A 65,899-nucleotide genomic window follows, 5' to 3' on the forward strand; every position below is an offset into this window, starting at 1 on the left:
ATAAGTACTTAATTCAATAATGTGAAAATCATAATTTTTGAACGCTGTTTATTATAATAGTCATGAAATTAACAGGTAAATTATTAAAAAAAATCTTCGCCTGAAAGAGTTTTGATTTACTTTACGTCAAAAAATCAATAGTTTTCCAAGACGCATTGCACAATATCAGAAAAATATCAGTTTCTAAAATTATGAAGATTTGAAGAAATAAAATATTTTTGAAAGATTATTTACTAGATAATTTGATAAATAATTAAGTAATTCATAAATAATTAAACAAAATTAACCCTTTTTTCTGGCCATAGTGAAAAGCTTTTTTCAAATCAGATATGAAAATTAGCCAAGCTACATTATCACTTAATAAACTAAAAAAAAAATATATTCTTAAAAATTAAAAAAAAAATTTTTTTTCTTCATTTATATCGAAAAATAACTTGACGGTATTGGCATAATAAAATTGGTATGTTACCACCATTGGTATGATAAAATTAGGTTAAGAGTAAAGGGAGATTAAATGTACCCATAGTAAACCATGAAATTTCAAATGCTGAAAAATATCTTTTCAAAATATCAAAATGCAAACGAATTATTTCAGGATTACTTCCCTACTGTCTAATTCTGAGTAATGCTCCCATAATATGTTACCATTTTGATAGTTTAAAAAGAATTTCAGCCTTTGAAACTACGTAGTTTACTTTTAGTTTAACAGAATTCACTTTTTTAATCTCTAAATTTCGAATTAAATATATTGTTGAGAGAGAATTAGTCATGAATAGTTTTTCCCTCAGTATTATGTCCACTTTTGAGCGAATGATAGATGAACAGTCTCTAAAATGGGTGCTAGAATATTCATAGACAAAAAAATCTTTACCGTATTCTCAAAACATTAAGTGTTTTTCCAAGTTTCAAGAGTCCCGCATTGGACTGATCGAAAGATCGCCGGTTCCCAGTAGAATACCTAAGTCAACCATCACTGGCTGCGGTCAGTAAGCAAGTGGGTAACTACGTTGCTAAGTTTGTGTAAGAGCCAAGGGTGCGCGGCTTCGGTCCTCGTTGAACTGTTCTACTGTTGAGTGATGGATTTCATGAGCAGGTCACCGGGCTACCAAAACAGGGGAGCTATCCCCTCTGCAAAGGATCAACATTGTGATGGCATGTCTTCGGATCATCCTCAGGGATGTCCAGTGTACAATAGCCAGTGTGCAGCTCTAGTGCGATGTAAAAAAAGTATTTACCTACCTATCAAGTTTCAAGGCGATAAAATACAATACTGAAAATAATATAATATAGTACTATCATGTCAGAAATATAATATACTACCATATCACAAAATTATTTAAAAAAAAAGAATGAAATAAAATAAAATAAATAAAAATATGGTACTTACTGTCTTTCTTTATATAAAAATGACTTCCAAGAAATTACTATACTTTGAATGAAATGGCAGAAACAGTGACAATATTCTTACCATTTTCTAATTTGATCGTCATCCATGCTATATGCTATACTTTATGCAATACATATACATATATGCTATACATTATTATTATTAATTGAAAGAAATCATGAATGCTTTTTGATGAAATAATTCACACACAGACTAGTTTTCAACATAATTATCAGAGTTACACATTACATGGTACGAGTGCAAACTGTTAGGTTCTTGGCTTTCACGCATTTGCTGTCTGCTGCCAAAAGAGAGACGTTCTAAGATTGTCGACTACAGTTTTTTGAAAAATATATTTGAAACTTTCTTCGAATCAGAAAAAAATTACACGTGTTCCATTTAACAAACTTTCTTTCCTTCTTTATTTAAAAACAGTTTTACTCAAACTACTAAAATAACTGTACATATATTTAGTTAGGCAATAGAAAAACAGGGAGAAACTAATAACTAATTATGTAAATTAAGATTAAATATTGTTGTTACAGACTTAACACAACTGGCCACTGCTTAAAATAGAATATTAAAAACATTTTGATTTAAAATCGGCCATTATTTTTTTCACCTAACTTAATATATATCCTAATCATACTTTCAAACTTTATTTTATGTCCCTCTACTTTATTTTTAAGCTTTCATTTTATATTTTATAACCGACTTGAACAGCCGACGCAATTCCTTGTTTACGACCATCAGTGTTCCACTACGTAGCCTTGTTATTTTGAGCCCAACTCAGAAGATAAGGAATTCCTGGATCAAAGCATTGGGACAAACTAGCCTTCACAGAGGACTTTTTGATGGAACTAACTCTCATTTGCCTTACATGGAGAGTAAAATCACGAAAACATCCCATGGTTAACTCGACGGCAAGTAGATTCAGCTCATGATCCATTTACCACTGAGAATATTTTATGTCAGCACTGGGGTCGGGGCGAGCCCGGAACAGAATTCGTATCAACCAGCCACTGCTGGGATTCGAACCTGGTTCATAGACTGCGCATATTTGCCATTGATAGAATTTTGCCTCTGCTTTATTTCAAAAAAGTTAGCGATTGATATGTTTCATTGCAGCCCATTAAAATGATATTGAGCCAACTAGCCAAATCGATTCTGAAATAAAATGCAATACTTCAGCTGATTACTTGAAAAAACTGCTATTGAATCACGATTGACTTTCGTTATCATTTTCAGCGATTTTTTAAAAAACCTGTTTATGAAAATGAGTTCCTTTTTTTGCCATTTTTATTCATCAATTATAATTTTAGCCACTCCATCAAGTATGAAGTACCCTAACGAAAACTTTCAATAGTTTTCAGCGCTTTGTTGTTCTCCCCAACAAAAAAATTCTTTAATAACCCAATTTTTATATCATTAAGCCATTCTAAGTGACAAAACAATAATTGAAAATGCTCTAAATTTAACGGAGCCTGTTATTAAGGAATAGAAAAGCATAAAAAATAGTAGTTGTTTCAGGGGATTGTGATACTTTTAATGATTAGAAGAGTAAATTAATTGTAAAAGCCCTTAATTGAAGTTAATTATATTTTGTTTTGAAAGGTGTCTCTCGATTAGAGTCATTTACTTAATGACGTCAATGACGGAGAGGAGGAGAATATGAATAGTGACTGCTTCGACATTTTATGACTTTCGGGAAACACGTTTATTTATGAAGCAATATTAGTAAAACTGTATTAAAGGGATGAAAAAGTTTGACACTAAAAACTAAACCCTGACTGAAAAATTTATTGAATAATTTTCGTTGAGGTACACCTACTTGTATTTTTTAATTAATATAAATATATTGATGGATTGGATTGATTAAATGCAAATATGGATTTTTATTAATAAATATTTAATTATATATTTCTCAGCTTCAATTTTTTTTTTGTATTACTTGTAGAAAATATCCACCTGAATATAATATCAGACAGAATACAATGATGATATAAGAATAGAATTAAAAAAAAATATTAAAAATATGATAAATTTTGAATGCATGAAAGTTATGAACAGTGTAACAAGATTAATGTTAAGACTGATGTTAATGTTAAGAAATATTTAAGTTCTGAATAAATTAGGAGTGACAAACTCTCAAGAACAAGACTATAATATCAAGCTACTTACATGTAATAATGATACAATGATAATAGCTTAAGGTGGTTTTCGGGTCTAGAGGTTCGATTTAAGCTTCTTTTTTAAATTTTCTTCCAAGCGCAATGAAAGGAGGAGTTATATAATGATTTCATGGCATTATTTCGACATTTTAAAATTACTACTTGCTACTACATTTTAAAAATCTTTAGCCCGAAATAATGTAAAAATGATGGCGAAGATAGCAGTGCACTGATGGACTGGCGTAACTCGATTTCTCTGCTGTAAAGTCTGAAATAGACGAGACAAAAAATTAAGATAATAAAAGAGTGTAGCTATGCTTAGAATTTAAAAAAAAAAAAAAAAAAACTGAAAAAAATCTAATTTCTTTTCACAAAATAGCGGCCATTTGAAAAACAGCCGGTTCATTGATCGCGTTAGTCTACTTTATGAAATAGTTTCCGGGCAAAACGGTTTCACCCACATATACTCCATTGTATAAAGTATTCAAATATACTATAAAAAAATTGTAGATTTTTTGAAATTTCTTGACCGAAGAATCCTCTTATTATAAACATGGAGGATAAAAGAAAACAGATATTTTGGGCAGTAAATAACACATTTTAAAAATTAGTTCCAAGCAGTTGCAGCAAGGAATCCATATACTTAGGACATACATATTTTTCTTCAGATTCACACTTTGAAATGGTTGCTCTATACTTTGCACTGTATAGGTAACTTTTTCTACAGAAAGAAGTAAAATGTTATTTTTATAGAAATAAACATGACTAAATTTTAAAAGTTACAAGGAAGAATTTAAAAAATAATTTGCACTGTAAAATTTTAATATTTTTAGGACATAAGTATTTTTAAAAAAAAAAATAATTATAAATCAGTTTTTAAAATGGTGCTATACACGTTACTTTTGAGCTGTAATCTTTTCTTGCAAGAATTGTTAAATGTTGAGTTTTATAGAGAAATTTTAAACGTTACAAGAGATATTTTAAAAGTCAATTCCACATAGTTGCATCACAAATATTGTTTTTTTAGGTTATAAATATTTTTCACAAGTGTCAATCTTTTAAATGACACCAGGCACTCTTAATTTCAAGGGACAGTCTTTCTTTTCTCTTAAAATAATAATTTTGTGGAACATTTGAAGCAAACTTCTAAAATTTCAAGAGCACAAAATCATTTAAAAATATTAGTGTGCTTATTTTGCTTAAACCTGATAAGTGTTTCATATTAGCCTTATTCATTGACGATTAATATGACGGTTTTACGTTTTGTTTTTAGGGCATTCTACTTTTTTCTATCCATAAATAGGTAAAGACAACATACTTATTTTTTTCTCAGATTCCACAGGTTAAAAGCAACAGGAAAAGCTTAGACTTTAGAGAGAGAATTCTGGTGAAATTATCGTACTGTTCGGCAATGACATTTCTAATAAAAATAAAAAAGAAGCAAACATAAATCTGGTTGATAAAACCAAAATATACGGTATTTAAACCATTCATTTGGTAATTACTCCGTTCATATGGTAGCGATTTACTGGAAATTCTGGTTTTCAAAATTATAGTTTTATTGTTCTTATTACCACGCAGCAAAAAATACAAAATTAAAAAGTAAATGTAACCGGATAAATTGCTTTTATACTAGGCTTTAAGGTATGATAAAATTACAAAATTTCCCCACATTTACCTAATTTTATCACACAATATAAAACCATATTTCGTCAAAAATCATAACCAAAGTGCTTCGGTGAAAATTATCTAGCTTTTTGGTGTTCCCACAGAGCAGAAGCACAGAAAATTTTACCTTATTCCGGTAGTTTTGACCACTCTTTTTTCTCTGTGTAAAATCTTTAGGAAAGCTTTATAATTCAAATGCAAAATAAATTCAGCTACTGAAATTGCTAAAATTGTCCATTTTATAAACTAGAAGCTAATTGTTTTTGCTAACACAATATATGGATTTTGCAAAAACAGGAAACTAAAATTATTTATATTTGAAATAGCATTGGCAAAAATTGTTGATTATTGGCTACTTTAATTTCTAGAAACTTTTAATAAGATCTATTTCAAATTTCTCATTTCAAAATCTTTGAAAAATTTCAAAATGACACAAAATTTGAACTTTGTTTTCACTTGTTTTTTTATTTTATTATTTATTTATTTATTTTTTACATTTCATTAGTTCTATTTTCTGACAATTTCATTCTTTGTTTATAATAAAACTATTCTTAAATAGTTATATTCCAATAATCTCCATAAAAAATAAACTCTGCAAAATTTTAAAAAAAACAATCATTAAAAAAAAAAAGATGGATATGGAGATTATTTGAATATAACTTCTAAGAAAATTAAAATTATTTATTAAGTTATATACAAATAATCTCCATAACGAATATGTTATACAAGCTTAAACAAATTAATAAAAAAAAAAAATTCTACCCACAGTTTGGAATTGAATTATTATCTAATTAACATAATTTCAAAACAATTGCTTTGATAAGAATCCTATAATGTAAAACGAATCGTAATTTCAACTTAAAACAATTTAAATATAGATCAAATTATGTTTTTGAGCAGGCTTTTAAAATAGTTTTCACTTATCACACTACTTTATTCATTTCATTGTTGACAACCATTAATTTAATTTAGATAAGGATTATTCAATTCATTTTATTTTGATTGAAGATTTTTTTTCATTTCATTAGGCAGACAGAAACTTTCTCAAGTGATAGGCGATTTTTAAAATAGCTGTTGAATTAAAAGGTCTTTTTTTTTATTTTGCTAGAAAATCCTATTGTCATAATTTTTTTTTTGTTAGTGAAAAATATTTTTTTTTTCAATTTTTCCAAGAAATAAAAAAAATAAATTGAATGCCATTAGAGTATTTTTTAGATGGAAGTGCACTAATCACGTTAATTTCGCTTTATAAATTTGAATGAAATTTAATTAAACAACAAGAAATTCATAAATTATCTGCCCTATTCTTGAAGCTTGTGTCATCGATCAATCAAGAGAGCATCGCGTGTCAAAACTACGAAACAAGTTTAGAAAAATTTTCTATTATATCTTGAAACTGTCGAGATGCGATTATAGTAGTAGAAATACCAGAATAATTTTTTAATAATTCTAAATCTTAATGCGTAAAAATAGGGATTTATTTCTTTGTTATTTAATAGCTAATGTCAAACTTCAAAATTAAACTTATATCTGTCTAGTTTTATTAGAGAATGTAATCTCTTAAAGAATATGATTTAATTCTTCTGTATTTGAAGCTCTTTTAATAGTTAAACAAATTTGAATTTGAATATATTAAATTGTTTTGAAATTACTGTTTAAAATGACTATGTCTCTTTTAGTTTAGTGAAGAATAATTAATGGAAAATTTCACTACAAAAAAAAGATTAATTGATATTTTGATTTTGTTTAAATATTAAATTAATTAACGCTTTAATCATATATTTGTTAAACTAAGAAAAATCTTCCATTATAATGTGATTCAAATTAAATATTATTTGGACAAACTAAACGAACTCATGCTAGAACTAAGAGAAGAACATTATTTCAAAGTTTTTGTTTTATCAATTAGAGCTTTTATAGAAGTATTTTTGGAAGTTTCTTTTTATATATTTTCCCGAAGTTTATTTTTATATATTACTATAAAAAGGGAAAAAATATTGTTTTTACAAAATTACGATACACAGCAAATAAAATTGGCTTCTAGCATGTTCTGAAATTGATATTAAAAATTTTATCTAATTTATTTTTTTTAACCCTTGGTGGGTAATAATGTGAAAAAAAAAAGTGAAATTTCGGTTTAAATTCATTGATTTCCGGTTTAAAATCAATACCCTTATTTTTAAAAGTAGCAACTACATAAATAAATCAAATACGATTAAGTATATGACTTTTTTTTTTATATCAGATTGAGAAGATCCTCACATCCTCAATTTTTGCAGTTCATGTTATTTACAAACATTTAGAGTTTTTAGTGTTTTAGATCTTTAGAGTTTTAAACTTTTAGGTTTGCGAAGAAGTAGGAAGAATATTCTAAGCGAAGGAATTAAATTTAGAAATTTACTACAATTTTAATCAATTGAGTGAAACACAATGAAAATGAATGTAAGGAAACGCAAAATTACGAAATATTTACGAATTTCTTAACAAATTGCAAAAAGTTTAGCTAGATGAAAATGAATTGAAATGCAATAATTTCTGATGCCCCCGATCACAGTTAATGTTGATTTTAATAGTAAGTTATCAGGAAAGGAAGTAAGGGAGCATGATAGACATGTGGTCCAAAGAAGGCGCATTCTTTTGAAGAGCGTGCAAGATTTCTTAAAATAACACAAGATCTTTTCAGGTTTAGAAAGAAAAAGAAGTAACCGGTGGTTACCTACACATTGCTTAATAGAAGTAAGATGTTGAAATTATAGCACTGAAATGATGTTTGTTTTTCGTTTTTCTGTATTGAATACCGATTGAAATCTGATTGATACATTTACGTATAATATTGCTCAGTTAAAAAGCAGAAAAATATATAACAATAAATAAAGTGTTTGTCGTATCATTGAGAGGTTAGCAATTTTTAACTTATTAAAAACATACAACTTTTGTATCCTTAATATTAACTATTTGACGGTGACGTGGAAACTTGCCATAATAACGAAAATAGTGTAATGTCGTAATATGATGTACTCGAGCTTTTACTGTATTTTATTTAAAATTATTTATTTAGCTAAGTTGTGTTGTATTCATTTTAAAATAATATCCTCCTGATAAATTTCATAGAAACACTACATTCTTAGAAAGCATTGGACCATAATATGTATGCTTTGAATCATAATACGGTTCAAATTTGCTGCATACTTAATAAGGTGATAAATTACACCACTTTTCTGTTCAAGTTTAGTCATAGTATATAGTGAATGTTCGGGAAGTATGATTTATATGGTTCTACTTATTATGGTTAAAGCAAATTTGACATTTATTAGGGTTAAATTCGCTCCAAAATTTCTAACAGTGCACCAAAGAACACAAATGACTCAAATAAGCTACACATTTTTGTACAAATAAACATTTATTGTCTACCAACATTTTTCAATCGTAGATAATGTAGTGACTACATTTAAAATTATATTAGCACCATGTGCCACTAATTATTTTGCAACAATTTTATTGTTTTTCAACCGGAATGAAAAATGAAAAATCACAATTGACAATTTTCATAAAGAACATAATTTTTTTTTTCAAAAAGAACGAACAAATATGATTTTATGAAATAATTCATCAAAGAATTAAGCTAAAAACTATCTAAATGAAATACAAAAACACAAAATATCTAAAATATATAAAAACTACAAAAGAAAAAAGAAAAAAATAAGTAAATATAAAAGGACTCCACTAATGTCTTAGTTGAGTACGCCTTAAGACTAGAATGATGCAAATTTCATTAGAGGCCTTGCTTCATTTTTCTAACCTCACCTCATGAACTAAGTTCTAAAAAATCGAACAAAAAATAAAATAAAAACTTAAAACTTCCCTTCTGAAAAATAAACAATATAGTTTTGTTTTGATAGAATAATTCTTTGTCTAAGTCTTTCTGAAGTCATTATCAGGTTATAAAATAATCTGTATATAAGATACCTATTTGTGTAGGAAATCTATTAATTGGTACTCTGTCCTCTAGCCTGTGTTTCAATTAATTTATTTAAAAACAAGATGTAAATAAACATGAGTTGTTAATGTACAGTAAATTTATCTGATATGTTTCATTTTGAACAGTTATTTCGAATCAGTGAATCAATAACTATGTTAATGTTATAAAATAGCATTTATTTTAGTTGCAGTTTTCTTGACCAGCTGACCAAATGAAATAAAATGTTGGAAATATTACGGAGAAAAAATAGACTTTTTTTTTATTAGTATGCTACATTTTTTATTATTTCTGTTTAATATTTATTAAAAAGATTTCTTAAAGTTAAATTTATCATGTCTAGGAAAAAATAGGCTGAAATTTTTTTCCCGGTTTAATCAGATTTCATAAGAATGAAACAAGTTTCCATCTAAAATATTGATTTAAAATCGATACTTAATTAAATTAGTTTCATAGTTTTTTTTCAAACTGAAAATTAATTTGTTCGAATTTAATTAAGTAGAAGCCATGTTTTAGTAATCAACTCTTTAGCTATCATGCCTGGGGAAAAACGTGTTAAAAGTTTCTCCAGTTTTATTAGATTTATATATAAAATAAGCTTCCATCGAAAATATTAGTTTAAAACCAATACTAACTAAAACTATGTTAATGATTTTTTTCAAACTCAAAATCAATTTGTTTGAATTTAATTAAGTAGACGCAACGTTTTGGTAATTAAAAAATATGAATGCTCAATACATGTTTGCATTAAATCAAAATATTTCAATTAACTATTTTCAATATATCTGATCTAATTTGATCAATGCTTTTAATGATAACATAAAAATTATTATCATTTAAAAGAATAACTAAAGAAAAGATAAGGAATCATTTGTACAATAGCTGCAAATATTTTATCCTAGGTTGTTTACATTTGAATTTGATTGCGCTCTTATTTCTTTGCTTAATATCATCGTTATTTTTGTTGAATTTTCGGTTTAATATTTTTGTTAATTTGTTACGTTTACTGTTTGTGTTGCCAGTTTTAAAGCAATTGAACGTGGAACCCGGGTATTATACCCGAAAGGATTACGAAATTTTGGACATATCCCGAGTAAAAGATGCTTCAAGAAAATCCAGTAACTTCGCTAAAAAACAGCGAAGAATTCTTAATTGTTGTAAGGCAGTGTACATATAAATACTTTAACCTTTAAGAAAAAAAATTTGAAAGCATTAAAATATTTTAAATGGGATTAAAAAATGCTATAATATTTTTTTTAAAACATTTTTTGGTCTGAAATAACTATTTATTTTCAATTTCTCAATACTATGTTCAAAGAAGCTTCAATGATACATAACTGTCAAAATAATGCAGTATGACTCCAAGCATATTTTAAGTGAATAAATCAGAGATATTTGAACTTGGATTATTTGCTTGATTTAAAAATTGAAATAGTATGATAGAAAAAAGAAGCCTATCTTTGAAATGTGAATAAATAAAAACTCAGTGATTTTTAAATGATTTTTCTAATTGCTTATAATTTGTCATGGTTAACTACATAATTTCAAGGAATACCTAAAAAAATATTTTGTACATGATAATATGACATCATGCTTTTTAATATTTATGTAATTTAATCAGTTTCTCTTAATTACTTACATAGTTGTAAGTTACGCAATCGTAAATAATTCTAAGTATTTTAACTCAAAAAATGCTTAATTTAATAATTGCTTCCAAATTAAATAATGCAATTCCTATGTTTGTCATATAACCTACAAAGTTTCTCATAATAAAGTTTTTGAAAATGCCTTTTTATTTTAGATAATGAATTTTGTAAAATTGTTTTGCAAGTATTAAAACTTAGTGTTAACTTAGTGTAAAAAATTGTATTATTCATATAACTGAATACTTATAAAAAATTAAATTCCTTAACTTAAAGAGAACGAATTTTGACCATGGTCAAACTAATTAGCATAATGAATGCAGTCCTTGCAATTGTTAAAAAACTCAAACAAAATGTAGCCTACCCAAAACAACAAAAAGTTTAATCTAAAACTTAGAAGCAACTATTTATGCATGAAAATATTATTAGCATAAAGAAATTAAAAACAACTGTTAAAACTTATTTTCAGGAATATTTGTTATACTTTTCTTAAAAAAATTCGTCGAGTGGATTTTATATTTTGATTTTTTTTTCTCCACTATAATGTTTAGTTTTTCAACTCTTTCTCTCTCCTTTCAAAATACATTTTTTACAGGGACTTATGTGGTATCATTGTTCTACCACCAACGCTGCTGATGAAATAAATGCGGATTATAACTTGGCATCATATTATTCATGTTATAGGAACTAATATATGAGTTCGTGACACAGTTATTGGTGGCAGCTGTTAATGAAGTTATGGAAGGCAAATCATTACGAGGTAATCCAATGGACTGTGCTTCTTGTGGCATTGATGGTTGACAAGGTTTGCCATCTCGTACTAATACAGGCACAGCAACTCTTCTTGGCGATTGGAAGTTTATATCCACCCTATCTGCTCTCGCTCTCTTATGCTTATAGCGATGGTTTTGAAACCAAATCTTTACTTGAGTTGGTGTCAATCTTATAATGCTGGCCAGATGTTCTCTTTCTGGTGCTGACAGATACCGCTGTTGTCGGAATCGTCGTTCCAGTTCAAAAGTTTGACTTTTTGAAAACAATACTCGTCGTTTTCGTTTTTTCTGCGCGCTATCGGAATCACTTCCAGAAACATTTTGCATAGGCGCTGGTTCATCTCCTTTTTCAACAATGCTTTCTTCTGATGATGAAGAATATTCTTGATTCAAAGTAGTGTTAATGGATATAGATGGAGATGAAAAATTTTCTGGTACCTCTCCTCCAGAACTCACGTCAATTGGAAGATTGAAATCTAAAAGTAAAAAAAGAATGAAATTAGTAGTTGGGTAAATTATAATTTCGAAACAATGCTTAATTATTACACGATAATAATTGCAAGTTACAACTATTAAGAAGCCAAACCATCCTTTCTTGTCCAAACGTCTCAGCAATATGAAGATTAAATTTTTCAAGACGCTATATATAACGGAAGCATGCTAACAATAAGTATTGTTGTTAACTTGCAATTAACTTGTGCAATTAATACAGTTAACTTGTTGTTATCATGCTTAAGCATGCTAATAACCGGTCTTGTTTGATAGTTGCTTTCGATTATGCACTGTCTTAGTTTATGTTAATTTTCATTTTTTATTTTTTTCCTCATATTTACTACAATAATGCGTTTTCTAACATTCAATTTCTGAAATGTTATTAATTAACGTAATAAATTATAAAGTTTTCTGAATTTAATTGTTGCATTAATTGATGAAAAATATAATTTTAAAATATGTTCGAGATCTACAACATCTTGAAGGAAATAAGAAAATTAAAAAAAAGAAGAAGAAATCATCCTATTTTAGCAAAGTATACACGGATATGATAGATAAAAATCAAATATCCTAAGTTTTTATTTAAAAGAAGAAAAACGATCTGTTTTCAACCCCAAAAAGTGACAAGAACAAAGTATTCTAAGACAATATAAACTTTTCACAATATTCTTTTAAATTGTGAGTCATATGGAGCACATTTAAAAACGTTAAAAATTGCATTTTGAAATAAAAGAGTACTCTTAATTTAGAAAAGATGATACTAGGAGCAAAATAATTATGTCATATGATGAAAATAAACTGTTGATACGAAATTTCAGTGGATAAAATTACAAAAACTTAAATAACATTGATAATAATTCAGTTATTGGAAGCTATTTGTCGCAATTAAGTTTTTAATGGAAATATATATAAAAAGAATTTTAAAAAAATGTAAGGTAAAAAAAAACAACACATAAATATATTTCATAAAAAATAATTTTATGTAACAATGTATACTAAGAACAAATAATTAAAATTGATTTATTCAAATATTTATTTTTAGAATAATGCTGCATAAAAAATTGAATTTTTTTTAAAATTGCCAAACATTGGAGTTAAATATTCTAAATGTAATACAATTTTTGTACCGATAAAAATCAAATATGCAATAAATATTAAGAAAATGCTAATTAATGGAATAAAAATCAATTATTATAATTGATTTTTAGAATAACAAACTATATAGATCAATGGTTGGTGATTTATCAAAAAATAACATAGCCAAAAATAAAGCCAACCCCCCATAATCAATATTAAGTTTGAAAATACTTGGGCCATCGCGAATCGCCAACAAGACTGTGATAATTATTATAACCATGTAACTGAAACATATTTGTGGTAAGAAATTTAAGAATAAAGAGTTATAAATAGATTTTTGTTTTCGATTATGCGCGCCAGTGAATTAATGAATCTACATTAGCATTGAAATAAAAAGTTAGCAGATCGATAAGAAAAGAATAAAATATATTATGTTCGCTTTTAATAAAAATTAGCTAATAGATTTAATTTAAATATAATTCGATTAAGAATTATTAAAAAGAATAAGTTTAAGTAATCAAGAAATTTTAAAAGCTAGAATATATATGTAATGCCCAATTTGGCATCATAATGACTCCAACCAGCTCTTACATAATATTTTAGTAATTTGATAATAAAGTAATTTGATCTGTATGAAACTAAAATATGTAATATCAAAATAGTTTCTTTTTATAGAAAAAAATTATAAACTTTTACATTTGCTATATTTGCTATATTAAAATAAATTTAAATCAATTCTTATAAGATAAAGCTAGGAGAGATTCTTCAGTTGGAGAGATAAAAAAACAAATTGGAGGGGGGAAAGTACAGCATGTTGGCTTCTATTCAAAGTATTAGTACAACAGCAGTATTTCAGTGTGTACTTGATTGTCAAAAATAAAAAACAACTAGTTTGTTTTGTTTTTCCAAAACAAGTGCCTACATTTTCATTGCTCTTCCTCTTAATTTTTTACTGAATAAGAAATTAAAATTAACTGATTTCTCACGGGCTACGGATCTTGGCTAATGGTGTATACACCAATGGTTCTTTCTTAAAATCGTCATGTCTAAGTAAGGATAAAAACTTTTTTTTTTTTTACTAAAATGGGAGAGATTGAAATTCAAGAAAAATCAAACTTTGGTCCTATGCTGGGAGATATTAGGCATTGTTCCTATGTTTTTTAGACAAAAATCTCAAAATTAATATTGTTTACCATTTAATTGTAATTATTATTAATAACAATCTAATTCCGTAAGGACTGATTAAACAAAAGAGATTTCATGGTTTCAATTCAACTATTTTTCAAAATTAAAGCATAAAAGCAAAATAATAATTAAAATACATAAAAAAAAAACAAATGTAGTCAACATCTTTAATGATTCTTTTAGCGAAAAATTAATATTTACAATTTCTTGAATTGTTTTGTTGAAATGTGTGGAAACTCACCTAGCTTCGCCAAAATTTTTATTGCTAAGCAATTGTATTGATAATTTTTAATTTCCTTCATTTAGTCCAGCTTTTCCCCCCATTTTTTCTGTTTTTCTCACGTTTCTTTTAGTGAACTGGAGGAAACAGTTTTTGCGGGAAGAAATCTCCAAACTGGTCATAATATAAATAAAAGTAAGCGTTAGCTACATATATTGACTAAATCAGTAGTTTCGGGAATAAAAATTAAATACATAACAAAAAAATTACTTGAACTAATTAAAGTTAGTCAATAAGTTGCATTTTTGATCACAAAATGCATTCCAGAGCGTCACTAATTATCCATCAATAAAACTGTAGAGTGCCGTTAATAATCAAATCAGTTCAAATTATATTATTATTATTAGTTTACTACTTTTATAATGAAGAAATTTTCTTAAAACACCATTTGTGAAATATTATTTGGTTTCAATATGTTTTTATTTTTGATTCAAACTGCGAAAATCTTTAAATTTTTTATTAATTATATTCATTATAATTTCTTAAACAATTGCAGCATAATAAAATTGCTTTAAAACGAAAAAGTTGCCATAATTTTGTTGCGCGCACTATTACATGCCAGTTTTTAGTTTTGAAAGCGAAAAATCTCAAATTAAAGTAACGGGGCTACGCCTGAAAACGGCAAGACCAATTGCAAGATTAAATGGAAGGTCTTGAAATTTCATTAAAATGTTTTAAGAAATACAGAAAACTGTGGGACGACCTAGATATTCCAGGATGACCACTATCTCTTACTTAAGGAGACATGCTACTTAATATCAAAACAACAATACAGTTTCAATCAGCTTATGAAGTTAAGAGGGAACTAAATATAAATGCTTCTTCGTAACTATCCCATATTGTTAAGAGCATGGTGCAGATACTTAAAGGAAATGTCCTAGTAGAAATTAACTTGCGAATGTCAAGGATCGGAGTTCTCTGGAATACAGTCAAAGATTCAAGCTAAATAGGCTTTTTTTCCCTTCTAGTTCAAGAGTTGTTCTCTAATTATTGTTTTTTTCATATGCTTATCAATTTACTGTTTTTCTTAAACAGCTGCTGTTTATCATTAATAAGACCAACTTCCTTGTTCTGATGGCTACAGTTTTTATTGACATAATTTGAAAAAGAAAGAAACCCGCTGAGTACTTCTCAAACTGATAGTTTAGTGGAGGCAGTTTCCTAGTATGGGAACTTCCAGTGTTCAACGAATTTGCTCTCAATAAATAGTGACATATAGAATTTTAGTCTTACTTGTCCAATAATTTGTGGACAAAATAACCCATTAGTCTATTCACCTAACTCATTAAAACCACATTAATCTTCAGTCAAGAGGAGTGAGGTCATCAATCAATGTATTCAATAATAGGCCATATCTATAGGATTATGCTGCTGCTGCTTTCGGGTGTTTTGCCTTATTTGCAAAGATTTCGAAGCAATCACTGAGTTTTTATTAACTTTTTTGAAATTTTATTTTGATGGTGACGCATTTGGTCATGCAAGCTAAATTAAAAAACTATGGTAGAAAGTTGAATTGCCTTTATAGTCGGTTTTTATTATAAAGATGTTAAAAAAAATAGTACGAATTACAATTCTATTACTGTAGTTTGGAAAATATTTAACGGAATTAGTGGTACTCAGTGCAAATTAAATTTAATGACTAATTTGTTTTAAAAACAATAATTATAACGTTTATGATATTTTTTTTATTTATTATTTCATGCTTATGTTCAAAAGTTCTTTACCATCGAAGCCCATGAGATCAAAAAAATTTTCGACTAAGATTATGAAGTGTTCACATAACAGTGTTTGATACAATTTTGGAATACAGATATTTAAAAATTTAGTAAATACATTTTTATTTCAATAACTGATAACTACTTCAAAAAACTATCAAAATTCAAAAAAAAATTTACATAACTCTCTTTTTTCCAATAAAATAAACAGACATTAATACATACAATAGGTTTGCTACCAAATTATTCAACAGTATTTCACAAATAAAGAAAGGATTTTTTTAATAAAAAAATTTATTCTAGAAATCATTTGAAAAATTCATTTATTTTTCGCTATCATTTACTAAAAGTAATTTTTTACAGTAAATACTTCATAACGCCAAATTAATTCAATGCTAAAAAAATATGCTAAAATGTAAGTAGGTCAGAAATGCATAAAGATTATAGATTAAAACGAATTACTCCAATGTTTAAAATACTTTCATTTTCTTGCAGACAAGTTTAACGAACAAAGTTAAGTATACGAGGTTTTTTAATCAGGCCAACATTGTTATGTATCGTAAATAATAAAAGTTTCGAACCTAGTAACCTCTATTTGACATTGATGAAGTTTTAGAATTTGAAATGAAATTACTCTATAAAATTGACCATATTTTTATTTAATTAAATTTGTATGAAATGCAATAAACAGCAAAATATACAAAGAGTACATAGAAAAATTAAACACAGTAAATATAAAACTGTACAAAAATAAATAGTAGAGAAATTGTAGATAAAATGAGAGGGCAATTTTTGGGATGAGAGTGAAAATGCTCCATTCTTCTTACTCAATTCTTCTCATGATTCCTTTCTCTCAAATAAGTTGTTCACGCTTTTTCTTTCAAAAACATAAACTGTAAAAGAAAGTAAAAGTTAGTTTTTGTTGAATAAATCTAAAGTATAATTATATGTTTACTTTTTACATTTAAAAGGTATTGTTCTAATAAAACAACAAAATTTTGGTAAAAAATGCACATTGAAATTTTAAACAGCGATCATTTATCGAAGCATTCAGACAGGTTGCAGTATTTGCGTATGTTGGCGGGGTATTGATCTTGAATTATAAAAAAATTTTCCGGATAATTAATAAAGCAAAATCTCTATATAATATGAAAACCTACCAGGTCATATTTAGAACACTTCTCAACGCCTCTTTTAACATTAAAGTTGTCTGCTATAATGATAAATTTTATTTAGAATTATGTGTGCAATATATGATAAATATTTGTTAAAATTTGAGTTCGTACTCTACATTTTATTTTACGGACTGTGCCTCGATGCAATGTCCAATCGAGTTGTAATATTTTTGGAAATAAATGTTAACAATTGTATATAGATAAAAAAAATTGCATTTTAAGCCATTACTCACCTTTATACTCTTACAAATACCTCAGTTTAGTATTGATATGCATAAATACCTGTATTTCCCCTTATCCAGAGCAAAGGGTTTCTGTGTAATTTAAAATATAGTGCCCGCCGCTTAGTGCGATAGCATCGGCACTCTATGGTTTTGATTCCACTAACCAAATATTCATTTAGCATTAGAGGGATAGTATTTTCTCAATTTCTAATAGCATTGAGAGTATGAATACACAAGTTAAGTTTGCGTAAATTAATAATATTTGACTCTGTTGAAAATATTACTTAAAGTTAGAGCAACTATTTTTATTTGAAATAAATTATTTACATCAAAAATGTAACCGCATGATTAAGGCCATAAGTGCACAAATTAAAGTTGATTCATTTCATTGATTCCTTAATTCTACCAAACGTAAAAGAAAACCTATGCTTTTTGCAGAGAACTAAACAAATAAGGCATTTGCTATTTTCACCGTAAGAAATTTTTTTTCATCTAATCCTTTCACATTCTAACAAATTATAAACTCCCTCTTACAACAAGAGTGATGAAAAATAATCAGTTAATAAAGTGAGTGGAACAAAAAACATGTTATTTAGTACCTGCGAACGAACTATTTCTCAGAAAATAGATATAAAACATTATCCTCCAATTCAAACGCTGTATCTCACTTTAATAAATTTCGATGAATAATCAAGTAGTTTTGATTCCGATATCCGGCGTCGTGAGACTGATAACCGAAGAATTTTAATGTTATTACATTTGAATGATTCTGTTCTTGTAAATTTGATCACAATAAGTGATTGAATCCTCAAACTAGATATAATACAAACCGGCGGGCACTATATACATTTATTTTACTTTAGACTTAGAGTTTGTTAGTTAAAATGTTTAAGAATAACCATTGTAACTAATTACTATTAGTATAATTGGTAGAATTTCACGCTTTTCAGTTTTAATAAATACGGCTTTGTAAGAGAATAGCTTGTTTATTTTGATAAAGGTAATGATAAGCATGATTGAGCCTTGCAGATAATTGTGTGATCATATTTACAACAAATTTAACGCCCAATGTGATTACATCTGTTCACACAATTAGAAAAATACACTTTCTAATAAATGATTTTCCAAACAGATTTGCTTCCTTTTTACCTTACCATATATAGATGATTATCTTACATGAGAAAGCAGAAAGTCACCTTGTTCACATGAATGAAGCATAAAACAATTAATTATACTTTTAGAAAATCTTTCAAAACTGTGACGTCACCAAACGTGAGAAAAATTATCATATTGCGGAAAATAGATTACATTATCCCGTAAATCTCAATTATTATTTCGATTCTAACTTAAATATCAAATATTTTAATATTCAAAAATATTTTTTGTTACGCAGTCCTCAATATACAAAATACAAAAACCACAATACAAAAGTATTAATAATACATACCTTTAAACGCCGCAGTATTAACTTTTTCAGACCTGTATATACACTCTTAAGTTTTATATAAATGTTTTTCTTTTCTCTCCTTGAAAAAAATTTTTTTAATGCTTTTAAGCGTTTAAGAGTATAATTATTAAATGTGTGAATATGTATTATTATATTCCTCCCGTTCTATGCGAATTGAGTTTCTTTAAAGCAGAAACAAATCGCATAAAATAAGAAAAGAGATTAAAGAATTGTATAATACTGAGTTGAATAATGTATTTAATAATTTTGTTGGTTTTAGTTGAATTTAAAAAAAATCAAATGTCAATAACATCGACACATTAATTTTTATCAATTAATAAAAATTAAAAAGCTATTTACTTAAATATTTTTTTTTCATATCTTATCTGCATTAAAAAAAAATAAAAATAACTTAATATATAAGTTAATAGTATATGAAAACAAGTATTAAATTTCAGGTCTGAAGAAGTTGTTAAAATATAAAGAAAATTATAAAAGGAAAATAATAATAGATAACAAAGGGTACTTACCAAGATTTTTTCCTTCTTTTTCTATTAGAATACTTGAGAGCTTGAGTTTGTAGAGCAGGTTAATTTCATGTAATATCATTAATTCAAATAGCGTAAAGTTTTTTGAAAGTGCTCCTTACTCATTGATTAGCTTTATTGTAATAATAATAATATGAAAAAAAATTCATTAAAAAAATGGAAATATTTTAGTACAGTATTTCTGGTTTTCAGATAGTTATATATTTTCAAATATTTGCATACAAATGATATAGCATATAAATAGCATCTAATAACTGACATTTAATAACTGAGAAAAAAAGTATGGTCAAAACTAATAGAATATGGTAAAATTTACTATGTTTCTGGCTCTATGAAAAAAACAAAATGCTCGGTAATTTTTACCGAAACACTTTGATCATGATTTTGGTAAAATTAACTATAAAATATTTTTCTTTAATATGTGATTAAATTTGCTAAATGTGGTAAAGTTTGGTAGTTTGATCATTATACCTTAGAGCATGGCATAAAACCCTTTGATTCGGTTACATTTACTTTCCTGTTTTGTATTTTTTGTCAAATGTGAGGTAATAAGAACTATAATATTAAAAACCAGAATTTATGGTGAACTGTTATCATGTGAACGGAAAATTTACCAATTGAATGGTTTAAATACAGTATGTTTTGGATTTATTACCCAGATTCTTTTTTAACCAGAAATGAAAGTATTATACAGTACAGTAATTTTACAAGAATTATTTTTCTCCGTTCCTAGATTTTTTTTAAAAAAAATATTTGTTTAAGTTCATTTTTAAAAATTTTTTTTTTTCAGTTCATTTAAAAAAAAAATAGACATGAGATTTTTTTAAATTTCCAGTACAATATTAAACTTTTCTATATTCAATTTAAAATATTCTTATATCATAATACACTAAACTAATATTTTCGTGATTTTTAGTTTCATCTCGTTTCTTCTTACTTTTTTTTAATTTTTTTTTCATTTTCCAGGAAGAAATATGTATATTCTGGAAGAAATTCCAACCCTAATTGTATTGTAAATGATTCAAATTATCTCTAAAATTAGTGCTACAGGAAAAGAAAATGAATTAATTTTTAAAAAAAATTACGTAGACTAATTATTGTAAGCCATTAGGATGAAATTTTATCAATGGAAAATTACGACATTTGTTTAATTTAGAAGCCTTACATTGGTAATGAATACATTGCTAAAATACAATGGATTGGTAATGAATATATTGCTAAAAGGCAATTGTTAAAATATTACTGAACCACATATAAATCGTTAAATAAGCGAAAATCACCTAAATATAATCAAGATTGGAATATTTAAAGTACTCGTCGAACTTTTATGTCTAATAAATTTATTCACATTTTTATCACAAGTATTTATCTCATATATCTTCCATAATCTGGAAAGTAAAAATAATTTTCGCTGGTAATTATAATTAAAGATTACGCTGGTAAGAAAAATTGCAAAATTTATTTAGTGAATCAATATTTGAATAGAGTAGCACTCTCCACAAAATGTGAATCGTGTGAACGATCCCAAAAGAACGTCGTTGTAGCTTTCAAAGATTTGGAAGAGACGTCAATAATGTGTACTTTGAAGGGACGTCATGTCTTAATAGAATAGCTTAATGTATGCAGTCATCAATCTGCCTAAGGGTGTAATAGAAAGAGGGAGATAACGTCAAAGTGAAAAATCTTCTGGTACAGACTATCTGCCACAGGCGACTTTCCTTTACCCATTCACTACAAGAGCTTGTTGCACTCCTTTCTACTGGCTAAAGTGCTTTTTAAGCAGACATCAAGAGACATCTAAAATGTCCTATCCACATAGTATGGCTATATATACGTTTAGATAGAGTTGAAAATTCAGCTGTTAAAACAAACGTACATTTTCCAATTTTTCTGTAGCAGTTTTTTACGTGTTATCAAAATGTTGATTGCATAAGTTTCTGTCCGTTTTAAAACGTAATGAAATACAACACGTTTTCACGAGACTAGTAATTTGTAGTATTATTTGTGGCTGAATAAATGCTTTGGTCACGGGGTAAAAAAATAGTCAAGAGTTTGTTAACGGATTTTAATGAAAACTGATCACACATAACTGAAAATTATATAACGTTACAATTAAATCAGTTGAAATAATTACTATATCATTTTATTATTACTTGTAGCTTTTTCCAGTGACCTGACGTTATTAGATTAGACAAAAGACGTTTTAAAAAAGTTTCATTCGCCAAAATAAAGTTTAACTGCATTCAGCACCGAAAATGATGCTATTGATTGAAATATATTGAATGATTGATTGGTATTTATTGAGAGAGGCCAACGCGTAATAGTTAATATTTACAACAATCGAACTATTTTCCTGATAAATTTACAGTTTAGTAAATAAAGTAATCGTTTTTATTTTAGTGTTATTTAAATCTTTAATTGTTTAGTTTTATGGAAACACATTTTTAAAGCGTAACTATAAAAATATAATAATCACGTGATTTCAGCTAGTTTGCAAACAATTAATTCAGTGACCTCATCCCACCTCCATTTTGCTTGAGCTTACCTGATGTAACAAATAAGTAAATAATTATCGAAGAACGTGCACTAAACTCTGTTTTTGATTAAACGGAGCTGTAAGCTAGCAAACAATTCCAATATTATTTTTTTGAAAATTTAAATTAGAAACATCAACAGTTTAATTTCTAACAACATGTAATGTTAACCTATGCGAAAATTTCTAGAACGTCTTTTAAGATTAGGGGTTAAAATTGCCTCTTGCTTCCCATGTAAAAATTTCAGGACCCTAACGCAGTTTTGGAGACGGATACACAGACAAACACTTCCTTTCATATATATATATATATATATATATATATATATATATATATATATATATATATATATATATATATATATATATATATATATATATATATATATATATATATATATATATATATATATATATGTATATATATATATATAGCGTTAGGTATTAACATAAATTATATCAAAAGTTTTCCATAATACATGAAGAAATTAGAACCTATATGTTATAGCAGCCTAAAATTTCAATCAGATGATACATTGAACATCGCTCAATCCAGATACAAACGATACGTTATTGATTTTCGTATCACTTCTTAGATCAAGTAATCGCTCTTAGACTATTCAAAGGCACACCCTTTCATCTAATCTATGAATATCGGAAGAAAAAAAAAATTTTTTTTTCGAACTTCAAAATTTTGAGACAGTAAAAAGTTTTCATAGTGATCACGTATTCACAGAAAGTTTTTTTCTTTTTAGTTTGAATATGGTAAACAAATATTTAGGTCTTCCGGAAGGAGCATAAAGTTTTTTTTTGTGCGAAAAGTGTAAATTTCAACATTCTCAACATGTAGCAAAAGTTAGCATTAAAAAGTCTAAACTTTCATCCGTTTTCCTGACTAAACTATTGGGATCATATACCAATACAGCATACTTTAGGTTAGGGCCTCAAACCATTGAGATTGATCCCTGACTCTGAAAAATTCGGCCATTAGATCAAAAATAATTCTGGTTGTTCCGTTTTTTATTTGGCGCACTGTACGTTCAATTTTATTTTATAAAAAAAGTTATCTAAGTTATTTATAAATATACTCTCTTTTACAATGAACAGAAATATTAATAATGTATTTTGAGCCGTGGTAGCTCAGAGGATAGATCGTTCGCCTCCCAATGAGGGGGAACAGGGTTCGAATCCCAGCGATGGCTGGTCGATACGAATTCTGACCCACGATCGCCCCGAACACAGTGCTGACGTAAAATATCCTCACTTGTAGGCGAATGAGGGGTTAGAATCTCCTTGCCGTTAGGCTAACCCCGTGAGGTTTTCGCGGTTTTCCTCTCCATGTAACGCAAATGCTTCCATCAGAAGTTCCATCAAAAGAAGACAAAATTTCTCCCAATACTTGATCCAGGAGTTCCCTTGTTTTCTGGATTAGGTTCAAAATTCAAAGTTAAGGAGTTGAACATTGATATCCGTTAACTTAAATTTGAGTTTGCTGTTCAACGACTGTTATAAAATAAAATTTAAAAAAATAAAAAAAAGTATATTGAGCTATGTGAGAGAAAAACCATTAAGTAGTCAGTTTTCTTACCAGAGGTGAATATGCTTTGTCAATTTTAAATTTGCAATGTGAAACAAATTATATAAACTTTTATAACTAATTGTAAGTTTTATATGCGTGATATTGTGGTATTTATTTATTATTTTTCTTTAAAAAAATTTAATTCAACTGAAGTCTCAAAAAATTCTGAATTTAAAAATAAATCGGGTTTTGGATGATTGCTTGATACTGCTAATTTTAAAATGCAGTTACTGCAAAAACATAAAAAAAATTTAACTTTGGCAAAGCACATTAAAGTAATTGAAACTTAAAAGTTATTTTCAGAAATGATAAAAATTAAGCTTTAAATTTATATTTAAACATCACTATAAACATGCCCTAAAAAATTGGAATAGAAATTGTGTGACAGCCTACTGGCAAAAATTAAAAAACAGGCCATTTGGGAAATTTATAAACCTAATTTTTAGACCATATTAAAATTGCACAAATAAATAGACAAATCTGTGTTTGCAAGGTGAAATTTAAACGAGATTCGCAATTATACTACTGATTTCAGATAAAACTTCAATGTATACGGGAATATTAAATTTTGCACCAAATGTTGATATAACTTAAAATGAGTTAAATAGCATTCAAATAATTATTTCAATTACGATTATTTTAATTTTATTCGAAACAAGTATTAATTCGCAGCTAGTTATTTTTTTCTATAGTTAGGACTTTATTCATTGCTATATATTTATTTTTTTTTAAATATGGAAAGTCTTAAATTGAAACTTACAAGTTCTAAGTAATAAAAATAAATAAATAAAAAATTAAAGGAAAATTAAAAAAAAAAAAAAGAAGGTACTAGTACACGAAAGCCTTTCAAGCACTCTAAAATAAACTTAAAATAAACGTTTAAAATAAACTTTGGCATGCAAAGCCATTTTTAAAATGCCTTTATTGTTTCTTTAAAATATTATATGCTTTTTAAAAAAAAATTTTTTTTCGTTAAAAAGATTTTTAATTTCGTTTTATTTGTAAATCAAAAAAAATTCATGCACTCCGGAGAATAATGCTCCGATATAACTCAAGCATTTTTACTTCAAATCCAAAATTCCTTTTTTTTCCGCCATCCTAGTATTAAAAGTTCAAATAAGTTCTTTTATACTTCGGTAATTGATTAAATTCAGGGCTCTTAATGGAACATTTAACTCATTGTTCTCCGTAACCCTAACTGTATAAGTTTACGTTGATCCGCCTTGGGCAATATCCCGTAAAATCACGCCGGTAATTCTATGAGTAATCCCGGAACCGCCTATTGTATCTGATATGGCGTTCTCTCCTTTAATTGGCCCGTTGGAAGTACCCTTTGTTAAACGGTGCCTCCCGACTCTAGTGTACTCACAAGTTCGCTTGGATTGTCTACGGGGAGGACAAAATATGCACTCTTGTTGATGGATTATACAGGGTTAAAATGATGATTGAAGTTTTGTACCCTCAGAACACTAAAAAACATGCCAAATCCCCCTGACATTTACATAAATCTGAGCCTATACATTTATAATCCAGCCTAGTGGTTTATTTGTTATAAAAATTTATTCTTTCCTGACCTATTGGCAGAATCTATGTTAATATTTTTTTCCATTGTTTGGAACTCTTCCAAAATGCAACTATATAAGTAATTTTTCAAAAGAAATGAGGGACTGTTGATTTTGAAGGCTTGAGGCAATATAGTGATAAGCTATTCTATTTACGATGGTGACATTTTCACATAAAACTGTTCATTAGTATTATTTGCTCATAGGTATTTTATAAGTTTCCGGAATTCCTTCTAGATGAATGATTCCTAATTTTTTTTCTGTATGGGAACCATAAATGATCAACATTCTTTTAGTGGAACCGGCTAGCCTTTATTATTCCAAGGTACTAATTTTACAAGTTTCGGGAATTTCCCCTAGATCAGCTATTCCTATCTTTTTTTCAGACAGGGAACCCTAAATAATCAACATTTTCTTGGCGGTACCACTTAGATTTTATTATTTCCAGGTAGGTATTTTACTAGTATCTGAAATTCCCTCTAGAACAGCGTTTGCTTTTTTTTTCCAGCTAGGGCATCCTAATTAATCGACCTTCTTTTGACGGAACCCGCTAGACTTTATTATATCCAGGCTGGTATTTAGAATTCTGGAATTTCGGCAAGATCAGCGAATCCCAATTTTTTCCTGCTAGGAAACCTTATGATCGACTTTCTACACTTAATGATAAAAGTTCATTAGCAATTGCGAACATATTAAGCAACCCAACACCACTATTTATCTTAAAAATATTTAATATGAAAAATAAACTTTTTTATTTTATAAATACCAGTCTTAAAATTTATTTTTACGTCAGTAAATTTTAAAGCTTAGTTCTGGAATAGCATCTAATCTAGTTCTGAATTTAATTTCAGTGAGCGCTTAAGCCTTAAACCAAAAATGAATATGCTGAATTAGGGCTTTCGTTGATATGGTAATCAACCTTTATTTCCCCCCTTTTTTGTTTTTAAATGAAAACAAAAAAGGGCGGAAATAAAGGTTGATTATGGTTAGCAGAGAAACTACTTATTTACTGCTAAATTTGATTATTTTATTACATATTAAAAAGGATGATAAAAATTACAGATACAATTTATTGCTTTTTTTTTCTTAATTAGCATTTCACAAAAATAGCCGAAATATTTGATAAGTAAATTACTGATTACAGATTTCTAAATTATAGATTTCTAACAAAGTAACTGGATTTCTCTAAAAAAAGCCTTAACTTTTGGAACCCTTATAATCTTTCCACGAAACATTAGGGTTTCACGGAATATATTCTGAGGACATACAATGGAATTGTTCGTCATCATTTTTCGAAATTAAACAATATGGAACAAACGGTTTTAAAAAGTTGTTGCTTGTAAAAAAAGACTTAGCTAAAAACTATTCACTATTTTTAAATCTTTTGTATATAGAGCACCACTCTTCAAATTGTGAAGTGAATAATCTTCGACAGAGAACAAATATTCGAATCAGAAATAGCTCATAATGACTAGGCTGCTGTGGGCTACCAAAACTGTCATATGGTCCGTTGAGCCTATGGTTGTGCCTCTCTTTACCCTTCCCATCACCGTTGGGACACAGTGGGTGCGGTGTTAATCACATACAAAGCGATGAACCCCCATAACAAATCGGTGTTAAAAGTAGTGGTATATCTATTTGTTTGAATACAGTTCATCGATATGTAGAGTTAACTCATTGAATGCATGGTTAAATGGAATGCATGGTTCCTGAATTTATGGTTGAACCTAAGTGTGTTACTTGGAATATTATTTAAGACATATTGATTTAACTCATTGAAATGTCTATCAATGCCTGCTTAAATCAGTGTGTGCCTGGCGGATTATTTCTATATCATATCATAAACCATACTAAATAATATCATTGAAATGCCTGTCAGGCATGGTTAAATAGTCTGTGTTACTTGAAATATTATTTAAGATCAACTGAGTTAAGTCATTGAATTGCATGTCAATGCATGATTAAACCAGTAAATAGTGCAGATTTAAAGGAACTTAAGACTCTTCGGTAAGCACTCTTCATCCAGAGACAAAAATCAGTTTTAGCCCATCAACTTTTTTATTCCAAAAAATGCTAAAATTTAATTTATACCTGTATTAATCGTCAAAAGAATTTTTTCATTGATTCTATATGAGTTAAAATATGTTAAACTTCCCAAAAAGCCAAATATGTAATGCAATCGGTTTGTTTTATGGAAACTAAAGTTATTTTCAAGATGAAAACTACAGTAGTGTTCTTTTAGAATTGCCGTATTAAAACTTTTATTCAAAAGTATGTCTGGTGTGTTAAAGGTATGGTGAGAATTCTTATGATCGTTAAAAATTTAGAACTTCAAAGATACTGTAAAAATAAATGTATCAAAAACATAGAACATGCATTAAACTTGAAAAATAAACATGAATATGATGCTATATTTTCATACATGAATAGAATCACTAATATGTTATATACTTTTTTTCTTCTTTAAAAATTATGATATACGTTAAACTTCGATATCAGACGCATCACTTTTTTGGAAAAAAATCTGAATTCCCGACGCATTTGCTATTTTGATAACAGAACCTCTTTGGTCAAATGTATTTCTATGCCATCTCAATTTAACGAAATATTTTCAGACACAAAATATTTTTATCTCTCAGATTAAGATATTTTTTTAAACTCAATTTTGACTTTCTTGAAATTTAATTACGAAACATATTATCATGCTTTAAATGAAATTGTTGTTATCATCCATTCCTTAAGTAGTAGGCATGTAAGATATGTGTGCACAGATTATTTGATAAGATTAAAAACAAATATTATTTTAATGAATAAAACAAATAAATCCTTACAAGGAAGTTGTTACTGTGGATTTTAATGTTTCTGCGTGTAGCTTTTGGAAAGAATTGAAAATATTTAAAGATGATACAGCAAGGAGACATACATAAGAAGACGAAGATAATGGAATAGAAGAATTTCAGCAGACGAAGAAGCAATGATATTGATATTGTTTGATAATGACAATGATATTGATATTGTATCTAAATTGCTAAAAGTATTCAATTTTCGTTATCCCGAATTTTCGATGTGACAAAATGTTTAGTACATATCCATCATCGAGTTCGTAATATAGAGATTCCATTCAGTGACACTTCCTTAAGGTGTTTTGAGTTTATGTTTTTTTTCCTTCCTTTTTCTATTTCTTTTCTAAGGTTAAAATTTAATAACTTTGGAATATTTGGACTTAATAAAAATTTAAAAAATTTTCTGAATGATATAACATGACAGCTTGCCGTAAAAAAGGTGGTTTCTTATATATATATTTTTTTCTCTCTCTCTTGGAATAACAAGAAACTGTGACATATTCTTAACTTGAAACTTTTTTTTAAGCCATGACGTTTGTAATTAACTAAACATGTGTTTTTTTCTTGAGAACTAATGTTTTTAAATACTTTATAATTTCTACACAAAAGTTCGCTACCCTATAATAAAAGAAGATGCACTTTCAATGTTTAACCTTTTTCCATTTTCTCAAGAAATGGAAGGAAAATTATTCCTTAACTTTAGATGTTTAGGTCATGTGCTCATATTTACCACTAATGTTTAAAGATTTAAGAGGTTTGAGGGACTGGTAATAAATTACGTACGAAAAAGAATATTCTTGAACTTATGTTCGTAAGCAAAGCAATAAACTTTCAGCTTGTATCAATTACCTAGGTAATTATATGCAATAACTGCATAAAATTCCGCAAATCTAGCTTATATATTCATGGAGATATAGACATTTATATATAGAAAAAAAATTTTTTTTGCCTTCCGTTTTCCTACTTTAACTGTAAGAAATGTTCCATAAAATTAAATAAAATTTCCTGAGCAGTTTTTAAATAACAACAAATCCTTTTAAAATTTGAAAAAAAAAATTGTTAAGAATTGCTTTGCTCAAGCATTTAAAATAATCTTTATCTATCTATCTATATATATATATATATATACACACACATATATATATATATATATATATATATATATATATATATATATATATATATATATATATATATATATATATATATATATATATATATATATATATATATATATATATATATATATATATATACATAAAAACATATATTCAAAAACACTTTTTTTTCAAACACACATTTCAAACACACAATTAAAAACATTATACATATTCATACAAACATGCAAACATCATAAGTTTTATAAATGCAATCATTTTAAACTATTTATGGTAGAACAAAATTTATTTATTTCATTAGATATCATGAATTTTTTGAATATGATTTTACGTGTTTTGTGAAATAGGATTCAAGAAAATTCCAAGAAGTTTCAAACTCTTTAAGATGTTAAAACTCAAATTAAACCTTTGCTTGGATTAATTTTGAAGTTTATGAAGAATATTTGAAGAAATATTGATTTATAGGAATTTTGTTAAACCATGCAAATTTATGTGATTCGAGTTTTATATGAAAACATATAGTCATACAAATGTTTTTTAGTTTTGATTTATATAATTTAGAATATTTTTGTATAACAGTGAATTCAATAAAAGAGTTTTGAGCAGTGATTTTAAATTTTATTTTAGAATTATCGCAGCCAAAAATGCATTTTATTTGTACTTCCGAATAAAACTAAAAATTAATAGGAAAATAATTCGATTCACAACTTTTCATTCTTATCTTTTTCAGTTTTCTTGTGCTTATATGTTCTGTGATTATTCTCTTAAGCTACTCTGTTCAAATGTAAGCCCTTCTATGCTTTTTAAGACATTAAACTGTTTATTTATTTTTTAGGAATGAATTTATGTGTTTTTCAAACATACAATAAATATTTTTCCTTTTTTGTTCCCGAATAGATATAATTTTTTTTTCAGAAATCCATTGTGCTTTTTTAATAAATTATTAATGATATACGACAATGAATATAAATGAATTATTGCATTTAATATGCATATATATATATATATATATATATATTATATATATATATATATATATATATATATATATATATATATATATATATATATATATATATATATATATATATATATATATATATATATGTATGTATATGCATATATATATATATATATATATATATATATATATATATATATATATATATATATATATATATGCATATATATATATATATATATTAATATATATATATATATATTTATATATGCATATATATATATATTTATATATGCATATATATATATATATATATATATATATATATATATATATATATATATATATATATATATATATATATATATATATATATATATATATATATATATATATATATTATATATATATATATATATATATATATATATATATATATATATATATATATATATATATATATATATATATATATATATATATATATATATATATATATTAATATATATATATATATATATATATATATATATATATATATATATATATATATATATATATATATATATATATATATATATATATATATATATATATATTACAAGGAATGTCATTATCATCCTGTTCATTTTACCCCTATTTTTTTCTCTGCGCAGTAAATAACATTTCGGAATTATGAAATAAGTTCTTTTCCCGGAATACAATTCTTTCGTTTTTACCATCATATTTTCTTAATAATTGAGAAGACGTATAATGATTCGGTACAAAAATGTATTGCAAAGCACCTTGTTTGTGATTAAATTTTACTTTAAAATGTATTGAAGTTTGTAACTCCTTAAAAACAGTTCTTTTCTTATAAATCCATAAAACAAAACAAAAACAAATGGTAATTTGTTTTTTCTTCCCGAAAGAAAATCTTTTGATCCATAAAAAGATATTTTTCATTGAATTTTTTTTTATTTTTAAATTAATTTTGAAGCTTTAAATCAATCTTAGCTCTATATGCATGTAATTGCCTCGAAGTATTTAAATCAAGTTTAGCTCTATATACATGTAGTTGCATCAAGAAGTTCAAAACGGTGAATAACAACTTAAAAAGTGTTAAATTTCAATATTTTAATACGATGTTTAATATTATAAAATTACTGTACGCAAAAACATTGAATTTTTAAACACAAAGATAAATCATATAAATTTTGAGTTTCATAATTGTTTTGCACTGTTTTTATTTAACAAAATAAATACTATACCCCAGAATTCTTTAATTCTTTTTTTTTAATATGGTTAAATTTTTACTTTCTATCAAAATCAGCTAAGTCTGGGTTACAGTCGCTCTTATACATCTTATTAATTCAAAACTCTTGTTTTTAACTATATAAAACTTATTCTCTTTAGGACAAGTATAACTTTAAAAAAAAAGAAAAGGATTATGAATTTCTTTTGAGTAACAAACAATAATCACGGAACTTTACTAGTTAGACAAATCCCCTTCTCTTCCTGACATTTTTCATACATGTTTTAAAAATGTTTTAAGGGGAAAAAAACAGAGGTTCATGATTTTTTTAAAAATAATTTTAAACGCAGAAATCAGTTTCATTTTTAGCCAAATTTAAAAAGTATTTTAAAATGAGGTGGTTTTAATACAAATAATTTTTTTTATCTGTTTAATTCTATTTAAAAAATCTGTGGTGGAAATAGATTCAAATTTTGGAATGCGTTGAATCACAACATTTTGCAAACTTGCAGCAACTTCAATATGGTACCAATTTGTACCATATTAAACTATTTTTAAATTGATTTCCAATGGAAGTATGGTTCAATATAAGTCTTTTTTTAAGGTTTCAGTCCACTGTAAAAAATTCCGGATCAAACCACAGAGAAAAATAACAGCACTCAGTGTGCTGGTAGATCAAATATATCTGATTGATGCAACTAATTTTGAAATTTTTATTATTTATGATACATATCAAATATTAGTTTGATAAAAAAAAATGATCTTGTATACATAGCCTAGCTCTTTAAATATATGCAAGAAAATGAAACTGCTTAAAATTTTGGAATAATATGCATAAATCTATAATTTTAATAGATTTCCAATTTATTGACACTGTGATAAATTCCGGATCAAATGATTCCAGATAAGAGTGGAGGTATTTCTTAATTCGTTTTACCAAAACATGTTACAAACAATAATTTTTAAATGTAATAATTACCATAAAATCGCTAAATCACTCTAATTAAATAAATATTATTGTAAAAATTACGATGTAATATTTTACGGTAAAAATGGATTTTACGAATGATGCATTCAAAGTTCCGGTGCATTATACCATAATTAGATCCGGAAATTTTTTCAGTGGGAATATTATAGTTGAAAATATAGTGGGAATATTGTATACACGATATTACACTTCAAAGTATCGATATTATAATTTAACTTTGAACCAGTTCTTTTTAGAATACATCTTAATTAGTGTTTGAGATGTATATGAACAATATCTAAACGAGAATAATTGTCAAGATTACTTTTTTAAGCAATAATATTTCTTTCGAAAATTATTTTGCAATTAATTACACATTCATTTTTTTTAAAAAAAAAAAAATTTCGATTAAATATTTTTTTCAAAAAATATTTTTGAAATTAGTTGGTTTTGAAATGTCTCAAGTAAAATAAATTTGGATTCAATATATTTTTTTTCTTCTAACTTGCAAGTTTTGTTTAAATTTGTTTCAAATTTTTTGCACTTTCATCCTTAAGCTATAGCTGCAAAAAAGTAAATCATTCACAGCTTATATAACTTATTGAAAAGTTAATGAAGAGCAGAAGCCTACTTTCAAATGATTGATAAAAATTTGCGGTCTTCCTATTCCAACCGTCCTGACACCTCATTTCCTCCGCAAATGCACGGCTCGTTAAAACCCCGATATGCACCGTTCAACTTCCCTCATGTTTCACCCCAAACGAGAAAAATGTTCCGATAGACTTTTACCCCTGATAACTTTTTTTTTTATTTTTTAAATTACTTAAAATAAAAAAATACTGTTTTATAAAGATTAAATCTTAAAGGGAAGATGTTTTATTTATTTTTTTATTGTTGAAGATACAGTGCAATAATAAGTTAGAAAAAAATATTGTAAAAAAAAAAAAAAAATAGCGTGAAATATATTTTTAATCTCAGGATAAATTGTTATTTAGTTTTTACAATCTTCATCTTGTTTTCATAATCAATTTCTTCAAAGATTTCAAAAAGCATTTTAATCTGAAATGATTTCAAAAGAATGGTTTAAGAGAAAGTTCTTTTTAACTAAATGGTTATTTTGAAATTTTTTTTTTTATTATTGTATTGCAGTGATTACAAAGAATTGGGGATGCTTAATGGAGATAATATTATTAATGAAATTAAAAATGAAATTGTAGAATTTTTTTTAATTTAGAGAAAGTTTTTTAATTAAAATTTTTTTTTTAATGAAATTAGTACCATTGTATTGCATTTGTTACGAATAACTAGGGGTATCTAATGAAGATAATATCATTAATGAAGTTAAAAATGCAATTGCGGAAGCTAATAAGTTGATTTGTACGGAACATTAATATAAAAAATATTGATTTACCCTTCTTTCTCCTATTTTTTGGTAGCACGAATGCAATATATTACATTTGTTTTAAATGATCGAGGCATGAAACTAATGTTTAAACGAAACGCTTTTCCGTCGACTGTTGGCTTTAGAAATAATTTTTCATATTCAAAGGTTTTTATTTAAATATATAAAACAAGATTTTTTAGAATAACTATTTTTTGTAAAACAATGGTTTTTCAAAATAATTTTTTTTTTCAGGAAATCTACTACTAAGTATTTGGAAAAGATTTTTTCGATAAACTAATAAATTGTATCTATTTTGCTGAGTATTTGAATATAATTTTTCATTATAATCTATAATTTTCAATAATAAATTTACGGTTTAAATACCCTATATTTATTAACCAGATTTCTGTTTTTTTTTTTTTTTTTATTATTATTATTATTTTTTTTTTTTTTTTAAATCAGAAATATCATTGCTATGCAGCACGAAAATTTATCAGATATTTTTTCTTCTTGCATGAAAAACATGTGTGATATCGCAGTTTAAAACTAGCTGAGTCTATAATTTATCAACAGCAAAAAATAATAGCACTATTGTTGCAAGTTTCTAAATTTCATGTATTTTTACAAAAAGTAACAATATCTTGCCTAAGTCATTCCAGTTGACATTGGGTTTCAACATCATTGACAGCATTTCAACATCATTGACACAAAACATCATTGGGTTTTCTTACATTTTTTGATTAAACGTCTATTTTATTAAACGTTTTTATGATGCTCTGACAAATAAAGATAGTTACAATTATTTTATAATTTGGTGCGTTTTGCTTAGTTACTCAGAAATGAGATATTACAGCAACGAGAGTAAAATCAATTCAAGTATTAAGCTAAACTGAAATTAATTTATAATTTTGAAGCAAGGACTTTATCAATCTAAATATCATTTCACAAAATATTGAAACTCATTAATGTCACTTAATTGAAACTATAAAGTTGCAATACATTACAGTTTTTATTTATAAAATTGCAACATTTTGAATTTAGATTTGTAATAATGACACTTTAATGTGCTATAATTTGAATGCATTAAAATATCATTGAATGTATCAAATGTCATTAATAAATATCGTAAGAGAGCGAGATGTGTCCATGTATCACAAATTTAATGTTTAAATCATTAACTAAATGTGTATTCTCTAGAAAGAGTATTTTTTAATTTATGAAAAAACAAAAACAAAATAAATTTTATAAGATAAATTTAGTTTTTTAATGAATGTGTAACTCATAAATTTGTTATATCTACTGACTAACAAAAACTTGAAGAAAATTTATGTTAGTAAATTGCAAAAAAAAAAAAAAAAAAAAAAAAAAAAAATTAGTAATAATAAGTAAATTGATAAGCTAATAAATAATAAATATATGATAAATAATAAATAAATAAATGAAAACGTAATAATTTCTGTTTCTCGTTTAAAAGGACAATTTATTTTTAAAAAAATGGGATGGTGAGATTCTCAAGTTAAAAAATGTTTCTTTTTAGGTATTTTTGTTTAAAAAAAAAAAAAAAAAGGATTGCAAAAATTATTTGGATTCCTTATGATTATGTTATTTTCCTAATATTCAAGTTTGGGTCTGTTAAAAAATTATTTTTACATAAGCTATTTAATTATGTTTCATATAATAAATAACATGCTTTATTCAAATTTTTATTTCTTCAGGCTTTTTAAGGTAACCGGGAAAAAAGTTACTTAACGTTCAGATCGGTGTACTACATAATATATAATCTATTATTTTTTACATATTTAATAAAAATTTTGCAGTAAATATGCATTTTCATACTTATCAGAAAAAATATCTCATAGAGTACTCAAAATCATGCTAATTTTTGCAATATTTTTAAAAAATAGTTCCCGTCCATCTTATTGAATCGAAATATTCTAGAAAACAGTCTCATTTACTTCTATATCCATTTATTGTTAATTTATACATGGAAAATAATAATGAAGATTTTTTTTTCTTTTTATAATTGAAAAATATAATGTTTCACAAACCTGCAAAAATTAAATCCATATAAAAATTTTTCAAAGAGTTCAGAATTAAAAAGCAACTTGATTAAAGAGCGAAATAAAACTTGAACCAAAACAATACTGCGTACATTAAAAATATCTTTCGCTATAAAGATATGAGTAATTAAGTAGTTAATTAAGTAAAAATAAAATATATTCTTTCCCTATTGTGAAATTTCTTCCTTATCTCCCTCATTGAAAAAAAAAAAAACTAAAAAACTGAAAACTTCTTGAATGGAGGGATGTATAAAAAATAAAATTCTATTATTTTCACAAATATCTGCTAATAAATTTTTTTAAATTATTTTATAACATTTTAACAACAAAAATATACTACGTTATTTTTTCATAGCAGTTATTTATTCTGTTTGACATTCAAATAGTGTTTTACAATTTCCATTCCATTTTTTATTCCAAAAATTATGCATTTTTTTTTTAATTAATAGCAAAGCGTTGTTCATTTTTTTAATGAATTAATATATGACCAAAACAAATGCTGTTTCTAATATTAAATACAGTTTAAATCAATCAATTCACTTTTGATTAAATACGCAACTTAAACTTGCTCTCTTTTTATAAAGAGTTGAAAACCGACTCGTAAACTGTAAAAAATTCGGATTAAATTACGGTCAAAAGTACCGTCACCCTGATTGCCGGTATTTTTTTAAAATTTCTTATTGTTTTATTCAATTTTCCTTTTCAGGAGGGAGAATTTTCAAAAACCCTTAAAGTTCTTTTATATTCTTAGATCATTTTAAATCTATTTCTTATATTCCAGTTCAATTTCAAAATCGGCTGATTTGTCAAACGAAAGGTCTTTTCTTTTTTAAGTAAGTAAAACACATAAAAATTGGAAAAATTGAGATTTTTTTTAAAAATTATTACAGTGAAGCTCCTTTTATACGTCTTATAGGAGATCAATGTAAACTGATGTCTAAATTAAGAGAAGTATAACTGAAAATTAAACAAATCAATTGAAATTCATCGTAATAATTATAATTTTAATATAATAATTTTAAATAATAATTTTGATAACGTAATAGCAATGTTAATTTGACACTTAATATTATTGATATAGAAAACAATATCAGCAGTCCTTTTCAGCAATCAGTCTAATTACTATGCTATGCACTCTATTCTCAACGCCTACACTTTTTTTGACTTTCACTCATTTCGAATAAGGATAAAAATTCTTTTCAAGAGAAGAGTTAAGAATGAATTGAGACTACAATAAAACGACGTATAAATGAGAAGCATAAGAACGGTGCTTCACTGTATTATTTTAATAAATAATACTATTGATTTTATTTCGACAGCTAAAAAAGTTATGGTTTTAATTAAAGTAAGTCCGGAATATGAAAAAGCTTGAAAATTAAGAAGTTTTTGCTTTTACTATTCAAATAAATTATAACTATTCCGAACGCTGAAAAATTTATGTCTTTAACTAAAGTGATTCCGAGGCATTAAAAGTTGGAAAATTGAGACACTATTACTATTCTAATAAATAATACGATCGGCTCTCTCTCTCTCGAATATTAAAAAAAAATCATGTCTTAAATTGAAGTAATTTCGAGACATAGAAAGTTTGAAAATTGAGAAACGTTTACTATTACTATTCTAATAAATAATGCGATTGGTTTTCTTTCGAACATTAAAAAATCATGTCTTAAATTAAAGTGATTTCGAGACATAGAAAGTTTGAAAATTGAGTAACTTTTAGTATTACTATTCTAATAAATAATGTGATTGGTTTTTTTTCGAATATTTACGAAACCTGTCTTAAATTGAAGTGATTTTGAGACATGGAAAGTTTGAAAATTGAGAAACTTTTACTATTACTACTCAAATAAATAATAGAATTGTTTCTCTTCCTAATGATGAAAAAGTTATGTTCTTTGCTGAAATGAGTGTGAGGCATAAAAAAGCTTTTTGAATTATTCCGTGTTCATTACGGTGATTATTGTTTTAAAAACAATAGATATCAAAAACTGTTGAAAACAAATTAAAGCATGAATATTTTTTTTACTTAAAATAATGAAAATCACATTAAATTATAGTATTTTTATTTATATCAAAAATTAAAAATATGGTGTTTTCTAACGCAATTACAAAATATGAGAAAATTTTTGAGGAATTTATTAAATAGTATAATCGTATTCAAAAGAACCTATTCTCTTTAAATTTTTTTTTTTAATGTGCGTCTCAGATCCCCTTAAGAGTCTTATAATTAACACTATGATATCTTTTTAAATGAATACAATAAATTACTGTTTCTCGTGTCTTGGAAATCGTTAAAAAATATTTAGTTGAATTTTTTAAATGCATAAACAGAGTTGGTAAATTCATGGCAAAACATATTCAAAAAATATTTCTCCCTTGGAGGGTTTGATTGATTACACCTGACCTGAAAAGTGGTCAGTGGTCATCACCTAAAGCATCGATCATTTCCTCGATTTATTTATTGTCGGGTCAATAGCTTAATACCGTTTTTACTAGATAGCTCTGAATTATACTGTTTTACTTATAATTTAAAGAACAAAATATGTTATGCACTTTATAATATAATAAAATTTTTTGCAGAAATGTGCTTGTTAATTGTAATAAATTTATAATATCTTTAATAATTATATGATTATTTTGTTGTCTATTTTATGCTCCAGTTTATAATTACGAATACTACTTGCAAAAAACATTCAACTGCTACATTACAATGAATAATAATTTTATTATTTACACTCGATGAATTAAAATTGAATTATTATATTTAAGAGAGACGAAACCATTAAATGATACGCTAATAACTGAATGAAAATCATAAAGTTGTCTTTTTGAAAAGTTTAAGATGATAGGAACCGTTCTTTAAAATGAAAATCTTTAAAATGGTAATTTTTTCTCACTTCAAATTTTTCATAATTTCGTGGAAAGCAGGATAATTTTTATTATGTGGTTTTTTATTATTTGGCATTATGTGGTTTTTTATTATTTGGCATTATGTGGTTTTTTATTATTTGGCATTATGTGGTTCTTTTGGAGACCGCTCAGCAATGCAACTACTACTTTTCTTTATAGTTTCAAATACTTAATGAGTCGACGATCATGTCAAATCTCAATTTCAATAGTGTACACTACATTTTAAACTAAAATTTAACCACGTATTCCTTTAAATTGTAAGAAGATATGCTAATATTGTTCAGCTTTGCACCCTATTATGGTTGCAAATCTTTTAAATGATATTATGGTGTAATACGTTTTAAAATTTCTATCAGTGTTGCTTTCGGTATAAAAATCTGTGTATTTATTATTTACTTACATTTATATAATGATTACTATAATGTGGGGGTGATTTTTATTGTAATTGTATCGGAAAATACTCTTATAGGGTGAGTTGGGCTCACCCATTTATCTTGATGTTTAGACACTATCATTGCTTTTCACCACAAATTTTACGTACAAAAATTTTTGAAAAGTCTTGAATTTTTTTTTACTTATAAGCTTATAATAATAATGCAACATTGTACCATAAATTAAAATTGGAAAGATAACCCATAAACATTTACCAATGCTTAATAGCTAAAAATTTTGAATTTCATTCAGAACCTTAGAAGTTGCATAAAGTTAATTTTCGAAACATGGAAACGGAAATATCTATACTTTTAACTCTGTGACAAAAGATACTGAAACTCAAACTAAAGGACATAAGCTCACTTCGAAAAATTCAAATGAAAACCATTAAAACGAATCATCTATCTAATAGAACAAAATATATTTCAGAAATAAGTAAAATAATTTGAAAATTTTCAGAATTTTAACTCTTACTGATTAACTATTTAAACAGAATTTCTTAAACTGTAGGTCGCGATCTCAATCGAGTTCTCGGGACCTGCAGCGGGGTTTGCTAAATATCTTGACAACGTTGACATTTCTTTAAGATATTATAATTTTGCAATTGCTAAATATTTTTACACAATCTATCTAGAAATAAAATGAAATATAAGACAATACAGACAAAGGAAAAACCAAAACGTTTTGATACATTTCTTTATAATGGAAACTTGCTTTGCATGTGACGCTGTCAGTTTGGCGAATGTCAGATTCGCGCATTGCTTATGGGGTCCCACAAAATGTTGTAAATATTGTGGGATATCCACACCGGAAAGTTTAAAAAACCTTACACAAGACGAAACTGTTAGAAATTTTGGAGCGTGTTGAGTAATAATATCGTTTAAATTTGCTGCAACTTAATATGGCGCTAAGATGAATCTTATTAATGAATTTCTTCAACTTGATTACACGATTAACTTGATGACTCAACTTGAATGGAAACAAGATTGAATTTATTATTTTATTGGTGTTGCAGAAAAGTTGCTCATTATTATGATTTAATGTACCGATATTATGGTTCAACATTGGGCTGCTTTTTAATTGGTCCCATAAATTTTTCTTAAATATTATGAGATGATTGGGATATGATTGAGATACGCACACCGGAAAGTTTGAGAAACCCTGCACTAGAAGAAACTGTTCGAAATTTTGGAGCGTATTAATTGATAATATCGTTTAAATTTGCTGCAACTTAATATGATGCAAAGATGAATTCTATTAATGTACTTCTTAAATTTGATTATGCAATAAACTTGATGATTACGCAATAAACTTGAATAGAAACAAGATTCAATTTAACATTCTATGGATGTTATAGAAAAGTTGCCCAATATTATGATTCACTGCTCCCATATTATGGTTCACCATTGGACTGATTCTTATGCGACTGTTGATGATTACTACTAAGTTACTGCTAGTTAAGGTTTTCCGTAAAAATAAGAATATAACAAGCTTTTTTAAAATATGAAAATACATGAGCATGATGCAACAATTCTAATATCTAATATTATTTACAAAATGAAATGATCAAAGCAACAAGTAAAAATCTACTTACTTGTTGTTGCGTCTGTTGGAAGATATCTTGAAAAGTGATCAAGTCCACCATAATTAGAATTTTCTTCTACTTCATTGCTTGATGGAAAACTAGAAGGAGATTTAGTTTCAGATAAGTCCAAAATATCACGCACAGAAAAACTACTGGATTTAAGAACAGACATTTTGATTTAACTTTTACATAGTTGGATGAAAAAAAGATCCCGCAGAGTGACTTTTCAAGTGGAAAATGATTTTACCACCACATCTTGTCACTTACCCTCATTCTTTTTCCTGGCTTATGATTGGTTCACTACTTATTTGTTCGTCCTATAGAGGGCGGAGTTTAAAGAAACGATATTTCTGTAGATTGGGATATGATTTGAGGGGAGTGATTTATTAGTCTTTCCTATTCAACCCTCTTCCTTCCCTGAAAGTTACCTGGGACGCCCTTTTTGAATTTTTTTTTCTTTGTTTCTCATAGGTGAATTTTATTTCTACTGCAGTCTCATTGCATTTGTTATTATGCATACCAGAGAAGCTCTTCACACCACAATGGATATTATTTTACTGAGCTTCGAGTGATTGTTCCAAGAAATAATCAAAGGTTTGAATAATTAACGCTTACTCGGAATAAAGCTTAAAACTCGATAACTGATTTATTTGTTTGGGATATTATTTTGGACTATAATTTGTTTTATTTCATTTATTCCATCATAACTACTTCTCAAAGTTTTGTAGTGGTTAGATTTTTCTGCATAAATATTGCATTGTTTTAAACGCTTTGTTTTAAATATCGAGAGCACATTCAAATAAATTATTTCGTTTGCTTCGTATCGAAAAACTAATACATAACTAGCTAATACATAACTGATGAGGCCTACATTGAATGTTATTAAAACAATTATCTTTTAATCTGGCAATTGAAAAGGATTACTAACCAATTATAGTAAAGACTTTAACACTAAAAAGTTCGATTTTTTTCCCTATTTGCAAGAAATAATTCGAGGTTTGAATGATTAACGGTTATTCGGAATAAAGCTTGCCACATTTTTTTTGTTTGGAATATTATTTTGGATTATAATTTTTATTTTATTTTATTTATTCTATCGAAAATACTTCCCAAAATTTTGTAATGGACAGATTTTCTGGATAAATATTGCTTTGTTTTAAACGCTTTAATTGTATGTTCTATTTCATACTTTTACTTAGATTTATTTATGTATTATTTTTTAATGCAAATATTTAATTTCTAAATTGACAAAAAGGCTGATGTAATTTATTTTTAAAAAATTATATAATGTTATGAAATTTAGATTGCCAGTATGATTGATTTAAAATATTTTTATTTTACATTTGCTCCATTTTAAATAAACGTAAGAAAAAAACGAGTTTAATTTAAAGTTTACATAATAAGGTTAATAAGGTTAAATTCTCAGTAACTACATAAAATTTCCTAACGAGCAGAGCTGAAGAAGAAATAAAAAGTTTAAGACTAATATGAGATACGTTAAATAAATAAAAATTCTATTTTTTATATTCATAAAATAATGCTTGTGCTTATTTCGTAAGAAATGCAATATACTATACTATTTATCTGGGTGTAGCAAAAAAAACTCTTACAAAGTCATTGCACCATAGAATAGAAGTTAACTAATTTTTTTTTTTAAATTTGTGTGTTAATTTCTTTTCGTTCAACCACTTTAATTATAAAATATTTTATAATCAATTTCTTAGTTCACTTATTTTTTTCAGTTTTTTCACAATGTCAAACAAAAGATTAGAGTTGTTTAAGCAAGGAAAACGACAGTGTAAAATTGCTTGCTTGCCCAATCGTTGTGCGCAAAAGTTTAGACTCTCTAAAGCCTAGGTTCCCAACGTGGGCTCTACCCAGCGCTACCCAATAAATATTTACCTCTGTTTACATTAAATGCTATTAAAACAATTATTAATTTAGAAATTCATTGAGAAAAGGACTGCAAATCATTTATAGTGAAGACAATACTTAGCTTGCTGTTCTGATCAGAAAAATTTTAATTCCAAGAAACTCGATGATCTTTTGTTTCTTTTCGGAATTCAAACTTTTTTAATGAATTTTTAACAAATCATTTTGATAATTTTTTATTCATCTTAAACATAAAGTTCAATAGTTATGGATTTTTAAAAAAAAAATTGTTCAAAAGTTTACACTCAATTTAGGAGCAAATAATTATTTGTCTTTATAAAGTATAGTACCTTTTTCTATTTATAAGTAACAATAAGCTTTGTTCCTCTTTACATCGTTATCTATATCACCGAAAATAACTTTTGAAGCAAGTACTTTATAAAAATGTGTTGTTTTTTGACGTCTTAAAGAAATTATGACTGATTAAAAGCTTTAAATGCCAAAGTCCACTGCCTAGATCTCCATGTTTTATGAATGTCAGATTTCAGTGCATTTCTCGGAAAACGTTGTTCGTAGATATGTCACCGTGATCAAAGTTGTTGATAGGCAAAAATGTCTACAGCTAAGTAATTTTCAACATTTAATGATAATTGTCTACATATTCACGAAGATTTAATAGGAGCTTCATCTAAATTAGACAGTGACAATGTAATATTAATTTGAAACATCTAGAAACTTGTAAGCCTGTGAGCATTTCTATTTTATAACTTCCGTGCTACTATTTCCCTAATGTATTTCGTGCTAAATTTTAGTGATGTTGCTATTAAGACCACTTTTTATGTAAAATATTGCAGAAACAATTAAATTTCAACTTCAGCTATTCGTTATTTAACAATTTGCAATATCAACTTAAGAATTCTCTGGCATTAATTTTAAGCTGAAAGATCGAGAGATATTCTTATGAAATTAAAATACTTTTATCGACTTCCATGTAAACATGGGGTACAATTTCACTTGAACAGCTGTTATACTCTTTGATTTAATAAAATGAATTCCAAAAGAAATAAAATTTTATTTTTAAAGCGATTTAATGTTATTAAACCCTGTATAGGCGTTGTTGATGGGGAAAGGGAAGGTGGGTATAAGTTTCCTCAATCAATAGAAACATTTTAAAGACTCCCTCAATGTTTCGAACAAATAAAATTTTAATTAATCATCATCGATTTAAACTCGTGAATGGTAAAATCAAGGAAGAAATTAAACTTTTTGCAGATGTTTAGCAGTTTTAAGAAATATTTTTTGTTATTTGTGAAATTTAGAGAACTAGTGAGACTATTTATTTTAATTTCATTCCCCTCTAAAATTGGATACCTGCTCCGTGCCTTCTCAGCATTCATTTTTTTTCTTTTTTTGAAGAAAAAAAACTACGAAAAAAACTACTACTTAGCTTATAAATTATAACTGTTGTCTGAACCGATTGTTAAAAATGTTTGACCTTGTTACCATATGAGTCAAAAAGGAAACATTTAACGATCACAGTTTCACCTAATTATATTCGTGATTTTTTTCAGACCAATAAAAAACATGCAATTTATTATTTAAATTAATAATATTTAGTTGATTTTTTTTTACAATTGAGAGGTGATACACTAATTTCTTAACATTTTTATGTAAGGGCTACTTTAATTAAAAATTGGTGAAATAAAAGTTAAAATCAAAGCCATAGATAAGTAGGAATTTTCAATAAAATATCGATATGGTTAAAAATGCCTCATGTCAAAAATATTAAGGAATTTAAAAAAGTTTTAAAGTACTTTTTGTTTCATTTATATATATATATATATATATATATATATATATATATATATATATATATATATATATATATATATATATATATATATATATATATATATATATATATATATATATATATATATATATATATATATATATATATATATATATATATATATATATATATATATATATATATATATATATATATATATATATATATATATATATATATATATATATATATATATATATATATATATATATATATATATATATATATATATATATATATATATATATATATATATGAAATGTTATGTATATGAAATGTATTTGTTCAAAATGAAGATGAAACAAAAATAATAATATAATAATATAAAAATTAGCAAACAACTGGAAGAAAAAAAATGTTAATTTTTTTTTAAAAAATCTGGAAAATAAAAGATATAATCTTTTCATCAGCCCACACGATTATATCCGCAAAAAAGAGTGCTTTCTGATATTGTATCAATATAGCCAAAGCAAAATATATTAATACAATAGTGTGAGGAGCACTCAAAAATTTTTTTACAAAAATTACAACAACTAAAATAGAACACAATAAGTAAAAATAACACGTAAAAACAGAAAATAAAATTTAAAAAAATCTAATGACTCTCTTCATTCAGTTCAATTTTATTTTCAATTTTGCATTTCTCACTGTATGTGTGGTTAACTATAATTTTACAAACCAGAATTTCTGGTAAACTGTTACCACATAAACGAAGAAATTACCAAATAAATGATTTATAAATGGAGATATATTATATATCTCCTCGTATGAAAGGGGAGCTTTATGTACCTAAAAAGTAAGTGACATAATGCTTGAAATGTTTTAAACTGAAATAGCTTATCCTAAAATGAGCTTTGAGGATAGTGCGCGAAAAAAAGGTCATGCTCCCTGTAACTAAGCACAAAGTATTTTAAATTTTAAATTTGATGTCATCTAATGAAGATATTCATAAGTAAATAAATAAATAAAATAATTAAAAAAGAAAAGAAAGGAAAAAGAAAAGGATGAGAAAAAGAATACCTTTTTCCATAGGTAAGATTCAAATAGGAGATTATTTTTTTAGTTAACTTTGATACTTATTTTTGCTCTTGAGCATTAAATTAAACGGTTTGCAAATATAGAAAAAATAGTCTCCTTATAGTTGATAATAAAAACTTCGTTTTCTTCGTGAAAGCAATTACGAAAATTCGAGCACTGAAATTACGAGGCTCCTAGTCAGGGCTACACGTTAATGATTAAAACTTAAAATCAATCACTGATGCAGATTGATTGATTTTAAGTTTTAATAGAGAGAGAGAGAGAGAGATTATTTTACTTTTATTTAAGCATACAGCAATTAGTTTATTTTAGTTTTATTTAAGCATACAGCAATCATATTTCGTTAAATCTTTGGATTGCGAAGTAACTCGGGATCAAAATGGCAAAATATCTCTAAGGGCTGTTCCCGAGTGTATTTGGAGCGGAAGAATGATTTAAGTGGATTTGGCAATTAACAGCCGATGAAGTAACCTTTGGAAACTTGTCGTTTGAGAGCAAATTATTACGCCAAAAATTAGCGAATGTGATGAATAAAACATTTTAAATCAGTGTTGGGGTCGGGTTAGCCAGGATGGTAGGAACCTGGACTGGTGTTCGTGAGACTTCGAATTCCCCCGACCGAAGAATCCCCCCGTTTATTAAATGGTGATTGGTACACGTTAAATCTGACGAGGTAACAAAGTCCTCCAAATCCCTGTAACAAATCAATATCTCCAGTGGTATTGAATCGGAAGTTGATCACTCTCTGGTTCAGGTCAAAATTATGATCAGTGGATGAATGAATGAAGTATGATGGGTCCTCCCTATAAAACGGACTGTGACATGTGTGGAGCTGAAGTTAGATTCATGACCACAGATGGCGCCACTGAAAAACCAAAAGCGCACCATCTGCCTTAAATTCGCTTGGATTCCCATAGCAAGCTTGCTAATCTTGGCAATGGCATTAGTAACAATAATAACAAATGAGTGCCGAGGATTTATACATTTCGCCGTCAGTTGGAAATTTGCGAATATGAAATAAAGGAAAGAGTCTTTATTGCGTACTGTCAACACATAAAATTTCAAGCACAGTTACTGAAACTTACAAAAATTTTATCCATTCAGCTCTTCAGTTGTATTTTATCTTATATTATTTTATAACCGTCGCCATAAGCAGCTGACCCAATTTTGACTTCATGACAGCTCCGTACCCTTGTAATTTTGAACCCAATCCAGAAGACAAGGAAACTCCTGGATCAAGTATTGGAAGAAATTTGTCCTCGAGGAGAGCTTTTTGATGTAACTAACAACATTTGCGTTACATGGAGAGGAAAACCACAAGAACTTCCCACGGTTAATTGATGGCAAGGGCATGCTAACCCCTTGTCCGACAAAAACTGAGGATATTTTGCGTCAGCAATGTGTTCAGGCCGAGCCGGGATTGGAATTCGTATCGACCAGCCATCGCTGGGATTCGAACCTGGTGCACCTCCTCGGAAGGCGCACACTCTATCTCTTGAAAAACCATGACTCCTTTAATTGCATTGTAATTGTAAATTTTTTATGTAAACAAACTGTATAGCGCAGGCATAAAATGCACGCACCTGTACATCGACCAAACCGTAGAATAGCCCCAAAGTTTTCTTTATTTATTAGCCGTTCTGACGAGGAAAGTCGTGTTTTGATTGCTCAAAACATGTTATTTCTTATATGAGTATAAAAAGCAAAAGAAGGTTTTATTTTCAATCGTAATTTTTATCTCAATTTCCTTAAGATTATGTGCTTGGGATCATCATGTAGGCTTCTAAGAACGACGAATACAACAATTTCGAGTCACATTTATCTAAGTATTGTTTGCTCGCAGTATTTAATGAGACTGACAACAATGTTGAAACGAGCGCATATCTTTGCGAATGAGAACTGAAAGAATTTATTCAAAAATGAAATTTTACTCTGATTTTTGGGATTATTTTAAACGTTGTTAGATAATTCATTATGAAAACTTCGAATTGTAAGCTAAATAAAGAGGAAACAGTAATTTAAGTATTTAATATGATTTTACTAAATTTTTAACCTTATTAGATTTGTTATTAATATATTTTATTAGATCTAACTATAATTATATTTTATGTATTTTGCATATTATATTTTACTAAGCTGTCACACCTTCTTTATTGTAATTCAACAGTTTTTAACTATTTTGAAATTTTTTATTAGTCATTTAAATATTTTATAATTTTAATCGCATAAAACTATACCTAATAGTATGTATTATAAATAGATAAATGTATTGGGAAATTATCTTTTTTTTAAATAAAAGTTGATGGTTTTATGAAGAGAAAATTAAGCTCCCCAGAGCTCTCCTCTATATATTAAAGTTCATTTTTTTAGATTATTTTTTTCCTTTTCTTCTCATTTTGCTTGATTTAAATTTACACTTAAACAATTACTTAGATAAATAATATTCTGCTTCGGGTTTATTCAAAACGGATTGATGTGCATTTCACACCATTACAGCTCGGTATGATGTATCTCATATATTCAAAATTACAGACTGAAGTTTACAGCTATAATTAGACATCGTTTTGTGTAAGTATGAGATAGTTTTTGAGACTAATATTAGACCGTGTTGTCAGAGACACTGCATAAGGCTACCATGAGAGAGAGTATGAGGCTAATATGAGACAAGGTTTTAATTCTTTTACAGTTTCATTTTTACGACTTTCAATACTACATTTACATTTATATTACATTTAAATAAATCAAAAATAAGGACAATTGATTTTTTATAATATAATCTATTTTAAACAAATTATAAGCAACAATGAAAGTTTAGAGTTTTGTCAATGATTGATTTTAAAATAAACTCAATTCATTTTATTAAATTTTACAGACGAAAAAGAAACTTCTCTTGCTCATAAAATATCGATTTTGAGCTAATTCGTTGTATAGAATTGAAACTTGATCCAGTAATCTGGATCAAGTTAATTGTTATTTAACCACCGAAATTGAAACTTGACAATGATCCATTGAAGATTTCATCCCTAAAAATATTTTTGATTCAAGTTAATAAAAAAAAGGTTTTTACAAGCAGGCTGATACCTGAACCATTTCGTTGATTTCATATTTTGAGGACGAGTTGCATTTTTTTCAAGAAAAAAAATATAAATAATAAAAATATTTTAATTTTGATTTGACATTCAAGATTATTATTTTTGTTAAAGTAGTATAATTTCGTAAAACAAACTGTAAAAGCCACTAGAAGCTTTTTTCAAGAGGCCTTTCTTTAAAGGAAAGGCATTAAAATTAAATAATATTATATAGGAATTAAGTTCAGCATATTTATAAATAATTAGCAACTAAGCTAATTACATTATTTTCTTTACATACTCTAGATGTAATTTTGAATCGTTAATATTTTTTTTTCAAAAATATATTTCAAAACAAATATTCTATGCTGACGCTGTGAGAATCAAATTTAAGCTTATTTGATGATTAATTTCTATTTAAAAAATATAATGAAACTCCATAAGCGTGACATGATTAGAAGTATTCAGAATCACAATGTAGATAAAGAAAGATAGTAAATATTAGAAGTATCTAGGATAAAAAAAAAATTCATGTGTTTCATCGTTCATTTTGAATCAAATATTTCACTTTATTATTTACTAATCTTTTGTGGTTTTGCCTTTCTCACGTTTTTATTTTCTTGTAATATTTATTCTACATATCCTTTATGCCAAAATTCATAGCTGAAAGATGCAACTGAATAGATCCGGTAGAAATAATAGTGTGGAATTCTAGCTTTGTTAAAAATAGCAGGATTGTTTAAAGACAAAAAAAGTTACGTCATCAATAAAAATAGATTTATATTTTTTTCAATGAACTTTTTTCCAATTTTTTGATGGAAAATAAAATAATATAATAATAATAAATAAAATAATATGTTGAAACTACTTTTGCATTATAAAAAAGTATTACAACAGCAATCTTAAAAACAATAAATAAAAAAAATCTGACGAAATGCTTATATGCGAAATTTTTACTATATGCAAACAATATTTATTCCCTCAAAAAAAATTATCCCTAAATCAAAAATTGCACTAGAATGAGACCTGTAACATCTTATGACACTAATATATCATAAGCTTTTACAAGCAATATACATGGTGTTCCATAAAGACAGCCTTTGATAATTATCTTTAGAAAACTTATCAAAAACAAAAAAGTATGCAAATTGGGAGTAGAAAAAAAATTGAAAAAAAAAATTATTATTTAATCCTGTCAATTTATCTATTTAAATCTGTCAATTCACTTAACAGTAAGAAGGATATAATAAGCAACAAGACAAGATTGAATGCGGGAGAAAAGAGAGAGACGATATTTGAAAGATGATCATTATAAACATTTTAAAGTTTTAATCTACAATTAAACTTGTTTTGTTGTTTATTATTATATTTCCGTTTCGTGTTTTGTCAGATTTTTATAACAGTTTTATTTTTCCTTCCTTTAAATATTAGTCTTCAACCCCCATAATTTTCCACTTTTGATAAAGATTTTTAAAAAAAATATCAAGGTGGTCTTTTCGGGACACCCTGCATAGAAGCACGAGTCTTTATTTCACTTGAGGAATTCAAATATATTAAAAATATTGAACCTTATTGAACCTTTTCTCGAATAAGGGAAATATAACTTTATTTAAACCCATCCAACATCGCATTTAGTACAAGCTCAAGTTTGATTAAGTATTTGTTATTTATTGTCTTCTGAATAAATAAATGAAGAAAAAAAAACGTTAAATTTTTTTTAAATAGTCACATAAAATACACAATTTACATTATTTTAATGTCATCATTGTAGAATTTACTTTAACTTTTAGAGGACAATGCACTGCAACAAAATAAAACGACGAACTTATGACCTAGTGATTGGATTTTCACGTACTACGAAAACAAATCGTAAATCTTCAAAGGTCTAATTTTTGAATATGCTGATTATCTTGCATAGCGAAATTAGACACAAAAACTAACTTTTTACTGAACAAACATGGAATTATTTTTTTAAAAAAAGTTTTGTAGTTTCTTAAAAATCTCTTTGATTCCCTTAAATAGATTTGGACCTTTGGCGATAGTTACAAAAAGTGAAACTAACTCGACTTAAAGAGGTTCAAGCATTCAACCACTCTCTTGAACTGAACTATTGGGACTACATTTTCAGATTGCCTCATATTTTAGGAATTCAAAATCTTAATCCACCAAAAAATAAATAAAAGTAAATTTATTAAGAGAAACTTTCATAACTTAAAAAAATTTTATGTGAAAATCAATTAGTATACTTAAGGCTTGACACAGGAACCGTTAAGATTGTTTGAACTACTATATTGAAATGTTTGTTAAATTACAGATGGACTATATGTCAACCATAATGAATTTTTTAAATTTTTTTTCATGTATGTTACCTTTAATATATGAAATCCTATATTTTAAAGAATGCTTAGTCATTGCGCGAAAAACCTATGTAGAAAATTAATAATGTTTCACTAATTGTCTAAGCATTCCATAAAATGACTAATGAGAACCTCACAAAGTAAGAAACGATTAATATTTCTTATATTATATGTATAGTGAGGGAAAAAAAATAAAGCGAAACACCCTAAATAAAATTAGGTCTAATGATCGGAATTTCACGTAGTAAGACTCAGTTTCAATGGTTTGAAGGCTTTACCTTAAATATGATAATTAATTAGGGTTACGAAATCAGACTCAAAAGCGTACTTTCTCTGAACAAGCATACTTTTTTTAATGATGGACTTGGATATTTGACCCCCAAAATATTAGGGTTAGCAGCAATCTGGGAAATATGGTCCCCACAGTTTGGTCAGGAGATTGATCCAAAGTTTGGACCCCTTAATGCTAATTTTACTTTTTGCATATTTCACCATATCTCAAGAACTTTTTAAGCAGATTGAAAACTTTTTGCACACAATTATGAAATTCGTTTATGCAAAGATAATTCCATGCGAAAAATATATTTTGATAATTACTTATTATTTTTCATTATTTTATTTATATTCAAAACTAATGCAATTTAATACGTCGAGTACAAAATTTGAACAAAATCGGTTAATAAGTTCCTGAGAAATCAAAATATAAATGGCATTGCATTTTTAAAATTTGATAACGACTTTTTTCAATATTTTATTCTTTGCTTGCTAAAAGTATTATAAATGAACGAGACTTTACTTTAACTATAACCAGCAATTAAAACTAATAAAAAAAATCTCCCTTCTTATTTTGGAAAAAATTCAGTAATGTGAATAAACCAGTTGGTTATGATGCAAGCCGACTTTGATTTCTTAATTACGATTCATAAAACTAAAATTCCATTTCATATAATACAATTATATAAATATATTATGTAATTAAATTATATAATTATATTATATAATAATATTATATAATTATGTTATTGTAGGTCATTGCTTAAGTGATTTCTCATACTTTTATAATACTTTTATAAGGCAAAGAATAAATTATTTGTCCTTTTCATAAAGTATTATTCTACAACAATATCGATAGTATTCAACTAAATAATGACGTATATCAAATATCTCGAAAATTTTAAATATCTTTGAAGAGATGTAAAGTGATATAATATAATATAATATAATATAATATAATATAATATAATATAATATAATATAATATAATATAATATAATATAATATAATATAATATAATATAATATAATATAATATAATATAATATAATATAATATAATATAATATAATATAATATAATATAATTTTTGAATCGAGTTGTTAATTTTTCGCATATATACTTTTCGGGAAAATCCAAGGTAACGAACGAATCTATCAGATCGGTTCTTAACAGAATAAAGACAAATTACAAAAGTTGTCTCTACCCTCTATTTTTCTTTAATTTTCTACTTTATAACCTGGTAGCTTAGTTATGGAAATGTGTTTCTAAATCATTTATTTAAAGTTAATCTTAAGTAACATTGTCTTCTTTTCACCACTTATTGCCTTCTTTTCACCAAAAAATAAGTCTTTATTTTCTGGTGTATTATATTTTTGGTTTTCTATTGTTTTGGTTTCCTATTGCATTGGTTTTCTATCGTATTAATATATTTTGTTCTGGCAATCGATATTGATGCAATATTAAAAAATGCCCTTTTTGCAGTATAGCCGTGTAATTTAAAAGAGAGATTATATCTTTTCGCGGTTGATATTTTTATATTTATAACTCTCTTACTTTTGATTAAATAATTTCTAATATACAATTTTTACATATTTTTTTACTAAATATTTACTTACCAATTAATTATTCTAGAAAATTTTTTAATAATTATATATTAAGGGTATATATTATCTAACGAATTTAATATAAGTTCTTAGGAATTGTGCTAGGAGTTTTGGCATAGAATATCTAAATCTTTTCAAGAATACAACAGTTTAATTTACACCCAATAAAGGTTTTTTTATATTATTTTACTTAAACTTTAACATAAATTTCTAAAAATGTTCTTCTGTGTGCAGCGAAGTAAATAAGTAAATGAAAAATAATTGAAATTTAAAACAATAAAGATCAAATTTTATTTCTATATTCCTTCCTTGTGTGTAGGTATACTATGTATCTTAAATGTCTTTTTTACTTTCAGAATCAATTTTTATAAAAGTTTTTTTTTTATTGTACTTGTTTTATCTTCATAAATCTTAATCACAGTATTTGCTTACAAATTTCGACAACAGATCGCAGCACTACTGATAAGATTGCCAAAATTTAAATTGCGTTTTGTTCTTTTCTCTGCCAGACTTCGACTGTTCTGAAGAATTCTATTCTGAATGCTATCTATTCTGAAGAATTTTTTTTATAAATAACGCTATTTAGTATGGCTTCTTTTAATTAATACAGGGAACTGATGGTCGTTATTTTAAAGTTTAAAAAAGAAAACTACAATGCAGGTTCTATGTATAAAATCACAAAAATAAGTAATAAAAAAAATTGGATGATTTGAAATTTTCAAAACAATCGGACATATTAATTTAGTAATTATAACTTAGAAAAAGTTAGAAAATGGACATTGTTACATTTATTTATTCTCTTCAGATTTTGATAGCATGATTGAAAAAAAATTGACATTCAAATTAGTGTTTATTACAGAATCTAATTCATCCCATAGGAAAAAAGAAAGAAAGAAAGAAACTGGCATTCAAACCATTATTTTGTTTATTTCATTACGTAAAATTTTCCCATTAAACAATAATTATCTGTAGTTTCACATTTTAAAGTACAGTACCCAAAATTCACGAAATCGAACACAAAAATGTACTTTCTCTGAATAAACATACTTTTAATTATCTTTTTCGACAAATTGCGACCACTCTAATTTTTGACCCTCAAAATATTAGAGTAGCGCAAAAAAAAAAAAAGAAAAGAAAATAGTATATAGTTCCAATAGCTTAGTCAAGAAATCGGTCGAAAGTTAAGATTCTTAAATGTTAAGTACACTTCTTCTGCATTATGTTATGTCTATAAAACTGTTTAAAAGAATTTAAATAATTTTGCTCACAATTATAAAACTGGTTCATCCAAATATAATTTGATAATTACTCATTTAATTTTTATAATTATTTTTTATTTTCTAATTTAAAAAGATTCAAAGATGTACAAGCTTTTAAGTCTTTTTAAACTATGTAATTTTACATGACAAAATTTAAAATTTGAATGGAATCGCTTCTTCAATAAAACATGAAAATGCACCTTTTTAAAAGTTTTATTTTACAGAAACTATCCCATTCAAATTCTGTATTTTGTTAATTTGTTAAAATTACATAGTTTAAAATGAGGCAAATATTTGTATACGTTACTGTTAAGGAAAGTTTTGGATATTACTTATTTAAGTAATATAAAGTAATAAATAATTTTAAAAATGTATATTTTGAATGAATTTGTCTTTGGATACATGAGTTTTATAATTGTGTGCAAACATTCCTAGATTCTTTTAAGACATAGCATTTATAAACATTTCTTTGCATAACTACGTTTATTAAAAACAAAATTGCTTGAATAGTATCGAAATTTTGATTTTCTTTAAAGCAAAAAATGAATTATATTAATTTTGGGAACACCGTTCATTTTTAAAATAAAAACTCAACTGATTTAAATTATTTTTTCATGAGTAAACACAAATTATAAGTTTTTACTACGAAAAATTGTTAACTTTTACTAGATTTTAAAGTGTAGCACATACTGTACAAATGTCTAGTAAAATTGGTCAACTTTTTTCTTAGCCATTTAACTTTGGGGCAGGATACATTTTATTTTCATTTTTTCTAAACATTTTAAACAAAGTAATTCTTAATGAAAAAATAAAAAGTTTGAACAAGTTCGTCAAATAATTCGGTTTAAATAAAAATTTATAAAAACATTTTTTTTTAAATTTTGTAAATCAGAAACTATTTGACGGATTTCGCTCAAATTTCGTATTTTGTCACATAAAATTTATTAAAAAAAACTAAAGAAAATTATAGAAACATTTTTACGCCTCGCAAAACATCTGTTGATTTTTTTTAATAAAATAATTAAAAACTTTAAATAAGTATTAATAAATATTTATTCCACTGAACTATCTTTGGATAAAAGAGTTTAATAACTAGGTAAAAGATTTTTGCTATTGCGCATATAGTTTTAGAATTTATGACTAAAAACGTGAAAAGTGAAATTAGAAAGGCCCAAACTTTCAACCTAACTCCTTACTAAACATATAGAACTTTATTTTCAGAGAGCGGCCACTCTTACCCCACCTACGATTTCAATGATCAAAAATCCAAAGCCATTGAAAAATGCACGTTTGCTCAAAGAAATCATGTTTTTGTATCTGATTCCGTAACTTTATTAACAGTTAGTATTAATTAATCAATATATTTGAGGCTGGCACTTTCAATTATTTAAGACTGATTTTCAGTGCGCAAAAATCGGGCAAGAACCCACACCTCCTAAAAGAGGAAAGTCCTCTGTACGGACCAATAGAGTAGTGCAACGTAACGAACATAAACCAAAGAACATACATAGGGGAAGAAGGCTAGCTTTCATAGTCATAACCTAAACCAGTTCCCCGAAGTTTGGTGCGGTCCCTGAGTATAAAGGAAAAAACAACATTTGGGAACACAGCAGCAGAGGTTCTTGAAACAGGAATGTATCTAAGCTAAGAACTCCTCCAGCCACAGCAGGATTCTTCTTCAGTGTAAAGAACTAAAGGTATTCAAGAATAGTGCAGAGCACAATTTTCTGACTTTCTTCCATCACAAGACTGGCTACTTTAGTCGCCATACTTGAATCAAAAGGATTGTTCCGTCGAACCATCTTGGAAGCAAAAGTTTGTTCTGAAAGAACTTTGGCATCTCAAAACTCTTCGACATCTTATAAAAAATCCTTGTGGAAGAAATAGATAAAAATGGGTAGATAAGTGGCAGCTAACAGCAGAGGTTTTTGCAACCCGTTTACAGCTTGGAATTTAGGCCAAAATTGTTAGTTCTAAATTTGAAAAATTGTTACAGTTGCATGTTTTAATTAAAGAAATAACTTCAATGGCTTCAAAAACTTGAAGATTGAAATAGAAGTGGACGTGTTTCCATGCTTCCAGCACTCAAAAATAGAATTCCATTTTCAAGACTAGCCAGATGCGAATGAGAAGAAATAAAAGTGATTTGAAGTATAAACGTACAGTTGCCAACAAAGAAAAGACAAATAAAGGTGAAAAACAAAACTAAAAAAACCTCAATAGCCAAGAGTGAAACAAAAATAAAGATGAAGAAACAGAAAAAAAAAGGAAAAAAAAAAATCCCACAGCGGTTTAGAGGGCGAATCAAGGTAAAATGAATTTCCACTTGCTATAGAGAGGTAGTGAGGAAATAATGTCGTTAACAAGGGAATTAGCATTCATATGAATGAAACAAGGTTCCAGGAGATCAAGATGACCTGATGTGACTGGGGTGGAAATAATCTTGGAATTGTCGAAAGTGATTTTATGCCCAAAATTCTAACAGGGGCAGCAATTGATAATTTATTATATTATTGCTAACGGACATATCTATAGTGTTTAAGTCTAAATTTTAAAGCTCGTCTGGTTTATCTGATGTAGCCAACTTTTTTTAATCAAGTAATTCCTTGCCGCTTCATTTTCTTGGGATTACTTATTTAAGATGCATGTTCATTCGAAGGTTTTGCTTCAAATAAAACTTTTTTAACCAAATTTTGCAAACAAAACCCAAAATAACCAAAAAGCCAAATTAAGACCAAAGAACAAACCAACAGCCAGCCTAAAACTGAATCAAAATAAAAGAGCAAAGCTCAGACTAAAGAATAAAGCAAGATTCTGTGACCAAACAAACCAAAATCTAGGAACAGAACTAAGCACTAAGGTTATAGGGTAGTACACGAGTCCAAGATATATCTCATTACCATTTGTGTGAATGCTTTAAGGTAATTATTATCTGCTTTGAACCAAAATAATGAACGTGAATTGGAATGTCATGCTTTTTAATTGTACTGCGTTGATTGTGAAGTGTACTAATTTAGATAGAGCTGTAAAGAGTTTTTGTGATTCCCTATTTTCGTATATCAAATAAATTGTTTATATTAGTATGTATTTAAATTTATTGTTGACTTTAAGTGTAACTACATTGAGATGACAAAGTGTAGTTAAAAGTTTAAATTTCAAAAGCTTGTAAACGTTTTCACCAGTAAAAATGTTATAACACATTTGCGTGATTTGCATATAATACTAATGTCTTGGATAAAAGCAGAAATTTGATTGATTAAGTTTAAACAAGAGTACGCAATTCATTTAATGCTAGATGACAAATGCAAATTAAGTAGAGATAACGTCACAGACGTCAAGTACTAAATCAAGTACAAATGATATCTCTTATTGACTAGATTCTGCTAAACGAAGAAATTTTAGGTACAAGATTACGAAAGCTTGGCAGTTGAAAGCTGAAGGTAAGATTTTTATGAAAATTTTCACTAATATTAATCAATCGAAGAAATCTTGTTATCGAGATAGTTGCAAGCATAAAAGAAAACACATATTTGAGATTGAGCATGAAATAGTTTAATATGTATCCATAAAATGACTATAAGTGATTTTCAATGGTAGTCAGGACTCTCTATATAAAAAAATACAATTTGTAGATGAATATTGGAAACAGGTAAAATATTTCATAGAATGAAAAAAAAGAAAAATGAAGAAATAGAAAAACAGGTTTGAAATCACGTCATAAGTTAGACATAAACTAGTGATCTCAAAACTATGGGTCAGAATGGGCCGAAATCGTAATAGGTGTTATTTTATAACGTTGAAAAAAGTGTAACATTAAGTTAATCAAATTAATTATATATAATACATTGTCATAAACGTGATTATATATTACAATAAACGTAAGTTATGTATAATTATAAACGCAAGCTCTAAAATATACCCATTGCTATAAAAATTAGAGTATCTAGAAAAAAAATATATAGAAAGGAGTATATTCTTCGCCTAGAATGTATATTCTGTGTAGATGTATATTCTGTTCTGTCTCGAAAGAGTTGTCAGAATGGAACAAAATTTGCGTACACAAGTACAATGTTGATATCAGTAAGTGATTAAAAATCAAAGCAAAATGATCATTTATTGCAGGAAAAATGCAAATGAACGGAGATTTTTGTATCCTCTTGGACCACCAGCAGTGCGAATGCAGGATGCGATACGTTTGGGCATTGAGACATACGAATCCCTCATGATGTCCAACAGCATCTCACTCCATAATTGCTGTAAAATCACGGCTAAATCAACTCAACTGGAGTGCTGTCAAAGTTGCCGTCCCAAGTGGTCCCGAATTTGCTCGTTCGGTGACGAATCCAGTAATTTTTCAAAGAAAGAAGAAATTTTTTTTAGATAAAAGTTTTAAAAGTTTCAACGGAACATTCCATTACATCTTTTTGTCCTTTTTAAACAATGGTTATGCTACCTCGGGAAAGTATTGGTTTTAGTTATAATGCACTTCCAAAACGTACGTAAATTTTGTTTTCTCGTTTAATTCTAATTTCAATTAAAAAAGTAACTTCCTTAAATCTATGAAATAAATTGTACCTTTTTGATAATTTTACAGGGAACTTTAAAATTCTATAATTTACTGTAACGTAAAGACATTTATGGTAAACAAAAGAAGAAAAAAGAGTCATCATTCTAGTAGTAAAACCAAAATAAAAAATATTTAAATCATTCATATGGCAACGGCTCATATGATAACGGTTTTCCACAAATTCTGGTTCATAAAATTATAGTTATTACCACACATTTACATATGCACAAAACTGAAAATAAAACTGAAAAGTAAAGGAAATAAAACTGAGAAGTATGGGAACATAGAACATACAAAACTGAAAAGTAAATTTAATCGAATAAATGATTTTTATGCCATGCTCTAAGATACCATGATAAAATTACCAAATTTTACCACATTTACCAAAGTTTATCACATATTTTAGAACCAAATTTTATTTTCATTTTGCCAAAATAATTACAGGAGTGCTTCGGTAATAGTTATCAAGCTTTTCAGTCTTCCATATAGTCAAAAACATGGCAAATTTTACCAGATTCTGCTAGTTTTAACCATACTTTATTTCTCAATGTACAAAAATTTTAAGTTGGCGAAATAAAAATAAATAAGTAAAATACAAACGAACTACCTATTTCAGCTCCTGTATTATACCTGTATTATATATATATATATATATATATATATATATATATATGTATATATATATATATATATATATGTATATATATATATATATATATATATATATATATATGTATATATATATATATATATATATATATATATATATATATATATATATATATATATATATATATATATATATATATATATATATATATATATATATATATATATATATATATATATATATATATATATATATATATATATATATATATATATATATATATATATATACATATATAATACAGAAAGATATATAATAAAAAGTGTTGCAATTCATCAGCAGCCAATAATCCAATAATACTTCATACCTTTGAACGAAGAATATATTTGCTCTAACTTTCGTCAACTGCTTTTGTTCGTGTTTATTGGAGTATAATGGCTTTTTATGATTTTTAAAAATTTCTTAAATGCTATTTCATAATATATATATATTATATATTATATATATATATATATATATATATATATATATATATATATATATATATATATATATATATATATATATATATATATATATATATATATATATATATATATATATATATATATATATATATATATATATATATAATCGCTGAGTAAGTTTACTATAATCGAGTGCTCATTATATGCATTAGTATTGCTATTATAAAATTATTATTATAAGCGTGATCTTTAAAATCTTAAAAGAAAAGAAAGATGATTTTTGGATAAAGAAGATGCAGAAGAGACTCACCGATATTCGGGTACAAAGTCCGAAGTTCCGTCTTCCGTCGTACCATAGATACAATCCGACCACAGTCTATCTCCAAACATAGTGACAGACTCAAATAAATTGAAAAAGGATTTCGCAGCATCTATGAAGTCGATAGTGAAACTGATAGTGGCCCTGGATACTATCGGCTTACCCCACGTGTTCGCTGATTATACAGACTCTATTAAGAAAACTAATAAAAGCACATCTGGTCATTTTAATTCAATTTTAATATTAATTCTTAATTACTTAAGCCATAATTTTCAAGTAAAACTCATCGAGCTTGATTGAATTAACCATAAAAGTTCAAAAATTAAACTATGGAATAAATTTTGTGTATTTATCAAATGGAATTAATAAGATATATATCTCTTCAGGTGCTTTTAACTTAAGAACTTTTGCTTTCGATGTTTATCATGAGTTATTTTTGCTTTTGAATCTGCAACATATATATAAAATTAAGAGTGCGTTGAACTACAATATCGTGCTAATTTCTGCAACCTAAGTATAGTTCCAAGTTGAAACATATTACGTAAACTAAGTCACCTGAAACTTAATTAGATATATCACTAAAGTTCTTAATTCAAAAATAAAACTCGTGAATAAATTTTAAGTATTCAAGCGAAATTAATGAGATATCTAATCCGTTACATCATACTCAAGAGCTTCTGATTTCAATGTTTATCATTTACTTTAGAGGCCACGCAAATAGAAATGGAAGGGCACCAAATAAAGAGTTCATATTTACTTTAAAGGGTACAGTTAAAACTAACGCTAATAAAGGAGAATATTTACACCAACCTCGAGGGCGCATTTACACGATGCATTCCCAATTAATCAGTAACTAAATAGAAAATTCATTTTTCTTCTGTATATAGAATAAAACTATAGTTCGTTCACTAGTAGTTGACACTTGTCTCCACCTTTTCGGACGAAGAGTTCATTTCAGCGCTGGAGTAAGAGGAGAAACGTCTCCACGCCTGAAATTGAGACAACCCTTAATGCGCGCCAAAAGCAAACAGTGAATTTTTTTTTCAGTCACTTACTTCGCTCTATCACCTGCTATTATACCTTTCCTTACTCTAAATTATTAAATACATTGCAGAAAAATGTCTCAAAAAGGACGAACTATTCACTCAGAACAGAGAACTATCAAAGTTATGAAATATTTAATGTTAAAAAATGCGCATAAAGATTGCGAAATAAATATTTTTATCATACGATCTCCAAATAGCAACCTTGTTCAAGATTGTTCACATCCTTCTCCCAAATATAGCGAAATGGTATAGCCAGATGCCACGTGATGAAGGCGGAGCTAAGGGCCAACTCCTGGTGAACGAACTATACCTCAGTTGAGTTGGACTTAAAAATAAGTAATGAATACATATTGAACCAAAAGTTTGGTATGTGTAGCAACTTATATAAAGGAAGGAATGCTTAAAAACAATTTATGCCAAATTTAAGTCAAAAAAATATATTCCCGTAAATTCGTGATGCATTTTTCAAAACATGCATAAAAAATTCCATAAAGCGATTCGAGATGATCGGTTAAAAATGTGTAGAGAATTCAAAAAATCTTGTTAGGCTAGAAATCAAAGAAATTGATAGCTCAAATTCACATATTCGCGCAGTTAAAAATTCTCACATTAGAACACTCGCAGGAATATCGTTGAATCTTCGTACAATGCAAATCTATTTATAATTTCTATTTTATTTTCGACATTGCTAAAATCCCTTCTTGCAAACTTTTTCAAAAATTCCAAGTGCCTAAAAAGATATTACTGATTTTACAAGGTACAGTACTGTTTTATTTTACAACCGTCGTTGAACAGTCGACCCAATTTTTGGCCTACGACTACCAATGTTCATCTCCGCAGCCTTGTAATTTTGACCCAATCCAGAAAACAAGAGAACTCCTGGATCAAGTCTTCGTGAAGAACTTTTTGATAGAACAAATCCGCATTTGCGTTACATGGAGACGAAAACCACGAGAACCTCCCACTGTTAGACTGAAAGCAAGGGGACTCTAAATCATGATCCGTCTACCACTTAGGATATTTTACGTCAGCACTGTGGTTGGTGCTAGCTGGGTGTAGCATATCGATCAGCCCTCCCTGGGATTCGAATCCGGTACACCTCATTGGAAAGCAAACGTTCTATTGAGGACTCAGGAAGTCTTCGCTCATTGAATCTTCCAAACTTTCTTACGAGAATGACGGAATTTCTCCAAGTAGACAAAATAATTATTTAAAAGAATTACTTATACCATTAACTTTGTTCTAAGACACTAAATAGTTGAAAAGTTCGAATGCATGAACAGTGTAACAAGGGGTAGATTTTGAAGATATAGACCCCTTAAATTAAAATAAATAGCTTTTTTTTCCTTGCATTTAACTTATTTCCTACAAATATCTGTTATCAAATCCTTTTTCCTGCCCAGCCATCCCCAAATAATAAAAATTTTAATTCACAACTTTGGCTAAAAGTGGGTGAGGGAGGACGTCTTAAAGCTCTCACAAAAAAGATTAGGTTTACCGTATGAAAGCAATTTGAGCTCTCAATCCTCACTCGCTTATAGCTCAAATTGAGACTTAGAATTTTTTTTTAAATATTTGGGGTTGCTTAGGAGAGGAAAAAAGGGTATAGAAGCTAGAATATGTATAAAATAAATATAAAAAAAACTTATGAGAAAACAGGAAACCTCTTGCATTTTCTTAGATTTAAATTTTTGTCTCTCCCCTCTAATCCTCCCTCTTTAATTTTTCCGTTTTAAAACTTTTCATCGCTATAGCATATCAGAAAAAAAAAATTATGATTAAAATAATTTTTTTCCTACCCATGGAGAAATCCCAAAAGGACTCGCAAGAAAGTACGTAACATGTGCCCTAGAGCTTCCTGACCTTTTCTCCTTTTTTTTAACCAAAACGGGGGCTAAATTTTTATATTATTTAGAGGTTCTTTAGGAAGGAAAAGAGGAACTGGGAGCTGGATTATAGTAGCTAAAAATTGTGACCCCCCGAAAACAATAATTTTCTTTTTAATATTTGAGAGGACAAATATACTTAAAGTATCTCTCTGTGCTAACTGTTCAGGCACTGCTGTGGAAATTCTTATAATTTACTTAACAATGTAATGTCACAATTATACACTCATGGACAAAAAAATTAGCGCACCAAGAAGGAGTCGTCAAAATGAAACGAAATTTTATATACGTAATGACTACATTGGTATAAGTAAATGATTAGAAAATCAAAGAAAAACAATAATCTTTGATTTTCTAATCATTTACTTATATCAAAGTAGTCATTACGTATGTAAAATTTCGTTTCATTTTGGCGACTCCTTCTTGATGCTCTAATTTTTTTTTGTCCATGAGTGTATATTAAGCATAGATAGTGAGAAGCAATTACATAAAAATCTTCACGTAACTATATGTTTGAAAATATTTGGTTAATTCGATATTAATGTTCAATTTGATTCAAAACTTCTTACAGTTAATACGCTAGCTCTGAACGATGCTTAAAAATAATTATTTTTCTTGGAAGAAATGGAAAAAAATAATCGTCATTTTCAAACAATGCTTCTTTCATCGTCAAAAATTAAATCTCCAATATCTTATTTTACATTACGCCATCCTTTAGGCTTGTAGCAAATTTAATTCGACTGCAAGTGAATATCGTGCAAATTAGTTCTTCCTAAACTTGATTATACGATACTATGATTCAATTTGATTGTAAACATGATTCAATTTGATTGTAAACATGATTCAATTTGATACCTTAATAAGATTGTACACTAATTGGATGAATAACATGGTTCAAAGTACCAATATCATGAGCAAGCGTTGAGCCAAGTTTTCTGATGCTTGTAAATATGCAAACATAAACAACTCCATGCATAGACTCTGCATAAATATAAAACGGCTATTTATTTGTCGAATTCTCTTCGATTATCCAATTCCGATTCTTCGATTATCCAATTAATTTTGATGACGAGTATTTTAGAAAGATTATTCTTTGTACAACAAATATTAAGCGACTGTCAAAGTAAAAAAAAAAAACGGTAACAAAAATATTAAATACAATCTTTATGAGGCTTGAATCATTTTTTAAAACGTCATTTATTTCGTACAACATTATTGATCCATAAAAAACATACATTTGTAGTGTTTCTGTTTGATTGTAAGAATTTTAATAGCTTATTTTAAATCTTTTAAACATTTAATTAAATGCAAATGCAAAAACTTTTAATGTAACGTAAAAAAAAGTTAACTTTTATATTACTTCTACATATACTAATAGATTGTTATTTTGCTTCCCTTCTTTTTAACTGCTGAATTTTCCTACAGCAAGAAGATATGTCATATGTTATATCAAATGTGTTCAGTTATCATTTGACGTAGAAGGGTCCATAAATTATTTTTAATTGTTTCTATTTTATTGTAATTGTTTCTGTCGGTTGTAATAATTTCGAAACTTTTTTTTAATATTTTTTTTTATATATTTATTCAAATTCAAACGCCAAGACTTCCGCCAATTTCTTTAATGTAACGTCTGTAGAAGATTTAACTTTTATTGCTTTACTTTTAAGAAAAAAATATGCTTATAAATTTTTTATTTCGCTTAATTTCTTCTGAATTTCAGATTATTTATTTATTTATTTTTTAATGACAAGAAAATAAGTTCATAATTAAAATGGTCCAAATTCTACTTGAAATAAAAGGGTGCACATTTTTTTTGTTTAACTTTAATAATTTCAAAACTTATTTTAACTCTTTTTATATTTATACAGATGCAGACGCCAAGTCTCAGTTAAGATTTTTAATGTAACGTCTGTATAAAACTTAGCTCTAATTTTTTCGTCATTTACGAAAAAGTTTAGAGTAGATTAAAAATTAAGCTAATGGATTGCTATTTTGCTTTTTTTCTTTAAAAAAATCAAATTTTCTTGCAACAAGAAGACAATCTTCTTAACTAAATGGTCTTTTTTTGAACTGGTCAGCAGAAATTCTCTTCCCTTATCATGAAAAAATACAAATTTTTAAAATTATCTCTTTCAAACACAACAGACAAGGTAAGAAAGTATGAATCAATTTTTCTTACCATTCTTTAATACAAAACGTTGTATGATAACAATTAGATATCAAAATCCATTTCATAAGATAGATAAGAAACTTAAACAGTGAAGATAAGCAAGCAGTTACCATTTAGCATTTGGTAAACATGACACCAATCACAGCACAAAAAGAAATGAGTAGTTCTCCACTTTTCTGAAGTTATAACATAAATAATTCTTGAAAAACTCTTTACAGAAATAGATAGCGTATATAGAAAAGACGAGTAATTTTAGTTTCTGTTTTAATGATTTTTTACTTGTAGCTTTATTTCTATTAAATTGTTATAAATGTCGCATTGCGTTAACCATATTATAGTTCGAACTTGCTGCAACCTTAATACCATAGTGAACCATATTATATGGCCAATTAGTTCTCCTGCAGCTTGTTTGCACTATATTAGGGTTAAACTTGAACGAAAATAGGATTTTATTTAGCACAGTAAGGTTGCAAGTACTCCACGTGATATTATGGTTCAAAGAAACGATATTATGGTTCTACGGTTACTGATTTTTCCGTGAATGTTGTGAGCTATATTTTTTAAAATTAAGTTTTATT

At 26.9% G+C, this 65,899-nt stretch overlaps 1 protein-coding gene across 1 annotated transcript; it reads right to left on the reverse strand.

The window, feature by feature from the left end:
* Positions 1-8,607: 8,607 nt before the first annotated feature.
* On the reverse strand, positions 8,608-60,361 carry LOC107445725 (uncharacterized). The gene is made up of 3 exons (XM_016060197.4): positions 60,211-60,361; positions 40,942-41,030; positions 8,608-12,094 (listed from the first exon to the last, which is right to left on the reverse strand). Exons 1-3 carry the CDS (start codon positions 60,288-60,290, stop codon positions 11,463-11,465), a joined length of 801 nt encoding a protein of 266 aa, XP_015915683.1. The 5' UTR covers positions 60,291-60,361; the 3' UTR covers positions 8,608-11,462.
* Positions 60,362-65,899: the final 5,538 nt, after the last annotated feature.

The sequence above is a fragment of the Parasteatoda tepidariorum genome, chromosome 11 (assembly GCF_982258835.1).
Source record: "Parasteatoda tepidariorum strain Cologne lab strain chromosome 11, Ptep-v5.0, whole genome shotgun sequence".
Lineage (NCBI taxonomy): Eukaryota > Metazoa > Arthropoda > Arachnida > Araneae > Theridiidae > Parasteatoda > Parasteatoda tepidariorum.

What these genes read in the sequence shown, in the direction of transcription:
- LOC107445725 (XM_016060197.4), bottom strand. Translation starts at nt 60,290, where the DNA reads ATGTTTGGAGATAGACTGTGGTCGGATTGTATCTATGGTACGACGGAA. An exon ending in GACTTTGTACCCGAATATCG is followed by an intron (nt 41,031 to 60,210) that starts GTGAGTCTCTTC and finishes ATCTCCTTCTAG; the next exon opens with TTTTCCATCAAGCAATGAAG. An exon ending in TCCAACAGACGCAACAACAA is followed by an intron (nt 12,095 to 40,941) that starts GTAAGTAGATTT and finishes TTTTACTTTTAG; the next exon opens with ATTTCAATCTTCCAATTGAC.